General features: G+C 41.2%; 11 protein-coding genes across 11 annotated transcripts; 7 read left to right on the top strand and 4 right to left on the bottom strand.

Annotated features, from left to right (window-relative positions):
• Positions 1–24560: 24560 nt before the first annotated feature.
• BDB00DRAFT_875744 (uncharacterized protein) lies at positions 24561–25564 on the bottom strand (the record flags this gene model as incomplete). Its single annotated transcript, XM_053127397.1, has 2 exons — positions 24561–25053; positions 25095–25564. The coding sequence occupies 2 exons, from the start codon at positions 25562–25564 to the stop codon at positions 24561–24563; spliced, it is 963 nt and encodes a 320-aa protein (XP_052976307.1).
• Positions 25565–30616: 5052 nt separating this feature from the next.
• Positions 30617–30793, top strand: BDB00DRAFT_746628 (uncharacterized protein; the record flags this gene model as incomplete). Its single annotated transcript, XM_053118552.1, has 1 exon — positions 30617–30793. A coding segment is annotated over one exon (177 nt), but the record flags the coding sequence as incomplete, so codon positions are not given.
• Positions 30794–32689: 1896 nt separating this feature from the next.
• Positions 32690–35002, bottom strand: BDB00DRAFT_839847 (uncharacterized protein). The gene is made up of 8 exons (XM_053124736.1): positions 34942–35002; positions 34770–34880; positions 34316–34646; positions 33972–34193; positions 33806–33889; positions 33389–33715; positions 33127–33318; positions 32690–33048 (listed from the first exon to the last, which is right to left on the bottom strand). Exons 1-8 carry the CDS (start codon positions 34954–34956, stop codon positions 32891–32893), a joined length of 1440 nt encoding a protein of 479 aa, XP_052976305.1. The 5' UTR covers positions 34957–35002; the 3' UTR covers positions 32690–32890.
• Positions 35003–36409: 1407 nt separating this feature from the next.
• BDB00DRAFT_839844 (uncharacterized protein) lies at positions 36410–36648 on the bottom strand (the record flags this gene model as incomplete). Its single annotated transcript, XM_053124735.1, has 1 exon — positions 36410–36648. The coding sequence occupies exon 1, from the start codon at positions 36625–36627 to the stop codon at positions 36412–36414; it is 216 nt and encodes a 71-aa protein (XP_052976304.1). The 5' UTR covers positions 36628–36648.
• Positions 36649–39640: 2992 nt separating this feature from the next.
• Positions 39641–40256, top strand: BDB00DRAFT_769568 (uncharacterized protein; the record flags this gene model as incomplete). The annotated part of the gene is made up of 2 exons (XM_053119823.1): positions 39641–39764; positions 39850–40256. 2 exons carry the CDS (start codon positions 39641–39643, stop codon positions 40254–40256), a joined length of 531 nt encoding a protein of 176 aa, XP_052976303.1.
• Positions 40257–40306: 50 nt separating this feature from the next.
• BDB00DRAFT_769534 (uncharacterized protein) lies at positions 40307–40720 on the top strand (the record flags this gene model as incomplete). The annotated part of the gene is made up of 1 exon (XM_053119821.1): positions 40307–40720. A coding segment is annotated over one exon (414 nt), but the record flags the coding sequence as incomplete, so codon positions are not given.
• A 98-nt stretch (positions 40721–40818) lies between these two features.
• On the bottom strand, positions 40819–41446 carry BDB00DRAFT_839838 (uncharacterized protein). The gene is made up of 3 exons (XM_053124734.1): positions 41309–41446; positions 41029–41194; positions 40819–40945 (listed from the first exon to the last, which is right to left on the bottom strand). The coding sequence occupies exons 1-3, from the start codon at positions 41374–41376 to the stop codon at positions 40826–40828; spliced, it is 354 nt and encodes a 117-aa protein (XP_052976301.1). The 5' UTR covers positions 41377–41446; the 3' UTR covers positions 40819–40825.
• Positions 41447–41451: 5 nt separating this feature from the next.
• On the top strand, positions 41452–43085 carry BDB00DRAFT_572329 (uncharacterized protein). Its single transcript, XM_053117907.1, has one exon. The coding sequence runs from the start codon at positions 41628–41630 to the stop codon at positions 42858–42860; it is 1233 nt and encodes a 410-aa protein (XP_052976300.1). The 5' UTR covers positions 41452–41627; the 3' UTR covers positions 42861–43085.
• Positions 43086–43190: 105 nt separating this feature from the next.
• Positions 43191–44200, top strand: BDB00DRAFT_769603 (optic atrophy 3 protein-domain-containing protein; the record flags this gene model as incomplete). The annotated part of the gene is made up of 5 exons (XM_053119824.1): positions 43191–43225; positions 43336–43423; positions 43519–43601; positions 43682–43765; positions 43852–44200. 5 exons carry the CDS (start codon positions 43191–43193, stop codon positions 44198–44200), a joined length of 639 nt encoding a protein of 212 aa, XP_052976299.1.
• A 139-nt stretch (positions 44201–44339) lies between these two features.
• On the top strand, positions 44340–47180 carry BDB00DRAFT_839830 (amidase signature domain-containing protein). The gene is made up of 9 exons (XM_053124733.1): positions 44340–44501; positions 44565–44703; positions 44768–44866; positions 44947–45043; positions 45150–45287; positions 45380–45555; positions 45648–45989; positions 46119–46242; positions 46313–47180. Exons 1-9 carry the CDS (start codon positions 44442–44444, stop codon positions 46725–46727), a joined length of 1590 nt encoding a protein of 529 aa, XP_052976298.1. The 5' UTR covers positions 44340–44441; the 3' UTR covers positions 46728–47180.
• A 7167-nt stretch (positions 47181–54347) lies between these two features.
• Positions 54348–57377, top strand: BDB00DRAFT_875733 (uncharacterized protein; the record flags this gene model as incomplete). Its single annotated transcript, XM_053127396.1, has 11 exons — positions 54348–54371; positions 54531–54600; positions 54730–54764; positions 54835–54903; positions 54998–55066; positions 55147–55283; positions 55352–55526; positions 55599–55675; positions 56619–56935; positions 56994–57145; positions 57231–57377. 11 exons carry the CDS (start codon positions 54348–54350, stop codon positions 57375–57377), a joined length of 1272 nt encoding a protein of 423 aa, XP_052976297.1.
• Between the last annotated feature and the right edge of the window lie 2974 nt (positions 57378–60351).

Here is a 60351-nt window from a genome sequence, read left to right as displayed (position 1 = left end):
TAAGTGATCGCTTGGTCCATACAATCACTCCATTCTTGCTGGCCGGTTAGAAGATTAAGGCGTCCAGCAGTGGCCTGGAAAGTAGGCAGGATCTCCTGTTCTGGAGTACCTTTGTTGATTGTGCGCATGTCAACAAACGATGTCGCACCAGGGACATGATAAAGTAAAAGTCGAAGATGGTACTTTTCTACTTCGCGAGGAGAGACTGCGTAGATACGACCAATGGTGCCATTGAAACCATGTTCACGAATTTTCCATCGACGTTGAGCAGAAACAAAGAGATGTCGTTCTGGAAAATCAGGGTATAAAATCGTGCGGGCATGCTCATACTCTTGGTTGTATTGAAACTATGCTGTAAGCGTGGTTTCGTGTGCCTGTCCAACGACTTCGGCAGGAGTTTCATCGTCTCCGAAATTCACTGTCTGCTCGTTTTCCAAATGAACCGCCAATCGCTGGTGTGCAGGATATTCATGGTGTAAGGAAAACGAAAACAGTCGCCAACATCCTTCCGAAGCAGAAACGTAGCGTGCGTCAAGAAAGGTTCGGATTTTATCGACCGGTTGTTCGTCATTCCCATTTGCATTTGCAGGATCGTTGTTGACTTGTTGTTGTACAACTGCGGCAGATGCACGATCATGACCTTTATAGACATACTTGTAGACGTATTTGATCGAATGAATAGACGTGCAAATTTCCACATTAATATGTGCATCATATTTGGCGTACAGGTAGATGTTGTGAGGGACCACCCAGCGATTGTCGAGTCTGATATTTCCTGGTTTCATAATATAGTCTCCATTGTTATGTCGGCTGTACACAGGATAGCCATCGTCATTCATTGCCGTGTCCTCGTGAAACTCTTTAGGATATCGCTTTGTAGATCTACTGTCTTCCATGCATGGGGATCGAGCATTTAACATGCCACATGGACCGTGCATCATATGCCGCTCAACAGTCGCACGTGTAGTTGGATAGCGCTCAGCATCGGGGAGCTCAGCCGAAACGATATCATCACAGTGAGCAGTTGTGCGTGGCGTGTCTTCGTCCGAAAGGATAAGCAATATGTGCGCATGTGGGAGGCCACGTCTCTGAAACTCGACAGTGTGAACGTGTGCAACGACATCGCCCAAGACCATGTTCTTCGTGAGATCTTCCATCAGCTGCTTCAATTTCAGTCTAAAAACACGTGCAGTGATATCAGGGCGATCAGGGGCACGCTGTCCCGGTAAAAGGGAATCTTGAATTTCTGGCCAGTTTGGATTGCAGGTGAAAGTAACGAAAAGGTCAGGTTTGCCAAAGCGACGCACAATGCTCATGGCATCTTGGTACAGCTGCTGCATATGGCGTGGAGAGCCGATAAATGATGACGGCAAGATAACACGTCTTCCAACGCTGGTCAAGTCATTATCACCCACGTTCATTGCGTCTACAACATTGCGGTAAAGATCGGAGCGCAATCGATCTTGGTTCAGACGTATGAATCCCAAGCAGTTGGATTCCATTTTCGCATACATATCAACGATGAATTGTTGGAATAACTTTCCGAATCGATGTAAATCGTTGTCATCAGCATCACCATCAGCACCGTCACGAACCATGAGGCGGTATTTGTACCACTCCATTATGGTAATGTCATGATTATTTGAGTTTGCATTAATCACTCACCCTTCATCACCTAAAGTAATCTCAATACAACAAAATACTAATAGACAGTGCTAATAATTGCAGGCACAAACCTTGAGGGAAAAGCAAAACATATTGAAGTGCATCATAGAAGCGATGCATTTCGCTAATTCTTTGCAACTCATTGGATCTTGTTCTCAACACAATATCGCGTGGGCCAGCATCCTCGTTATTGTTTTCCACGATAAGGATACCAATTTCATTGGCAGTTGGTGCGTTGTAACGTCGACGGTCTGGAGTATTCTCTGATCTGATGAGCATTCTAACATTGTCAACCCCTTGGTCGCAGGCAATTTCGTCCATATCTCAGAAGGATTCGACAAAAGGATTGATACGATGCATTACGGCCTGTAATTGGCGTAGAGTGAAATCGTTAAGGCGTACAGGGGAAACGGCGTGTCGATTGGTAATTTCAGTAGATGGATCGTGCACGTAAATTTGAGCAAAGGCGGGTCTATTATTTTCAGCCGGTAGCAATGAACCTATGCGATGGTAGACACTTCCATGAATTCGGAAATTGTACGCTCCACCACGCGAATTAGCAACAGTTTGATCAACGTTGACACCAAGAGATGTGAAGCTTAGAACACTGTTGTATACTCAGATGTTGGTACGAAAATCCTCAGCAGCAGCATCAGTATCACGTAGCAATTGTGAAATCTCTGGAGGTGTTGGATTGAGGGGTGGGAGCTCAACCGACCCTTGTTGGCAGTAAAGATTGAAACGTGGCGTGCAGAGAGAGCTATGAGATACACGCTCTTGGATCCAAAGGCGAGCATGGCAGTTACTACATTCAGTATCCATGAACCAATGAAATGGCGCAGTGGATGGGAGTTTGTGGAAACGCGGGCAATACTATGAAGCTAAATTATAACGGCGTCATCAGTAATCATCAGTGTCATTGTGAAGATCTAAATAGTAACTAACGTTTTCTTGCTCGATCTGGTTTGTAGGATTATTAGGACAGCTTCTGTGCGTGCATCTCAAATGACCCTCTTGTCCACAGCTTGAGCATACATGAACTGGAGCAGCAGTAGGTGTAGTGAGATTCTCGTTGTTTGATGGATTATTAGGGCAATCACGATGTGACCTTCGTGAGTGACCCTCTTGCCCACAACTGGAACAGATAGGCACAGCTTCTGGCGCTTCGCGAACAATGTCGAAATCGCGCTCATCATTCTCATTGTTTTGGTGCATTGCCAATCTAGAAGGATTGTTTAGGCAATCACGATGAGTTATGCGTTGGTGGCCCGGCAAACCGCAAGAGTTACAAATGGGTGTTGACATGTCAGAGAGTTAAAAGTACAAGAACGTTTGACTATTACTGCGTTGGGATCAAAAAAAAAAAACTTTTGTGGGACGTTCTCCCCCGCGAGCCCTCCCGTTGGGGTGTACCCCCCAACCACACTTCCTTCTAAACCCGAACTCACTCGCTTCGCTCGTTTACTTAAGGCATAAATATGACAAACTAAAGTCTATTATAACAAAGAAACTATTTCTTGGTTTTCTCCATAGCGTGCTGTTTCTTCTGGTGAAATTCTGCAATTGCTTCGTCGATTTCACCCATGCACGCATTTGGTTCTATATACAGAGTCTTGTAGCTGAATGTGAGGTGCTTGATTCCAGTGGGGTAGGCCTCACGTATAGACTCGTAGTGAGTACTTTTGCCCAGATCTCTTCATCTGTAGGGTGTGGCGGATACTTGTTTGTTGTTGTTGCTGCCATGTTCAATTTAAATCGCTAAATTACTGAAATAAAAAAAAACAAAAGAAAAAACGTGTTGTGTAGTAAGCAATTTATACACACCTGCGCAGAAGAGGATATAATATCTGGCAGAGGAACACATATTTCCTTTTTTGTGTAATATGTAACTTTTATTTTTTTAATAAGATAGATTTGAAATATTAATGTTTAGATTATATCAGGATGTCCTCCTTAAGGCCACTTTTACGTAGTACATTTTGAACTGTTTCTGGAGTTACTGTGGTGCCATAGTACTGTTGAGTATATTTAGAGCCTTGGGGAGCATTCTTAAGATTACCAGACTTGGACTCTCTAGCCAAAAGTTTCCTTGTATGCTGTCCCAGCTTTGAAGGTCTACCATTCTTGGTGGTTCCTGGTACAGTAACGATGTTTTTTCGAATTCGTTGGATAGAGCTTTTGCCTATACCTGTTCCTTTAGCAATTTGACGTATAGATAGCTTCTTCTGCAGGCCTTGGACAACAGACTGGTGCTGGGCAGCTGAAAGAGGTTTCATCTATTGATATCTTATAAGGCTCTATACTGTAACTTCACTAAAAGTAGAGCAAATGATATGTAACTTATATTAAATGAAGCAGAAAAAGTGAAAGAGAAAGGATCAAAACATAAAAAGTAGAGTATCCTTGTTAGAAATTATTTTTGTGGCTTAAAATTAAAACTCCTGATAAAGTGTCAAAAAAGTGTCCCAATGATAGCTTTATACAAAATGGCTCATGCTCCTTTAATACTCCGCCCATCGGTTTAGCTTTCTAAAGTCCGCTTGCGTACATGCCTAGCATTTATTATACAAAGTTTCACACTGATTAAATGGGCTTGGCGGCCACATCTGTAGTGAGGAATTTCATCTACCGGTCACAACAAACATATTGTAAAGAAAGGAAAAAATATGTAGACGCAAGTACAATGTGTATATTTCATAATATGTTTGTTTATGCGAGAAAAGTAATGAAAACTATTACAAATATATGGGGAAAAGTAGAGTTGTGGTTGGGTAACTAACTCAATTTCTTTCTTTTTCGTGTGAGATCTGTTTTGACTGCTAGGGCAATTTTGTGGATCAGTGCAGCCCTCACTTTGACAAGTCTGGGAATATTTTTACTTTTTTTTTTGTGGTAGGCTTTTAAAGAAATCAGCATGGCTTATGCTTGATGGTGATGATGATGGTGCTCTAGGTTGAATCTCCTGTATATGATGCTGTTGGTGATGTGGCTAGATTGCTTGTTGCTGAGGTGTAGGACTATGGTGCATATGCTACTGCACTTGGAATGCTGGATATAATTGCGGCGGAGGCAGTTGTAATTGTAGTGCAGATGTAGTAGGCGGTAGCAGTAATCCTGACATAAGTAGACGTGCAAAGGAATACAAATCAGATTGGCTGTAGACTTGTTGTTGCTGTTGCATTGGCCATGGAGCAAGCGGTTGGTAGACAGAAGATCTAGATTGCAGTCATGTGGATGTACTACGTTGTATTGAGGATAGCAGTATTGGTGCTGGTGGATTCAATCGAGGTTCTAAGACTTCAGCAGTATGATCAGAGTTATCACGTATTTGGGATCGTGGGCGAGCTATACCTTCCAAGCTATTTATCACCGCGTTCTGACTCCATTTGTTGAAATATGTGCACAGATACTATGGGTACTTATAGAAAATATTGCACCCATCGGTATGTGTCGAGTTCCATGACTTGGCGAAAACGGTCTACCTCGTTGAGTTCGGTTACTGACTGTTGTAGAATTGAGATATCTGTCAAAGCTACCTCTTCTCTAGTATGTGCAGATAGTATTGGATACCGGGTGCCTTGACGAGATGCTAAATATGCTGCTCTCACAGCTGCACTATCTCCTTTGTTGGCCTGTTTAATTGATGGTCTGTAACACTGCATGCCATATGTATCCAAGCTTTTGTCGCTCATTTTGCAAATGTCAAACTTTTCTTCAGTCGAGGCCAACAGATCCGTGTTCTGCCAATCAAGCCAATGTTTTGGTAGCTGCAATTCGCGTCGCAAATATGCAAGCTGGATTTTGTTCTTCATCCAAATATCGTAATGTCCCTTGTATTAATTGCCTGTGCGATTCAGCATACCAACCTGCCACATAAGAAAATGTTCGCGTTGCTCAGTAAATTGGTCAATTTCTCCATGCTATGAGATACAAATTATAACTTGTTAACAGCGTGCGACTACCGTTCTCTAAAGTCACTAGCTAAACTTCGCAAGTCCTGTAAGCCTATAAGATGCGTATATACTTATAGCTAGTGCTTTGGCTTTGCTGCTTACATGTTGGTTTGCGAATTCAGCCCTAATTCTTCCTTTTTTTTGCAACTTAGGTAACAAAATGCTACCGCCAAGATATTATCGACGCGTGCATACAACACCACATGGTACTATTATAAATGCTAAGGTAATAGCAGAAACATAGAATATTGAAGGTTTTCGGTAGGCAAGAAAAAAGCGAGTAAAAAGTTATAGTTGCTTATGCTAGCATCTTTTTTGCTAATGGAAGCACTACTGTTCTGGCATTTGCATTTCTTTGTGTGCCCAGTTTTACAATAGCAACTTGTCCATATAAACGATGAACAGGTACAATGCAATCCATCGCTTCACTTCGAAAACGGCTACACCACGTTTCAAGATAAGGATCCATAAATCGGCGACCATCATTATCTCTGTGGATGCTGTACCATCGGACATATGTAAATACATGCTCTGTCTGCTGCCCACGAACGAACTGCACATGCCGAAAGAAAAATTGGATCTTGCATGGCCAGGCCATTGCTTCTCCGCGATCGTCTACGTGGGACAGAACTTGAGCGTGGGCACCACGTCGCGATCTCGCTTCAGCACTATGGTAAATCTGCCCCATCATCATTATCGTCTTCATTTTCTAGTACTGTTTACTCACGAAAACTTGCCCATCACCAGCTTGGGGATAGTGAACGAGATGATCGTCATATACAGCACGGTAAAATGCCAACAAGAAATTGTACGGTTGCTCAGGCATAAATGCTATCCGTCTATAATGCAAGGGGTATACATCTGGCGGCAGCAGCTCACTTCGTGTAACGTAGTGTATGGTTCCAACATCCGTCGACAACGCCAAAAACGCATGAACATCGAATTGACGTTGGACAACATCAGCTGCGTGTGGGATTGGCTGTACAAGATCGAGAAAGCTGTTTAGGAAGGCGAAATGATGTTGACGGTGTTGGAAGAGGGCTTCAAACGATCGAACGAAATCACGAGCACCAGTCTTCTGCAGGAATCTTTTCATGAACGTCATTTCGAAGGAGTCCTTTTGGTTGGTGTCGATCTCCTTGAGGTACCCGTTATAGCGCTCAAACGAGAAGAGCCAGTAAGCGTATAACGGCCCGAAATCATCGATCGTTGCGGCCAAGTGCATATGAAGGTGCATGTTCAGTGTGATCTCCTCTGGGCCATATATTTGCTCGACACCAGTACAAAACTCTGTGAGAAGAGTATTTGCTTCTGCAGTTTCGTCTACAGTAATTGATGGCTTAACCAGCAAACGACAAGCATCGACAAACTTCAACCAATTTTGGAGGTATCTTCTACAAAGGTGGCCGTCAAGCACAAAAGGTGAATATACGATGCACCACGACTTCCAATCATCTGCGGTCATGAATGAGAAGCCACTTTCAATTTTGCGGTGCAAGGCAACATAATCAGGAGGGAGAACAATACCATCCGCGAGCACTTGCATCTGTTGAAGGTCGGTTCTGTTGAGGAGTTCTCGGTCAATCCAGACCTTTGCCATATGCTTTGTTGTGCCAAGAAACAAATTATGCATCGGGTCGATGATCGTGCAACGAATAGGATCAAAGTAGCCGAGGCGATGCAGCTCTGACCATCTTGTCCCATTTGCCCTTTCCAGTTCTCGTCGAGCCATCATCGTCTCAGCATTCCGCCATTGCTCAGCATAAGCCCAGTTGTCCTCCCACGATCACAGCACCCAACTAGCAGCGTCAAACCCGGAGTAGTCAATGTTGGTGGTTCCAGGGAAAACGTTGAATTGACGGACGCATTCGTGACAGGCGCAAAGGCTCGTATGCGAGGTGAAACCGCTTGTTTTCCTTGTGGCAGGGATATCACAAGCATTGACGAACAACGCCAAGCGGACAAGTGTTCCCTGTGGATACTGGCACGTCCTGATGGTTTTACCGCCGTACCATTCCAACAATTCATCAACCAAGGGTCGAAGGTAATGGTTGATGTCAGATGTACTCGCTTCCAGTGGGCCAGGCATTACACCAAGAAGAATGAGGTTTTCTGACTTGTAGCGCTCAGATCGTGGTAGATTGTTTATGGACAAGTATATGGCACCGTTTAAATACGTGGAGTTCAAAAACGGGCCAAACCAATCTACGTTGAGTGTGAACAACAGTGAATGGTGCTGCTCAACAAACGGCCTGCCTTCACGATCACGAAACTCCCGCCACATGTCACTGTCGTAAATGTCAAACGAGTTATCAACAATTCGTCTACGGCTCCGCCATTCCTCAATCTTTGCCTCGAATCCAGGCCGCAAAAAAAGCCTCTCAATAGTCGCAGACAAGGGCTGATAGGCATACTCTTTTATAGGCACCCAAAGATTACCAACAGTCTTGAACAATTTGTTGTCGCATAAGCTGTTGTAGCGAATATCGTCGTTGGTGCATGTCCTTGGGCAATGAGGATCAGATACAATATATAGGCTGTGGCAACGAGAGCAGCACACATATTTACACAAGTGATCGGTCAGTGCAGAGAAGCCAGTGATACGACGGAGAGTAGCAAGCGAGGTAGGGATGGAAAAGTTTGGCTGGAGATTACTAAGAAGTAGAACGCAAAAGTCGATGATGATCCATGACAAGTGCTCGGAAACGAAGTGTAATTGGAAAAGCACGAGGAAGAGAACGACAAGGACAAAGGGATGCGGATAATTATGAATCCCGATAACAGGAGGAGGGGGAGGACCAAGGTCAGTGTCTTCGGTTTATTTTTGGAAAAAATGGTTGTGAGTACCGTGTGGTTCAGAGCTCTTCTATTTGATTCAATAAAACTGCTTTTTATAAACCAACCTGCGCCAATGGCGGCTGCCTCACTTTGCATTTCGCTCCCATCATTACCGAACTCAACATCAGCAGCACTTATGACAAGATCATTGTCATTTTGCTCTCCATCGGCAACTTCATCCTCAACTGCGAACACATTATCCTCGGCAGAAAAAGGGACATGAAGACTTGAAACGATGTCTACAATACATAATAACGATAAATGACTTATTCGCACATCTATTTCACTAACAATATAGTCTCATACCAGGGGAGGGATAATCGACCATCACATCATCATCCATGTCCATATCAATATCGTCGCCTAGCGGCAACGGTGACGGTGACGAGCTTTGGCGCAAATTGGCTTCGATATCAGCTACAATGGCGCCCACTAGTAGATATACAAGATACAACATTATTAACTCAATCTTCGGGATGGGTGTAGAGCAAGTACCATTGTGTGAGAGGCTCTGTGAAGCATCATTTAAGACGCGCCGCTGATGATATTCGTGCGTTCTTCTTAGCACCATTTGGAAGCCGGTGTTGTTGTTTGCCCTCAAGCACAATGAACAGAAGCACGCAACTAACAATTCGTTGCGATTGAGCTCCATTGTGCTAAAAAAAAAGTAGAGATCCAGAGCAAGTCGAAGTTTCCAGCAGTAGCACAGAGCCTCTCTTATATATAAACGCATCTGTACGCTTCTATATCTTTTACGATAACACATTATGCACTTCCTACTTTGTGTTTTTTTATCACATGTAGCACTCTCTGTAATGATACACATTTACATAAAGAGTCGGGAACATGGTTTTTGCATAACAGGGTGTAAATAATATGGGGGACCATGTCTTTATTAACGTTGTAATATGCAAAATAAAAAAGAGGATTGTGTGAACCAAAAAAGCAGATGTCCTTTTATGTACATAGCGATAAATATGTGTTTGTCCTTTTTTGAGATATTCACTTTTTCGAACACTGTTCCTTTATTCCACAACCTTCTCCCCCCCCAAATTGAAATTTTTTAAGACAGTTTATGTTGCTGCTTCTTATGCAGCAGCATCATAGTATATGCAACGACTACTTTGTGTGCATTAGCTCCTTTCTCACTTGCATATGCTACTGAATATAGTAGCTGTATTTGCTGCAGGCTACATACTTTTTTTTCATACCAAAACCAGGTCATAGGCACATATCACCCTGTTTTCCAAGCCTGTGATATGTACTTTTTCGTGCAGTGGTAATAGTAGCGACAATCGAAGCAGCACTCCTATTATCCAAGCCAATACCCAGTCCAACAGCAGCATGCAAAGCAACGAAAGCAACAACGACACCACTGTAGCTCAATCTTCTGTCCTGACACAAAGCTCCCCTGAACACTGGATTAAGGCTGAAGAAAGGGCGTTGCTAACTGCAGTCTCTAAGCATTATGATGGACTTACGCATCCAAGAGACAACAATCATCGCGGCTGCACATGGGATGCAATCATTGAAGATTTCAAGAAAGAGTGTACACCTCAACCATCAATTGTTACTGATGGCACTCAAGAAAGCGAACAGTCTTTGGACGAGCAGTAGCCAGCACCTTCGTTCCTTGTCGTCGAGCCGAGCAGTATTTCAAGCGACGATCAAACGACATCATCATCATCATCATCATCATCAGCAGCAGCAGCAGCAGCAGCAACAGCAGCAACAAATCGATCGGCTTCAGAGCTTACAAATGATAACAGTACTGTTGAAACGTTTGGTAATGTACGAACCAAGCGCGTCATCAAAACCAAGTGGGAAAGAATGTGCTGCCGTTACCATTCGTGCTTTACCAAACGCCATCGGCAGACTGGACGGTCCGGTGACATAGACAGCTGGTATTTATATGATGATATGCATGCATTGCTGAAGGATGACCCGAGGTTCAATCCTGAATTCCAGTTCGATTCGTTTGCGAGGCATTCGTCGTTGCGCCGATACACAAACAGCAACCGACAGCATGCTGCAGCCATCTGTAAGACGTCGACGATTGACTCCTGCAGAATTGCGGCATGAAGATATGCTTGAGTGGATCGATGCCGCCAACCAGCAGAGCGAGGAAGCAAGATCACAGCTGATCGAGCTACTTGATCAGCAATATAAGGAAATCCTTGAAGCGCAAGAAAGGCGCCACCAGCAACAGCAACACACACAACAGAGCTTCTTAGATTTAATGAAGCAACTTATTGACAAGATGTAGAATCTTTTTTGTTTGATTTTTTATTTTAAATTCAATAAAGTTTTTTTCCCTTTGGGTTTTCTTTATATAATCAAGTGCCTCAAAGATAACTTGTTATGAAGACATATTTATTTTCTATCTGCATCTATAATGGCGATTATATTGACGGAAGCTCTCACAATCGCTACACCGATTCTCGTGCAAGTACTGTACTAGTTCATTACGTTTCTGCACACCTTCATTTCGCAGTTGTGTAGTGGTACGGCGCGCACCACGACCTCTGTCATTGATAGAGTCAGAAACTTCGAGTGGCTCTAGAAGCAAATCATCGGCTATCAGATTAGGTACAAATGTGCTTTTGGTATGAAGATCATCGTAATCAATGCATAAATTATGCAGAATACAGTAAGCAACAATCGTCATTGTCATTGATTCTACATCCAGCAAATACAGCTCGTTACGTAGAAAACGCCATCTGTACACCAATTGGCAAAATGCATGTTGTCACTGTGGCGGGCTGCTTGAGCATCAGGAAATGGTGTTATCAACCACGGGAGCAAAGGGTATGCCGATTCTACGAACAAAAAATGGAATGTCAGAAATATGTACTGTGATTTCAACAATGATCTATGCTAAACAATTTGTTCTTTACCTCTAAGTATAAATGTTCCATTTGGGCACACGGATTCTGGGTTAGTAAGAAGCTCGTCATAAAAAGCAGTAGCTTGAAAGGCTCTTGAATCGTGATTTCGGCCTATAGTATAAAAGTCGTATATATTAGCCAAAAAAGCAACTAAAATAATTACATTAATATGTCATGCCTTACCACTCTGCCCTGCATGGATGTAGGTGAACCACTTTTCTGAATCACACATGGCAACCATGTTCAACAAGTAGTTGTTTTTTCTGTCGACAAAGCGATTGCTACTGTCACCTGGTTTGAAGATTCAAAGGAGCTTCCCATCCAAAGCACCGAGTACATTTGGGAGGTAAGTAGGTCCAACTTCAAATATTGGTCCAAGCTCTCCATATTGAAACCCTTCAACGGTTGCCTTAATAGCTTCATTTCCGGTCAGCCATTGGATTATACCACCTTGACAGTTGGCCATTGCCTCCAAAAATCGCTTGGTAAAATTTCTGTACGATCCATGCGATGTACCAAGCAAAGTTTCGGCCATACGGTAACTGACATGAGCATTGGCAAATCTCCAGATTATCAGGCCAACTTAGATGAATACAGGTATGGCGTTTTGTGCCATAAATTGATACAATCGATGTTGCAACAACATATTTATGAGGGCATTGAAAGTGGCTGGTTTCATATGATAATGTGATTTGAATCCACCTGGTCCATCTGTGTCTGGAAGAGCTAGATGCATAACTTCCCAGTATATCGTATTTTTAACACAACTGATGCATTGCATAACACAGGAATGTAGCGGCGATGATACAGCTGACATGATATGATCAAGAGAAAAAATGATTTGGTACATTGGCAAAACAGTGTTGATTATGGAGAGTTGGTTGATATCATTATCGTCATTATTCGCAAGAAAAAAAAGACGCAGCCTTTAATCAAAAGAAGTAGGATGCTGATGATCGTTCTTCTGTGGACAACTTTTTGCTGGGAATCCATAATAATAGACAGAAGGTAGGATGAAGGATATAAAAAGTACGAATAAAAGTTGAGTGGAACAAAACAAGAAGTATTACTCAAAGTCGCTGCATATATAGAAGATATTTTCTTATCGGTAATGTTCTTATTGTTTCATGATATGTAGAACTATGGATTCGGTTCCGTCTAAACAACCAGTTGGTATATCTAATGTTATGTAAAATGGTATACTTGACCCTCCCAGGTATTGCTTGATAGATAATTAAATATCAAAGTAATATTTTCTCAGTTGCATGGACATGTAACAAAAGATCCGAGACGATATCCTTTTTGGGAGTGCTGTATTAACCAAGGGGTCGATACAGCAGTTTTGCTCTTCATTTCCTTATAAAGGATATGATATAAATTTACACAAAAAAATCCTGTGTTCATTGTATTACTTTTATTCGACTCCCGAACAACACGCTATTACTATTTCTAGGGTGTGTCGACGTTGACTTACATTGCTTGAGAGTACCTTAGTAACCCCTTAGTGAAAAGAGAGGGCACTTAGGGCAAATAAGAATACAGTTGGTAAAAAAGAAAGCCTGTGAATAGAATAGTAAATGCCATAAACCAAAGAAATATTCTATGAGTAAAAAAAAACTTGTTTCTAAAAATTTTTGAGCCTATGTCCGGGATTAGATTTCGAATCCTATAGTAGCTGAGGGACAATGGTTGAGATTTTGGTTAAGCACTGATGCATGGAACATTTTAGAGTAGGCGAATGGACGTCGCTTTAAGTACGCGTCAATGCATGGCATTTTTTGGAGTGGGCGCATGGACGTCGCTTTTAAGTAGGCGTCATTGCATGGAATTTATGATGTAAGCGCGGGAACGTCGCTTTATAGATAAGCGCGTTTGCCTAGCGCTTTCTGTTATGGGCGCACAAACGTCGGTGCTCTGCATAACAAGCGGCATTGCATGGGTTATTTTTGCAAAAAGTTGTAATTGCACAATTTTACGTTTAAAAAAAAATTTGCGTTTTGTTTATGTATAACCGAAAAAATAAATGTTAAATTTTTATTTGGAACAATTTTTAAGAATCCTTGAAAAAATATTTTAATTTACTGCCAAAAATGATTTAATGCTATTGTTCTACAAAATTTTGAGCTATGTGTTCTTTTACGGCCTAAAAGTGAAATTAACGGGGGCAAAAATAAATTAAATTTAATTAATTTTGACATTTGCATACGTAACATGTGTTTAAAACAATGCTCGTTTTTAAACACCCTTAACGTTATCAAACTAATATACAGACACTTATTTCGATTAACAGACCGTACAGTGTCTACTTTGTGTAGAGTAGTAATGTATGCGCGCAGACATCGATGCGTTAGATTCGAGGCACACTCCCTTGTATTTGTATTGCACTGAGTCATTAATTGTGCAGAGTACTCACCGCTGTGATGGTTCAGTATGACTTGACAGCCAGACTAAGCAAACGCAGAATCTAGCCAAATAAATGATGATGACAGTAATATCACTGCCATATCTCACACTATAAAAAAAACATATAATCTACAGAACACATGCATTAACCTACCACTATCAACTATAAGGCTTCTAGTGACCCCTCCACTTCTTAAAATATAGCTCTCATTGGTACTACTGTTCTATACATGATAGTTGATCTTAGGGATCTGCACGGTTTAGTTCTTGAAAGGAACCGAACCAAACCAACTAGAACCGAAGAATCGAATCGAAGAACTAAACCCATTATGTATATGAAAAAAAGGCAAGATTCAATATTTTAAATGAAAGCTGATGTGTGTGTTCAATATTGCGGTATACTTGAATACTGCAGTAAAAAAGAATAGTTTATTATTATACTTTGAACATTGATCTCATATTGAATAAGAGAAACAGAATATAAACATATTTTATATGATGTGGGTCATTGCACTGTTAGAAGATTAAAGCACAGTTTTTACAAAAAAAAAAGTGGTGCTTATAGTATTTAGAGCGACGTAGCATTACTAGTATCATACAATATGTTATCATAATATGAAGCGATTAAACCACAACCGACAGTATGTACAGCTACTGCGACTCTATGTGTGTATAGTGTCTCATAAAAGGCAAAGGGTGAATGGGTAAGATAATTCTGTTACGGGCCCCAGGATGCGCAATTTCAGATGGAATGCACAAACTTGATACAACTGATCGAGAAGCCACGCTAAGTCTAGTAAAGTAGTACGTTATAGAGGAAAATGTATTGTTAGCAGCCTTGTAGAGGAACAAGTAATGATGCACATCATGGTCAGAGAAAGCAAGCTGCCATCAGAAGAAGTGAGTTTTTTTTTATTATTGTGACAAAGGAACAGAGTGTATTTTTACTTTTCTGATCACTTCTTCTCCAATCACGTCAAATTGAGTGATTGAATATATAGTAAGGAAGATACAAACGAAGTATATACAGATCGTTGTAGATTTATATGTTCGCATACGTGATACCTAGTAGCCTTATAAATAAAATAGATGATAATGGTTGTCATCACATACTCCACTAGCCGAAGCAGAATTCCTTCTATTACTAGCGCATCTGATGTCGGAATAAGCGATTACAAATGAGGTCATTGGAAGATGTGAGCTTAAATATAAGAAAACGATGATATCATTTTCCTTATTCTATTGCCGATCCACATTACTACACGTCCAGGAACCCCGAAACGCGTTATTCATGGAAGCATTGACAGCCAGCAATAATGGAAACCTTTCTCAGGATGAGCTTAATGATATCATCAGCGTTTTGCTTTGTCGGAAGAATTGAGTTGAGTAAAATGCAAGTCGATGATATCATCTGTAAGGATCGATCCATCAGAAGTCCAATAAATGACATCAGTGGCATCATTTGAAAAATATATAAAGGCTTTTATTTTTGAAGCATCGATCCTTGTATCTACTGTATACTTAATGTACTACTCTACCTCAAAACTCTGTTGCCTTCCTACATTTCAATCATGGTTTATCAAATTGGCTCTTCTTCCTGCGATGTCCGTGCTGCTCTTCATGATGGGGTAAATATCACCGAGCCGTTACGTCAATTAATGTGTCTGTATGGTAATATTCGAACATGTCATTAATCGCAATATGTCATATAGGAAACTCGTGTCCATGCCCCTGCCTTTTCGTGTATGCCTTCCGCCATGTCTCTTGATCTCGAATTGCATACTGATGATGATACTGATGTCGATGCCTGTTCCAATGCCATGTCCATTTCTGAATTTGTCGCTCAACCGCAAACTGGGTCCAACAAGCAAGTCAGCTGGGTTATCAAACATGGCCTTAGTACACGTTTCATTGATCAAGGTGGACAGCATCACCTTCGATGCCTTGTAGGCAATTGTAGCAAAACATTCAGATCCATTGATGGTAATACATCTGGAATAATCAAGTACTTGAAAACCGTCCATAATATTACCAAGGAGAGTGGACCCCATACTGGAAGCAAGTGTGCCAGCGGTCCACTTGATCCCTTCGTCCAAACCAAGAGACCCTGTATCTTCACTGTGGAGTTGTTCATCAAGTTCATTGTCAAAAGCAAATTACCTTTCACGATGGCTGAAAATGAAGAACTGCAAGAGCTTTTAGAGATCGTGCAATCTGCATCGACAGTGGAAGCAGTAGTAGCGCTCCCCAGCACAGATACCATTACGTGAAAGGTAAGTATCAGTTTCAATATTTTATTTTCTTTGTCATATATGTACATGAAGAGGGAAGATTTTAATATCCTTGTAAAAATTTACCTTAGACCATTGAAGAATACAATCTGTATAAAGACAAGATCTGCGCCATCCTAGACAAGCTCCCCTCAATCTCTTGCACGCTCGATGGTTAAACCAGTCCTTACAACGACGCCTTCCTCACGGTTACTGGACACTGGATTTCTTGTAGGACATGGACAATGCAAGAAGTGATTCTTGGATTCGTGCCTTTAAAGGGATCCCACTGGGCAGAAAATGTGAACAGCACTTTTATCAAGGTGTTGGATGACTTTAAGCTTGGTGACAGGCTTTTCACCATCACAACAGATAATGTATCCAATATGACTAAGATAGCCCAAATCGTTGAAGAGCACGCTGCTGAAAAAGGATGGTAAGCATTAAAATATGTGTAATCAATTATGTGATAAAACCAATTAATCCATCATACCATAAACTTACACCATATAACTTTTTTAGTAGGCCGTTCCGTGCTAAGAGCATCACATCCCTTGCCTTGATCATGTGCTAAATCTGGCGGTGCAAGATATATTACTTTGGGGGTTCGACAATGTGTCAGCTGTCAGCGATGAATCCGAGGACGATGAAGATGCTACCCATGACTTTGACCAGACTTACGAGGAGAATGCCGTGCGTGCTATATAGGAGCAAGAAAAAGACACGATGGGGGTACTAGTAAAGCTACGCAAGGGTATAAAAACAATCAAGTAAGTTATCATTTAGTTGAAATACCTACAATCATCATTTGCCAATATCCTTGCGACTATTAACTAATCATACCAATTGTTTTATGTAGCTCTTCACCTCAGCGTAATGAGAAATTCATGAAGCAGCAAAAGATGGATTGCTCTACTGAGCTCGTACTCATACTCGATATCTGTACCCGGTGGAATTCCACATATGAAATGCTTTCCCATGCGTCGACGTTGTGCGAATCATATAATACTCTCTGCTCCAACAGCTACAATCCCGAGCTGCACCTGTTCAAACTGTCTGCAAACGAATGGAGACGTGTCAACCAACTACAAGAGATGTTGAAGCCATTTTACGAAGCAACCATGGACTTGTCCGCGAGCACGAGCCACGCCACCATCAACATCGCCATCATCCAATACAATAAGCTTATGGACCATCTGGAGGATGTTCAGGTTCAGGACTACCTAGTCGAGCTGAAACAGGCGGCTAAGAGGGGACTCGCTAAGTTGCAAAAATATACTGCAAGGTCGACAATACGGATGTCTATGCAGTTGCAACAGCAATGGACCCGCGCCTGAGGCTTAGTTAGTGGGAAGCCACTCAGTGGGAATCAGAGTACCAGAACATGAGTCGATCTATAGTGCAGAATGTGTGGAACACGTTTCCGAAGGAAGTTACCAAGACAAGTGGTGTTAACCTAGCATTGGAGAGGCTCTACAAGTTGTACGCGACATCGACAACCGCTGATGAGCTCAACGATTAATTGCAAGAACGATTGAGAAGACCAGTTCCAGAACAAAAGGGGCAAAGATCGCTGGTGCTCGCTTACTGGGAGGCCCAGTTAGGGAATTAAACATTAATACAAGAAACCTTATACCTATCATGGTTTGATATTATACAAAGATTTAAAAATAATTTTTATAAATGTACATATTTCTTATATTTCCATATTTTTTATCACTTATATAGTATATTATTATTTTTACAAAAATAGTTATTTGAGGAACATATATAGTAGTTACTATAGTAATAAATGAAATTATAGTCCTATAGGTTTGGGATGAAAATGATACTTAGTGATATATTAATTTTGTATAAACATAGTAACAAGAAATTTTATTATGTGACAGTGAATTTTGAGTGAAAAAGAAAACATGATTATTTATTTACATAAAATTTGCTAAAGCAAATTTCATTATGAATTCATGTTTTATTTTTTTAGAAAATGCTTCTGTTTTAAAATCTACTTATTTCAAAAAATTAATTTATCACTATGTTATTAATCATCGGAGTTTTAAATTGTAAAAGAACTGTTTCACATTACTTTTATATTATATTTTTAAATCAATATCTATTAATAGAATAAATATAATAAAGTAAATATAATAAAATAAATAAACAGTAAAATTAAATCTACAAGTAGATTGTCAAAAAATAAATAAATTTATTTTTGACATTTTACTATTTATTTAAATATATCTCAAAATTAAAAATTTTGGATATATTACCAGACGGAAAAAAAAAGAAAAAGAATATTTTCTTTTTATTTATATTTATATAATATTTTATTTAATAGAAATTAATAGATGACATAAATAGTAAAATGCCATTTTATTAATTTATAATTGTCATTCTAATAATAATTTAATAACAGAAAAAAATTCTTTTTTTTCTTCTTCCGTCTGGTTATAAAATAATAATAAATATTAATGAGGAAGTTCGCAAGAACTCCCGGAATTAAATATTTATATTAATTTTATTAAATGATATAATGAAGAACATATTTCTGAATTACAAAAAGATTTTTCAGATTTATCATTAGAAAGGGATAAAATGATTATAGATGAAGATAATGATAAAGAAAGTAATGATGAGAATATAATTAAAAATAATGTAGAGGTAGATTTTCCTGAGTATCAAACTATAAATAGAAAAAAAAGAAAAAAAGGTAAAAGTGAAGTGAAAGAGATTTCAATGAACAATAAATATTAAAAGATTTTCAAATTAAAAATATTAAGTATTAAAATAAAGATTAAATAGAGGTTTCATTTAAATATGTTTAATATATAAAATGTAGCAGGTTTCTCAGAAATGTGATAGGTTTCATAGAAATGCTATTAAATCTCCGTATAAGAATTAATCCTCTTACAATAGCCGAACTTGGCAGCAATGGCTGTAAAGCACTTGGCTGTCCCAGTTACTTCAACGCCATCCGAACGCTGCTTCTCTCAGACCCGCCTCTTGCTCCCCCACACCCGTAATCTATTGAAGCCAGAGTCAATTCAAAGGCTAATGCTTCTGTATTCGTGGCTCTCTTTCGATTTCGCCATTTAAAATAGCATTTTGTCTCTTCTTTTCCTCTCTTCCCCTATTATTCTTTTTCTTTTTGCACCATTATCTCTTTGTTTTTCGTCTCCTTCCTTTCATATTTCGATCACTTTGGTTATAGCGATGAGTGATCGAATTATCGAAATATCGAGTTATGAAATTAGGACTCCTTTAAAAGAAAAGGAATATTCATTGGGAATACATGTTAACTCTGGACTCTAGTGTATGATCTGACACTGATCGCTGGTTCAATTCCGCGTCACTAAGCATTTCTATTGGTTTATACTTGTCGATATGTCACAGCCAAGTGATTGATGATCGAATTATCGATTTGTCGATATTTTACTGCTCACCAGCCTGGTCATTTGAGTAAGTGATCGAATTATCGAAAATATCGAGTTATCAAGTATCGAATTATCGAGCGGGCACTGTAATACTGCCAAAATATTATAAGGAAGTCCATCAAGACCGGGGCTGCTTTGTTTCGGACAACGGGATACTTGCATCAAAAGTTCAGTAAGTGACATGGGAGGAGTAAGTAGGTCGACTGTAGACTGGGAAAACCTAGCAATTGGCAGCATATTTTGTAACAGGTCATCTACAGCTAAAGAAGAAACAGGAGATGGAGAATACAAAGATTCGTAGAAAGAGCAAACAGCATCATGAAGATGGGAGATTGTTGAATCAATGCGATTAGTTTGGGGGTGTTGTAATGGCGGTATTGATCTTTGTGCTGTTCCAGTGGTGATGATTCGTTTCAAAAAACTGGCAGATTTTTCCCTAGCTTCCATCCAATGAACAGAGGCCCATAAGGCTAAACGATCCATATAGTCATATTGTAGGTTGGCAATCTCGGCTTCGATGGACTTGATTATTGACAACATAGTATTTTAGTGACTGGAACGCCGCATAATTTTGTTGCGGTGGCGCTGTAGCTTGCGAATTTCGGTCAATCGTTGATTAGCCTTTTTCCGTCCCATTTTGTTACATAATTTTTTACCTTGGTCTTTAAAAAAATCCCATTGGTCTTGAGTGGGAAATATTCAAATCATCCCGAGTGTTGCAAAATTGATCAAGTTCTTGAGATAATGCCTGTCGAAAATCAATGGAGTTTACTAGTAATGGATTGGCACGCCATATCCCTTTGCCCGAATTCGAGTTAACATGCATGGCAGTGGTGATAAGCGCATGGTCAGTCCATTAGTCATCTAAATGATGAATATTGGGAGTGGTGCAAAGAGGTAGTAATTCTGGTGATGAAAAAATAAAATCAATGGCAGATTCGCTACGGTGATTTTTAAAAGTAGATAAGTATGGGGTTGGTATCATGTTAGTAAAAGTGGTGGAGATGAAGGACACCCATACTTGAGGTACGCCAGAGAGATAGGAGCTATCCGAGCGACAGTAAGAGTAGTTGAAGTCCCCCATTATAAAGCATCTTGTGAGAGCCGAAGCAAATTGATCAAGTTGTAAAATATCTAATAGACAATTAAAAAAAGAAAAACGTTCTTGATATACAGCAGGAGCATATACTACAAGAACATAAAAAGGTTCAAAAGAACCATTAGTATGAGAAATCGTCGCCCATAGGCCACGACCATTGAGAGTTAGGGTCGCAATCTGACCCGCAGGTCAAAACCGACCTGTGGGTTGAGGATGGGTCAATGGGTCAGGTTGATACTTTTCTGACGCATGGGTCGACCCGTCTAGCCCTTAACCCAACCTGTTGACCCGTTGTGACCCATGTATACATATAATATGTATGATGTACTTGTTCTCAAGTAGTCACTCTTCTTGTTGGGAAGCATCATTATATGCCCAGGGCTGTAGGCTCAGCATAAAGAGAACATTCCAAACTTGTGTCCATACCCGCCAGCGCGGTGGATAGGTGATGAGAAAATGCGAGATTGTGTCGAGCTCAGAGTTGCAGAGCTGGCAAATGGAAGAAGGTATAAAACTGGGGACGAGATAGTGTAGGCATTGGGCAGTCAGTAAGGTGCGATGCAGGATGCAGAACCATATGTTGCGGACCGCGTGGAACATGGTGGTGGCCCAAAAGGTGGCCCATTAACTGGCCAATAGGTTGTTGCTGGTGTTGTTGATCAGAAGAGTGGTTGATTGCTGGCAGTGTTGTCGATAACACCGAGTGTTGGTGAGTTGGTCGAGGATGGAGCTGAGCACTTGCCACAAAGGGAAGCCATCCATGGTGCCGAGAGTGCTGTCGTGACCACCAAGGGCATGATCGCCAGGCAGACAGAGATGAGCAAAGAAAGGTTTCAACTGGATGGTTCCATTGATAACGGCGGTGATGAAGCAGCCAAGGACTCGGGGATGAGTAATGTTGCCATCTGTTGACATACGAGGCCGAAGGTAGCCTAGAGCGTTGTCAAAGACATAAACATCGTTTGCAACCATGGTGTTGAGAGTGGGTGAGTGGATAAGCGAGGCAGTGTCTTGATCCAGTGCTGCAGTCCAAATGGCTGTGGTGGGTAGGCATAGCGCTACAGCTGGTGGAAGTTGAATAGTCGAAGAGTTGAAATCCATGTGGTCAAATGCTTAAAAAAAGATAGACAAGAATAAAGACGGAGAAGACTTGAGATACCCAGGACGCGCGGAAGGAAATGCCATGATCAAGCAGTGGTCTGGGAGTGATAGATTCGAAGCGAGTATGTTGTAAACCAAGTATGGGATAGCTAGGCTAGGTACCGGATCATTGCTGTATGAATACGCCAGAAAAGGACGAAGCCAACGAAGCTGCAAAGCATATTGCTGTATGGCAGGGTCCAAGAGTTGTATCCCACCATGCTTGCGTAAGCCGCACAAATGGTCATATGCAACTTTTGAAAACATACGATGCATGGCAAAACTTGATATAATTGTACGCAATTTGTTCCAGAAGAATGCCTTAGGCGCCCCCGTAAGTCGGAGGACATGCCACAAACGAGCCAGGATAAGCATGTTTAGAACGGTCGCGCGACTGTGGACGGACAATTGTCGTTGTTAGTGGAGCTGACTACCAGAGCGAATGGACACCAATAACCATTCCAAAAAGAGATGAAGCTGATGGTTCGAGGAGCAAAGCAGATATCCCAGGTAGGTAACAGCCTCGGGCCAAGAGCGGTCATGGCACGCTGGGAGTCCATAGTAGGTGAGACTAGTGGACCAGGTGGGTTGTGGAAGGCCAGATAGAGATATTGCCTCGGTCTTGTGGGCGTTGAGTTTTGCATTGGACGCGAGCTGATAATGCATTAAGTGTACGTGTAGTCGATCTAAATCCGCTGGTGTTCGCAAAAAGACAAAAACATCGTCCACGTATGCCAGAACCTTATGCGGAGGTGGTGGTGGTGGTGAGTAGTGTGTGCCTGGGATGCCTATCGCATGTGGGACACCTAAAAAGGCGTGATCCTCAAGGATAGCATGTAACAAAGGCTCAATCGCCAGATTAAACAAAATAGGCGAGAGTGGGTCGCCTTGCCTGAGACCGCGTCGCTGCTGGATAGGCGTGCTGAGATGGCCGTTGATGTTGATCCGGATATGCGTCTGAAAAAAGAGGTCGCAGATGCTAGTAACAAGTCGAGGCGGAAAACCGAAGTGGCGCAGAACTCTGGACAAATATCGAGGATGGATGTGGTCATAATCCTTTTCTTAGTCAAGAAGAAGGCCGATTATGGTATCATCCGTGCGGAGCGTTGCTTGTTCTATCATCAACTTGACCAGTAGACCATTGTCAGCAATGAATCGACCAGGTAGAAAGCCAGTTTGATGTAGAGTGATGAGACGTGAAGCAGTAGTGACCATGCGAGCGTTAAAAAGTCGGGTACAAATCTTGGCATCACAATTGATCAAACTAATGGGGCACCAAAGCCGAAGTGAGGATAAATCACTGCCAGTTTAGGCAGGAGAGTAATGCATATTTCTTGCCAGGAGCGAGGGTAGATACTCTGCTGCAAGTCAGCGTTGTAAACTTGGTATGCTAAAGTGGCGTACAGCAGATGCCGGAAAACAAGGTACCAGATGAAGTACGGTAATCCGTCAGGTCTGGGACTGCTTTGTTTAGGAGCTCGTTTGGTGGCACTTTGGAGGTCCTCAATGGTAAACTCGTGAAGAAAATCCAAGGCGCTTTGGGGTGACAAGTGACAAGAGCCTGGTATACGTTGCAAAAGGTACTCGAGAGAGTCATCTGAAATATCGTCTGCGGAGTACAATGATTGGTAAAAGGTAGTTGCTGCGTCTTGTATGCCATTGACGTCCGAGTGTATGGTACCGGTAACAGGATGCTGTAACTATGAGATGTGGCGAGATGCTGGCATTGATCGATCGTGCGTTTGAGGTATCCTGCAGACTTTTCACCATGCTCGCGCCAGCGTTGACCAGCAGTAGTGCGGCAGAATCGACTAATTCTTGCTGAAGAGTGGCGATCTGGCGTTCGAGGCGTGGCAAGAACTGTGCGCGGAGAGCCAGAGAGGGACGTGTACGGAGAAAGCGATTATGCTTGGACTGCAAAGCGCGCAACTGCTCTTTGCGCCAGCTAGCTTGTGTTCGGCAATAGGACCGAGTGTGCCGGGTGACCACTTCTTTTACGTGCTCCCATTGCTCTTGGGGAGAGGGCAAATCCATTAGATGGGGATGCAGTGAAGAGAGTGTCGAGGCTAAGGAGCGACGAAATTCTTTGTCGTAGGTAATGGAGGGATTGGCCCACCAACAGCCTTTACCATGAGTTTGAGAAACAAAGCGAATATTTATGGCAAGTAAAGCGTGGTCAGTCCACTCTGAGTGCAAATATGAAACCTCGGCATTATAGATCTTGTTACGAAACAGTGATCCACTATAAATGTAGTCAATGGTCGAGTAGGTAGTGGTGCCGTGCCAAAAGGTGGGAACTGAGAGAGTGGTGGTACGATCAGTGATGCAGTCAAAGAAAACCTCTTCGAGGAGGGCGTGCCAGCCAGAAGGGGCATTGCCAAGAAAATGTGGGCAAGTGATGTCGTAGTTAAAATCACCAGCAATAAGTAGTCGCTCACAGAAGAGATGGTCCGTGAGGCAAAAGGCTGGATTGTCGAGGAGTGTGGTGTAAAAGGCCTTATGGTTGCTACTACTGGTGGCAGGAGCATATAGAACCAGTACATGGAATGGGTCAAAAATATTGGATATGTGACTGACGTTGATGAGCATGGCTCGATCGTCAGATGATATGGAGCACAGTTTGAGGTGAATGTTGGATGATAGTGCAACAAGACCACAGTGTTGTGTCCAAAGTGATTCGTGTGCGCAGAATTAGGTATGAAGCATTTGTTTGATATTGTCGTCTGAAGCGTGGCTTTCTTGGATAGCGATGAGGTGGGGTTGTTGGGTTTTTAGGTGGTGGATGAGTGATGAACGTACAAGAGGTTTATTCGATTTGCGTAGACTGTTGCAGTTCAGGGAGCAGAATTTCAAATTGAAACTCTTTCTCTTACTCATTGGGTGTCAAATGTGGGGTTGGAGCCATCACCCCTAGCGATAGATTGCCCGGTGGCAATGTTGTCGCATATTTTCTGGCTATGTTTCAGATCATGTGTTGATCGTCGAGGTTTGTGGATCAGATTGGCAGAGATAGGTGTTTTGAGTTTGTCATCGCAAGCTTTGCGGACTGCGCCACGTTTGGTCGACGACATATTCTGGAGAGAGTTACGTGCAGTCAAGGACATAGGCAAAGCCTGGAAGTAAGCCTCCAAATCTTGACTGTCGTCGGCGGCCGAAGCAGTGGTAGGGCTGTCAACGCGTTGGACGGCATGTTCAGTCTGTGTATGCGCGGATACGATGGCCGTGACGGCAGCACTCATGGCGATATTGCCATCGACATCGTCAGATGATGTTTCCTGACCATTCGCAGGTCGTGCTTGTGTAGCAGACAATGTGGTGGCACTTAGTGGTGCAATGCTGCTAGGTGTGGTCGCACTGGTTCTCCACCTGCATCAACACGTCGTTATCTGTTGTGGGGAAGTCATTACCCGTCGTCGTTACATCGTCGCTCGTCGTTACATTCGCTCGTCGTCTTCTCGTCGGTGCCTGTCTTGTCGTCGCTGTCCGTCTTGTCATCGCTGCTCGTTCTCTGCCCGTCGGGGTTCGTCTGCTCGTCATAATTCGTCGTCTGCTCGTCGCTGCTCGTGGCAGTGTTCGTCGTTGTTTCTGCAGGGTGCGATTGCTGCTCATCAGACTGTGGAATGCTGCCAGCGTTGTTGCAGGTGCCAGATGCTGCCAGTTGCTTGCCTTCCTTCTTGCTACCTTTGAGCAAAGGGGTTTTGCATGACTTTTTGTTGGGTTGGGCATCCTTGCCCTTGCCTTCACTCTTGTAAGGGAAAACACGAGCAACATGGCCGAGCTGGCCACAGTCAAAGCAAGTAGTAGTCTGGTTGTGCAGTTTTGTACAATCACGGCGGTGATGACCGCCCTCATGACCCCATGTGCAATGCAATGGCATATCACTTCATGTGGCATAAAACCCAAGTTTTTAAGTGCCTTGCCACCTAATGATATGCTCTAGGTCACTGAATGGAGGCTGGCTGTCTATCGGTTGACAGTTGAGAATGGCGTAACCGCGACCCATGAAAAGATTCGAGTCGCCTTCCTTGAAAGCGCCACAGTCCAAAACTCTTCCATAAGGAAGGAAGCTACTTTTGATGCCATCGCACAGCTTGTCAGCATGAACAAAGGGTAGGTGGACAAGCAGACACGTTTAATGCGATTTTGATCGCCGTCGTTGGGTAGGGCTAAGGTGGCTTGGAAGCGCACACGATCCTTGGTGAAAGTCAAGCCAGTTGTTAACGCACGCTGCAACGACTCGTTTTCGTCGAAACACATCTCAATATAAACTCGTTTGACGCCTTCACGATGGGTGGTAGCGCCAGTATTGCTGGGAAATTGCTTTGCAGTGAGGAGCAGGACAGAGCGTAGTGCCTCTGGTCTGCTGCTAACATCGAAGAAGACGCAGCCCTCGTTGCGGCCAACACGCCATACTCGATGTGACAGTTAGAATATAAGTAGTAGCATCCCCCAAATAAAATTCATCATCCTCTTTCCGATATCCATCCTGTTACATTGGTGGTGAAGCTTTTTCATCGTTGATTGCTACTTGGTATGTCCTTTCCCAATGACCATCCAATCGACCCTTGGCGAACAGAGGCCACACCTCTTTTTTCGCCTGAAGGGAGTGAGCAGTAGACAGCACCGGCTATTCCACTTCCACAGCCAACACCTTTCGCCCATGCACTGCAGGCTCATAGTGCGCAGTATGAACAGATGCGAACACCGCAACAATCATTCATTCCGCTCGACAGCACCATTCAGCACATGCAACATATCAACCATCCCTCGCCATCTATCTATACCCATCAGCAAGTGCCTATGCCAACAGAGCAGCAACATGGCTTGTCGCAGGAGCAGGTACTCCTTCAAGCACAGCAAGTAATCCGCGAACAGCAAGCCGAGCTGGAACGCCAAAAAGCGACACATGACGAGGAATTATGGCAAATGCAGCAGAATATGTATGCAGCATATGAGGAGATGGTAAAGGGAAACGATACGGCGGCACTGACACCGCAAGCAGCAGAAACAGCATCCCATACGGCCACGGACAACATATCAGATTACATGAGACGAGCTGAGGACCACATTCGCATGCAGGCTCAACAACTCCAAGAGCTCAACGCCCACATCCATAGGCAAGACGCCGAATACCAGTCTCGTATCACACACCTGACCGCGTTAATTGATCGTCATACAAATAACGCCACACAGGCCCATGCTCCTAGCAGCAATCCACCGGCTATACCACGGCACTCGAGACCGACTTCAATTACGTCTTCGAATGACCCCATGTCCTCGCCGGTAGTTACGCAACTGCACGCAGTTAACGATCAACATATATCTTCACAACGTCAGGTCAACGCTCAAGGAGATATACAATAGGAGGGAACAGTACAACAGGCACAGCTTCAATCCGCATGGGAGGCTCAGGACGTCGCCTCATAATCCCACCATTTAAGGGCAACGAGCATGAGGATGCACATGTGTGGCTCCTTGTGTTCAACCAGGCGGCTACATACAAAGATTGGGATGAGCAAACGAAAATGAAAGAATTCGCTGTATCGATGCATGGGAATGCGGCGTATTGGTGGGCGGGTCTCGAGCCAATTAGAAAACAAACATTTCAGGCTATTTGTGTAGCCTTCACGGCGTTTTATGGTGGTGGATCCAACTCTGCCAAAGCAGCATTGGATGAACTTAAAAATCTACGAAGGCAACACTCCAATGACCAACTTTGGTGCACACCTGAAAACGTTACTTATGCGAGCGCAGCACGACATGCCAGAGTATATGCGTCTTCATTTCTTCTAGGAGCATGCTCGACCTCAAGTAGCAGCCAAAGTGGCCAAGCATCACCCACCAACCTTAGATGCGGCTATTGAGCTGGCGATAAGCATGGTGCATGGAGCGTGTGGACAAGAAGAACGGCATCCGTACCAAGTCAGCCAGCAGCGCCAACGGTAACACCACCACACCACCAATGATCTCAACACCAACTGCACCACCACCATCGCCATCACCTCAACAACCCACTATTTCAGCGGACGGCGATGTAGAAATGCAGTTGAATGCGCAGTACCGACGTGGTAACAGCCATTCGCGCAAGCCTGGTCGGTGTGACAACTGTGGAAAGAAGGGTCATTGGAAACGCAGCTGTTGGGCAAAGAAGAAGAAGCATCAAGGAGCGCAAGAGACCATAACAGCATCAACGTCAGCATCACTAAGCACTGGCAAAAATTACTTTGACTGTGTTTGGCAAGGAGCGCAAACCCAACTGCAGGCAACCCAAAACAACCGTGGCAGCTTCTTTGTTACAGCAATGATAGGCGATCAGCAATTTGACGTATTGATCGACACAGGTTTGGATTTGACATCAGTAACGACGGCAGCAATGGAGTCGATTGGCGCACCTATAGAAGTCGCGTCACCAACGCTGATCGGTTATGGAAACGAAGGAGAGCAGCGGTCAAATCACAAAGCTCACACAACACTTCAACTAGATGGCATTTCATATGACATCACTTTCAAACTCGTTGAAATCCAACGGCCAGCCATTATCATTGGTAACGACTGGTTAATTGCGCACGACATCTTACCTGATCCACACAATAACACCGCTCTCCCGCGCCACATTTTCATACAACGTGCTGTAGCATCATCCCAACAACAAACTACTATCAACAATCACAACAACACAACGTCAGCACTAGCACCAGCACCGTCATTAGAACCAGCAACGACACGACGAATTGCAGCACCAACACCAGACGAAGCATTGGATCCAGCAGTGGCCACCATTCTTGCAAAATATCCCGCCATATATGACAACAGTCCAGTCCAAACTATCACCAATGCACCTGTCCAGCATGTTATCGACACCGGCGATGCTCAACCAATTGTATGCCGGGATTACCATCGTTCACCCAAGGAGAAGAAAATTCTCAAGGAACATATTGACGATATGCTGGCTCAGGGTGTCATCTGTAAAAGCAACAGCCCTTGGTGCTTACCGCCGATCGTTGTTGCTAAGGATTCGTCTTCTTTCCGTATCTGCATCAATTACAAACGTTTGAATGCAATAACTCGCAAGGACAAGTTTCCCTTGCCAAGGATTGAAGATTTGATCTGTCGTTTGGGTCCGACCTATACCACATATTCCAAGATTGATCTCAAATCGTACTATTGGCAAATCCTATGGCGGAAAGCGATATTTGTAAGACAGCTTTCTGTGCTGACGGTGGTCCTTACGAGTTCCTCGTCCTCCCGTTCGGGTGTACCAATGGTCCTGCGACCAGTCAACGTTTTATCCAAGTGCTACGACCTTTTAGCAATACCATGGCGTTCATCGACGACATTCTGATCTATGCCGAATCGCGTGAAGAACACCTACAAATCTTAGAGCAGGTCTTGGCGAGGTTGGCAGCATACAATCTCAAGATCAATGCCAAGAAGTCATCGTTTTTGGTACCACGCGTCAAGTTTGGCTATTATGTTGCAGCCTCGGGGTATTACTGCTGATCCAGCTAAGGTGGAAGCGATTTTGGACTGGCCGGAACCAACTACAGTCAAAGCTTTACAGCGTTTCTTGAGCATCTGTGCTTATTATCACAAGTTTTTGGACCCGTTGGCAACATGGGCTGCACCACTATATGCCTTGACCGGTGGCAAACAAGAGTTTCAATGGGAGGAGAAACACCAAGCAGCATTCGACGCGATCAAGTAACACTTGGCATCCTTGCCTGAACTGGCACATGTTGATCCAAACTTGCCATTTGATATGCATACCGACGCTTCAGATGTGGGCATAGGAGGAGTTTTGGTACAAGCAGCTCGACCAGTAGCTTTTGCAAGTCGCGTTTTGGCAAGTGCCGAGCAAAATTATAATTGTACAGAACGAGAATGCTTGTCAGTAGTTTGGAATTTACGTTATTTCCACTCATACATCCATGGTGCAGTTCTGGCCATCTATACGGATCATATGGCGCTCAAGGCTATCCTTAGTTTGAATTCACCACGAGGCAGGATCGCAAGGTGGATTCTGGAATTGGCTAACTATGACTTTACAGTCGTGCATCGTCGAGGCAAAGACAACACAGATGCAGATGCATTAAGCCGCAAGTACAGCAATGCGCAAGCAACCCTGACAAACGATCTCATTCGCCAACACCAGATGGAGGATCAGGAAATCCAAGGATATATCCAACAACACGATTCACGTTTCGAAATGCTCGAAGGCCTTCTATACTTACGTGGCGAGGGTACCCCTGTCATGGTTATTCCCAAGGCATTGCGCAAATATTTTCTTGATCTCGTACACGCACATCCATCGGCAGCCCACATGGGTCGCGACAAGACGTTGGCCAAGGCAAAACAACATGGATGGTGGGCGGCAATGGTACCGGATATCACCGAATATATCCGTCAGTGTGAATCATGCCAACGATTCAAAGGTCTAAAGCGCAAATATGGTCATCTACAAAGTATTCCGGTGGGCAAGGCTGGCGAAGTATGGGCGGCGGATATTGCAGTTTTACCTGAAAGCCACAAGGGCAACAGGTATCTGCTAGTTATGATGGACTATCTGACGAAGTGGATGGTTACGGCGGTGCTACCTCAATTTACATCGACGCATGTGGCAAATGTTTTATTATACAATGCGGTTCTGGTTCATAGCATGCCCCGCAAGCTTATCACAGATAATGGGACGAACTTTGTAGGGGAGGTCATGAAGATTATCTGCGAACGGTTGGGCATATCAAGATCTACGACAAGCGTAGAAAGACCTCAGAGCGATGGCTTGGTGGAGCGTATGAATTCGACAATCAAGACGGCGATGGGAATATACGTCGAGCAAGATCCGAAGCAGTGGGACGAGTATCTACCATTTGTCACTTTTGGTATTAATACGGCGCAACAAGCATCCACTGGTTTTTCCCTGTTTGAACTGATGTTTGGACGCATAGCAACTTTGCCAACAACAGGAATATGGCAGCCACCGACGATGAAGAGCCATAATGCCGAAACATGGATAGCCTATTTGAACCACTATTTGCCGGTTATCCATGAACAAGCAAAGAAGAATATACAAGCATCGCAGGAGAAACAACAACGATATTATAATCGCAACCGCCATCCAGTACGAACATTTAACGTTGGTGACAAGGTTCTTAAAGTCATACCAAAGGAGAATCGACACTTTGCCAAGGCGAAATTCATGGGTCCATGGATCGTTAAACAAATCAACAAGCACAGCAACAGCCTTAAACTACAACGAATTCAAGGAAAAAGAACTATTACTACTACAGCCAATTTATCCCAAGTCGAACCATTTTATACATCAACTAGCTTGTAGGAGAGGAGGAATAGTGTGACAGCTAGAATATAAGTAGTAGCACCCCCCAAATAAAATTCATCATCCTCTTTCCGATATCCATCCTGTTACACTCGAGAAGGACGAACTGTCCTACCATCCTGGTTGTTAAGAAGATCATTGGAGTGCATCAATGATACACGTTTGTTTTGAACAACATGGGCCCATGACATTTGTGGTGTATCTGGACCTGTAGTGTGAATGGAATCGTTTATAGTGGTGCCCCTGTCGTCGAAGAGCCATGTGCCACTGTATTCTTAGCTCTCTGCCAATCACGAGAAATCACACCACCAATCAAAGACCCCCCAACGCCAAAGAAAAAAAAAATCCCCGCCATCATGTAAAAAAATGGGCCGCCAATCATTAGGAAAAATCCTGTATTTCATCTGGTGTAAGTAGTGTCAATCAATTGCTCTAGTATTGAGATAGTAGGGTGATAAACGCAGGTAGAAAGTTGAAGATATAATATTAAAGTATACTGTTTATTGAGGAGCATTTATATACTTTATTTAAACTACTGCACATAAACACATCCGTAGAGACACCCTAAAAATTTGAAGAGCATTAAGGAATGTTTTTCATGTACCTTTTATAGTCCTCTTTTGTTAATATATCGACAGATGTATAGTAACAATAACAAGTGAGCACATCCAGTGACCACATCCTTGCGGATACCCCCACAAGTATATGTTTATAGAATGTGTGTAATCTGATGAGGATTAAAAATAGAAGGGGGTGTCCGGAAGGATCTGAGGGGGGGGGGTGCATATCAAAAGCCTTTCTCATTTTGCAAGTAGTGAATGGATAATCCACCAGCAGCTGTACCACCACTTTATCCCTGAACTTCTTACTACCTTTACTGCTATTACGTTGTTAATATTTAACTTGGCAAAAGATGCTATAACCCTATAATGATATAATATATACTTAGGTAAGGCAAAAAGCTTGCTTGATTTCGAAAAAAACAATCATCTGCTGTTTTCCTTCGTTCCTTGTAATGGTTTTCTCATCGCTCATGAACGATCATTTGGACGATGACTGAATTACAGTCGAGACATTATGCGAAGCTGCAAATTTTGGTAGCTATATGATTCTTATAAGATTTTTAGCACCGTTTTTGGTCTGTTGCCAAAACTGTGTTTACATCTTTATTTTTATTTTTTGTTAGGAACTTATGGTCAGGAAAAATTTTATTAAAGTGTGCAAATATCAGAAACTGCCAATAACATTAAAGATACAAAGTGTACAAAATGAAGGGACTAAGGCACATCGTGTGCTGCTATGGACCAAATCGATCCTAAGGGAGGGCTATGCAGATTGTAACAGGAATTTCCGCGAGATGACCAAAGGAACCATAGGAGGGACGTTGTATCCAGACAGCAGGAATCGAACCTACGAGCAATCGAGCAAGCTCAGAAAGGCCACCTGCCTTAACCGAAATCGCTCGGGGCCGGCGCCCTTGTTTACATCTATTTAGCAATTACGACGGGAGGAAGAGTGAAGATCATGTCCTGAGGAAAATGTATTGGAACAAATGGTAAGTTTGACCATGACTATCCCCACAGTAAGGTGGTTCTTGAGGTTGACAGATTAAATGTCACATCTGCAGTATATAAGGCAACTTCGGCCTGTATCCCTAGAGCTGGGGTATTACTAGGATGAACATGGTTGCTAAGCAGTAATTTATTCAATAGTTAAGCTATACCATAATCGCATAATATGCTAGAGACAAGGTCTGGTACAACATTTTCTTTTAAATTAACTAAAGACCGATACTTTTGTATGCGTTGTGTACTAGATACTACAAATAATGCCATGTAAGTCGACGAACACTTGATGCGCTTCTTTCATTTACTTACTAGCATCTCGATAGCGGTGGCGGCGATAGGTATCCAATTTTGCTAGATCCTCATAAATGCTAATTACTTCTGCTAAGGCGTCATCGGTATTTTCACAACTACCTAAAAGCCGAAGTTGATTTATAAAATGAGCAAGGGTTTGCAGTGCCCCTATATATCACAAGATGTTAGTATGCATCGACAACAATTCATATCGTCTAATAAGCTTTCGTCAAAATATATACTTACATTTACTATTGGGCTCTATTTCCAACAATTCTCTAACGGTAAAAATCTCTTCCTTGAGCAATCTTGCATGGTCCAAGGTGTGCCATGCGCATTGGCTGGAGATACTAGAAACTGGAATGGAGCGTTTGGTGGAAGGTGTCCAATGGTCGGTTTTCAAACGTTCTTCTATACGTGCTAAACACGTAGCAGAGACTGAAGCACAATATAACCAATGTTAAATACGCGGTAGTAGACAATAGGAAATGGTGGCGCGGTATTTTACCATCATCTGCTGGTATTTTTATGATCGGCCTTTCTAGAGATGTTGTTAGGGTTGCTTTTGAGCGTGTGCTAGGCATAAGGTTACTAGAACTGATGCGAACTGTGGCAGGACTTGAATTCGCCGTTTTCGGCTTATATACCCAGACAGTGCTGGTACTCGAGGATGAATTACGGCCAACGGGTAACCACGATCCTTCAACTGTATCTTCAGTTTTATCTTCGATCATAGTAGGAGCAGACACAAACGAGACATCATCATCAAAAATGAGTATAACCAGAGGTGAAGATGTGAGCTTGAAAGCTCCAATGAATTGAATGGGATCGGGAACTAAATAGAAAATAAGATGAAGTTTGTTAGGGCGGGAGCATTTTTCTGACGAGTTCAGACGATGAAAAGCGACATAAACGGATCTATTACCATGTCCGACAATCCATCTGTAGTACAGCCATGCTGATTGATCCTCTGGCTCCGTATAGATCGCTTCTTTGACCAAGTATAACTCTATATTATTTAGCAGCATAGTGTGTGAGTGATTACAATTTGAGTTCTATCGCCCAACCCTTTGCTGTGCTATGACACGAACCATCCTTTGCAATCGCGTTCTTTTTATCAACAGATAAGTTATGAACAATTTCTGGTAATAGACGTGTACGCTGGTACCATGCCGAAAAGTTGCTAAAGCTTTCATTGATTTTCTTGGTGGTGAAGTCATACTCGGATCGCACAATCTTTTCATCTTGCTCTTTCTCTTTTGCTTCCTTACGCAGCTGCCGAACCACATATCGTCGATATGTCCAGCCATGAACTATTTGTACGTAGATGCATACGCATTAGCAGTCAGTCACTATAGTGAACCAAGTATTCGCACCCAATCAAATCTGTTTTCTATATATATATATATATATATATATTGTTCATCTCGCTTACAGTTACGTGCATCCAGCGACAATAGTTTTTCAACTAGACCTAGTTCGGCTGGCCAATTGGGTTTTGGCATTGTTTCAAGGCACCAGCGACGATGATTCCACATCCAATAGGACTTTGGATTAATTCGTATCAGTTGCATAAATAGGTCGAGTTCCTTCTTGTATGTTGTGCGATTCTGTTCAACATCGTTCAGGCTCTGCGGGCTTTCGACCAGAATGCCACGTAGTAGCACTAGACGTCGCGTATTCCAAATGGTATAATAGTCAGGATTCATTTCGAGAATACGCGTCGTCAAAGATAGCGTTTCGTGGTTGTAATTTTCGTTTCGAAACTGTTTCGATCATAAAGAAAGAAGCCATCATTAGCAAAGAGAGCCCAAGCAAAACTGTATATTCTAAAGAGAAGGTGTCCACTTGTTGGCACGAATTTAAATGCAGCAAAGCTGTACAGTTACCTGTTCTTGACATTGCTGAACCAAATCATTATACTGCTTTATTTTTACGGCTTCTCTTTCTCGCCGTTTTCTGACCAATTCCTCAGAGGCCTTTACTCGCTCACGGCCATGCTAGATAGTAGCAATTTGTGTAAGTTTTGGACGAGCCGAATTACAGTGCTGGGAAACTTACAACGTTACTGCTCATCAGTTTATTAAAGGGGGTGTGGAATAGAAAATAAAGGCGTTTATTCAGCTTCACGCGGAGACAGCTGAGCACCAGGACTGGTGTCACGTCTTGAAGCACTGAAAAGCGGGAGAGATTGTGCAGGTAGGTGCACGTGATCGGAAAAGTAGGGAATGTCATTGCCATGTTGAATCCGTATTTTATGTATTTTGCCTGCTGCTCGGACACGTAAGGTTCGTTCACTTTAGTGCGCTGCTGGCCAGCTGGCAGTTTCCCATCCTCATAATAGTGCTTTTGCAATTTGCTGGCTTGTGGGAATGTGGGCACGCCTTGCTAGAGCTAGAGCGAAACTCGTCAAGTACTTGCTTTCATTTATTGCTTGCACATCGTTGATGCTTCTGTTGCCAGCCCGCCACGAATCAAAGAAATGGTCCTAGGGAAGCGCCAAGCCGAAGCGTGGTATACTTTATGACGCAGTCAACGTGTGCGACCTACCTTGCACCGTCTAGCTGCATCTTCGATACCCCCATCATTAAAAAAAGCCATCTCACATCGTTATTGGCCTTTTGTTGCAAATGTCGCAAGGTCCTTCTTCCTCCTTGTGTAATTTTGTGGTTCAGGTACGGGAATCGACTGCGATTTTAATGTCCACTGTTGTATATTTTGATCGCTGTCTTTTTCTTGCGTTGTTGCTGCTGCTGCTGAAGGAAATGATGAAGGAGGCGGTGGCAATGGAGGTAGTGATGTCAGGGGCGACGAAGAAGATGGTGGCAGCGGTGCAATCGATCCATCTGTGTAACGCTGTATCGTATAAAAAATGCGAATAATAATTCTTGATATAGCGGTAGCAGCGAGGACATGGCCTGGGTCAGAGATTCGAGAATGAATTTTGGTCAGTTGACTAATAAAAGATACCTACAAGCATACTAATTGCTACTCGTAGATGCTGTATGCGTCCTATAGAATACGCTAACTTGCCTATACCTGAACTTCTTCATCATGAATAATTCTCTTGGCCGTGTCCTTGCCAATACAACGCATTTTTGCTGCGTACAACTGCGACCTTGCGTTTGCAAGTAGCCGGTGGGTTTGCGCAAGCTTTGCTTCTACACGGCGGACCCGGACTCTTACAGCCTAAAGCACTTTTATTTTAGGCGCGCAAAATTGCGTCGACGTCATATTAAGAGGTGGAGAGAAGGAGATACAAAGCGTAGTGAGAGTTTACACACAGAGCATAGGTAGATTTTGTTCTCCTACTTTACGGGTTATAGTCTTGTGGATAACATGAATTACAGAGTTAATGATAAATGGTCAGTTATCAAAAAACCAAGGCCCAGTGAGCCCGAAGCATTTCATCTGTTGGCGGAACTGCAAAAGTCGGCGCGGTTTTCTTCATTCTTTTAGTAAGGCACATGGGCAACATGTCGGCTTGCGGATCCTCTGCCCCGAATTAGTCTTGAGCTCTTCCTGATCTGTCTAATCGTCCTTGTCTACCGCACGGTTTTTCTGGACCGCTGTTTCTTCACTTGCGACTCTGGGCTTCTTCTTTCTCTTCTTTTGCGCCTCCGTTGATCTGCTCTTTTCAGACAACTCCTTTCCTGCTCGGCCTTTTCCTTTCCATCGAGATGCTTTTTTTGCTTGAGACGTCAGCCATACTTTAAATCTCATCACTTCCAACATCACTGCTGTCATCACTGGAGGTGTTGTCTTGCTCCTTTTTTAAAAGGCCTTCTTGTCCTGTCACTTAGAATCGTCAGTCGGTACTGTCCTAGTACCAAGCACACATATTGTATGGCGATTGACAAACTTAACGCAGTGCGCAAGAGCCAACTTAGTAGATCCCATGGGCTGTTAGATAGCGGAAAGCTTGTAGAAGCCCGCGAGAACGCTGCGATTATGCCTCCCATTGACTGCCTCACTTTTACTTGTAATCTCGCCTTTCGGTGTATCAGCCGGAATCTTAAAATCTTGCGAAAAAAGGGTGTAAAGTACATCGGTTGACATATGTCCGGAGTAGTCCTCTTCATAAAAAGAAGGAAAAGTAGCCCGCTGGACCTGTTCACGACTGATCACATTTAGTAATGTACGCAAGAGGCGCTCAGTGGTGGATTTTCAGGGTGTCCTTGACCGGCATCGTCTTCGTCCTTATTTTCATCATGACTCTGCCATGTAGTACGGTCCAAGAGGATTGAAAATATGAACGGCAGCCTTATTCTCATTCTGTGCCAAGTCTGTCCCTCAAAAGGCAGCAAATTCAATGGTCCGTGCGGCGACATCTATCTTGGCCTTGGCCGGGAGCCTCTCGAAGCTTGATAACATCACTCGGATCTTTCGTCCCGCTTCTGCGTCTTCCGTCGTTGTTATCATACTTCTTTACAAAACGTCCGCGTACCTTTTTGCGTAGCTGCAAGAGTGCCTGTTTTTTTTGTTGGCACCAGTAGACGGGCTCGAAAGACTGTCAACCTTTTAGGTGAGAAAAGACAGCACGTTATACTTTGCATGTACGCATTCAGTTACCGTAGCATACGTAGTAGATCAATCATTTTAGATGATAACTTTTGCCTTCTACCCGTGAGTTCTTGGCAAAATCTTATGCGTTACTTCCTCATTGCTCTCTTGTACGATATTTACGCGAGTACCTTGATCTGGAGATGCATAGAATCAATAGCCTATATTAGGGACACATGTGCTTCGGTTTCCACTTGCTCTTGTGCAGCTTTTTTCAGTTCGACGTAATCCCTTGCACGATGTTTTCTGCTGCTTAATGAACCTGAAGCAAAATAGCGTACGTACGTGGCAAACAGAGCTATTAAGCTTTGCCCCGAGCATCTGTGAAAGTTAGCTTGTAATGCGTAGAGCCAAAAAGTACCCTGTGTATTAAACAGAAAGGATGCATATGTAGCATAGCGAGCACTTCCTAAGGCTGAGCAAGAAAGTGTTATTTATATCAACTTGACGAGACATTCAGTTTAAAAACCATGGTTTGACGAAGACGCTATATTACTGTAGCTTATGGTAGCAAGAATTATTGAACGGGCAGAAAAAGGTAAATATACTTCCCTCATAAGCTGATAGTTGCATTAGAGAGGGTATCGTTGCTCAAACAGCATTCTTCTTAAGCTGGCGCCAGTGTGGCATGTTCGAAGCTGTAGTAGGATTCCCGGCCCTCGTGGGCCCAAAAAATAAAAGAATAAAGAGCTCGTTTTAAGAGGTAGAGTCAAACACCACAAGAAAATACCTCTTCCTTTCACCATTCTCGCTTGCACTCTTTTCTTGCAGCATGTTCTATGGCTAGTTTCATGATATTTCTTCTCAAAGCGAGTCAAAAACTGAATAATCAAAGAATTTCGATACATAATAAGCGGTAACTCGTCTTTGAAAGTGTATAGGTTGCAAACAAATTTCTTCATGTATGACATGTACCGTGATTTCGTTGATCTCTCCATGTCGGATATCATTGATTTTGAGGGAAATGTGTGCCATAAGGCTCCGAACGCACAGACTTAGTTACACTTCTGTACCGACAGCAGACAACCGACATGTGCCTTTGAGTGCTTGCTTTTTTTTTTTCGCTCTATTAAGATCTCAAACACAGAGCACAGTCTCCAGTGCTGCAGCTTCTGCTGTTGTAAAATGAAAAGCCCTCCTATAGTCTAATTGACGTGCTCATTCCATATTATCCTATAAATATAAAATTGCTATTGTACCTATGTCAGCGGGGACCTCAAGTATTTAATGAGGGTTTTTAAAAGGTGGGGTACACTCTAGGTTCTTTATTATTGGAAAAGGCTACTTTTACGATGTGCGTTGTCTGATATGTAACATATACCTGTTGGCTACGGCACTTTATTTTAATATATTTAAACATCATAACTGTGGGTGTGAAATGTTGTCATCAGTACCTAGAACCAGCAGGTCACAAAATATGATGGCAGACGAGCTAGAGAACCGTCAAAGTCGCTTTATTTAATCAGAAACGGCAAATGTTGCATTGCTCAATAAAAAATGGGACTTATGGAACTACAACTCACTCAACTTCTTTTTATGACAGCAAAGACATACGTAGTGAATATTGCAATTGGAATTATGCAGCAAGCATAGTACTTGTCGCCTGCTATCTTTTTGAGGCATTAAATCTATATGTAATAATTGTGAAACTTGACATTTGTTACATTTGAAGAACAAGTGGTACATACTACCATGGATCTGTTCTATTTCTGACCACCAGTAACAGAGTATGACGAAGCTATTACGTATTTAATGACATACACCACCCATGGCCATAGGCTATATGCGCATACGTCTATCATCGTTATCTTCAACAGCGTCCCTCCTCCATCTGCAGACCCCGGTTTTTCGAGGAGTTTGGGCTTTATCATAGATCCTACAAACAGATTGCTTTGCAAAAACCAATGGTCTGAGCTCATGATCGATCAGTAATTTATCATAGCGTCGTTACTGTATGCAGAATGCCGTATCCCTGAGACAAAATAATATAAAAAAGGATAAACTTTTGTTCGTTCGGCGGGCTGCTGAAAACTTGACGACAAATCGTGATTAGCTCATCTGAATTACCTGAAAGAGAGAAGAAAGAAACGTTGTCTCCCGAAAAGATCATAGCTTGACTCTGTGTGTGTGACGAAGAAAGTTGCTTTTACCCCCATTCCCTAAATCCATATACACATATACACATATACATATCCCCATGACATCAAAACAGCAGATTCCAGTTGCAGGTCTTCAACTGACAGTCTATGGACTGGATGAATACAAAGCAATGGGCATGACAAAGCCCGTTGCTGTCATGTTTGCTTTACATGGACGATTGCGTAAGTAGTTTAAGATTTGTTGCTGTCAAGGAAACCCTACTTTTTGATTCTGATTGAATTGTCCCTTTTTTTCCCCCAAAACTAGAAAACATGAGCAAAATGGAGGAAATCAGTCAAGCGCTTTGCAGCTTGAATGCAAGCAACAAGGATAGACATTTGGTTGTTATCACGTTTGATCACCCAAACCACGGCAGTCGACTAGTTCACAAATTGGGTAACTTTGCTTGGAAAGAGGGACGGCATGAAAATCCGTTTCATGCGCAGGATATGTGGTCCATGTACAACGAGTCTAGTCGAACGGTATCGGCTCTGATCGATGTGGTCGAAGATTATCTTTTCGGACCGCAACAGGAGGGCCGTGTTCAAGTATGGGGTGTGATGGGCTTTTCGATGGGAGGCCATTCTACGTTCATGGCGGCAGCAAACGGTGAGTATTTAGTGTTTGTGTGTGTGTGTGTGTGTGCCTCTCTCTACATACATCATCAGATGTAGACAATGTATGGAGCAAGATGGGCACTAATTAGCAACAAAATAAACGCTTTGTCTTCGTGTGTCTAGATCCAAGAATTAGTGTGGCGATTCCTATAGTCGGGACCGCCGACTTCCTCGGCCTGCTGAGTGCCCGATTAATCGAGTCATCTTTGTCACAGAGGGATTTTCTGCCTAACAAGTTCCGCGAAATAGTGGAGCATAGAGTGGCCGACCTCGACATTCGCCTGAAGGATACCAAGCTGCTGATTATGAACGGACAAAAGGATAAGGTCGTGCCAGCAGCTTTCAACGTTGGTTTCGTAGAAAAATTGCGCACTAGCCACACAGGCAAACAAGGACACGATTGGGACTTTATTGTGGTCCCCGACGTCGGGCATCAGTGGTGCCCAACCATGATCGATCAAAGTCGCAAATGGTGCCAAAAGTGGATGCTTATGAAATCCGAACCAGCAGCACGCCTATAAAACTGTAATAATAAGTAGCATTTGTAAGAGTAACATATCCTAAAATCATGTAATTAACGGTGATGATGAAGGTGGCAATAAAAGAAAGCTTTATTTTGACTCCTATTAGCCTGGTCCAACTTTGGGAATGTCGTGATGCTCACTAAGATCTTCAAGCTTATTATTGAACTCTGCTACTTTCTCCTTGTGCGACTTGGCCGCAGCCTTTGCTACTCGTTCCATTTGCTGTCACAGAAAAGTGCCGTTAGACAGACTGAACAGCAGTTGTGCATTATTCCTAGAGTCCCAGCTACAGCACAAGCACATACCCTTCGTCGTTGAGTTTCTTCAAACTTCTTTTCAGCCTCTGTCTTGTCAAACAATGTGAACCGTTGTAGCTTCTTCTTGTTGCTGTCGCTGCCACTGCCCGCACTGTCTTCGCGAATGGCACGTTGAACCTTTTCCTTGTCAGATTTCGATTTCTTCTTTTTCTTTCTATTAATGTTCCCGCAGTCAATATTTTAGTTACACATTAAAATATACGCAATGCGGCGATTCTTATCTCCTTTCAGGACAAGCGATAGTATCAAGAGAGAAAGACTGTCTTACTTGATGGAGCCGGATTCGCCTCCTTTAAACTTGAGCGATCCTTTGCTCACATTGTCATACGCTGACATTGCGGAGGTCAAGCTAGAGGAGGCAAAAAAAGAAAAAGCGCTTGTGTGCTTTCTCTCTTATTTTTTTTTTGCTAGCTAATATTCCAACTCCCCCGCAAGAGAGTTTTTATTATAGCAGCACCTGCTGTTGCAAAAGGGGAACCCAGCAACAGGGCAAAACGCAAAAAAAGCGACTGTTTCTATTTTTTCTTTCCAAACGTAACTTCACTCATCTTTTTGTTACTGCGTCTGTGAATTGTGTTTGGAAGAGAATGACAGTTAAATCCGATCAAGATCTACCTAACGAGCTATTGGAGAAACTCAAGAATCTCGAGCTGGAACTAGAAGATGGCGACATTACTCAGAAAGGATTTGAAAAGAAAAAGGCGACATTGTTAGAGCAATTTGCCGACAGTGACGAACGAAACCAACAACAGGCATCAACAAATATTTCTGGCCATCAAAGTGATAACAATAGTGAATCGGCAGTCGATCTCGGACCTGAGCCTAGTGCTGCTGATGTAGTCGACTTTTTGGATTACTTGCCATCGCCTACGCATTCACCACCAAAGCCAGCTGGTGGCAGCAGTAGTGGTGCTGCTCTTATGGAACAAAACCACCGCGAACTTCAACAGCAACAGCAGCAACAGCCTTATCAGCAGCAGCAGCAACAATATTATTCATCCGTACCAGCTCAACAACCCTCATATCGTCCTTATCCACAGCAGTCGCAACAACAACAACCACTACCACTACCCCAATCACAATCACAATCACAAGCACAAGCACAAGCACAAGCACAAGCACAAGCACAAGCACAGCATTGGCAACAACAGCCTCCTGCTTCGTACGGCTATAATGCGCAGGCCCCTCCTCCAGCTATTGAACGTACACATTCTCCTAGCGGTATTGCTGGCGGTAATGGGGGTTCTCAATATTATCACGCCGGAGTCGCGTCGTCCTCGTCGTCACGCCCTTCGCGGCCTTACGATCCGCGTATGGTAGCCCGCCCTGCCTATCAACAAGGCAGTGGAGGCCCACCGCAATCTTCGCCCAGTATGCGCCATCAACCATATGCTGGTGGATATCCCTCACAACAACAGCAACAACGACCCCCATCCTCCTATAGACCGGGACCATCTCCGTCCAACGCGCAGTACCATCATTATCAGCGTCCCGTATACACCACTGCATCTTCACAACAACAGCAACAACGGCCTGTGATGGCTGCTGGCTCACCAAGACCTATCTATAGGACCGGAACAGTGACACCGCAGCCTGTAAGAGCACCACCAGCGCCTGGCAATTATCGCCCTGTCATGCCGCCTGGAGCTGCCCCAGCTGCTCATATGCGGACATCATCTTTGGATGCTCGGTCAGATATGATGCAACATCAGCAAAGACCTGGATACGCGTATGGTGTGCCTCCCCCACGATCGCAACAACACATGACCAACCCGCCACCTCCCCGAAACTTGCCTCCAGAAGCATGGAGAGGACAGTAAACTGCTTGGAAAATTTGACGATAATTAATCCCATGTTCTTTTAAGTTTGTTCTATTACTTGGCTCAACCCTTCCTCCCCACACCTCCCTTTCCTTTCCTAAACCCCTCCTCCACTGTTAAATCCTTTTGTTTTTTATTGGTCTCTCTCTCTCTCTTTGCACGCATATCATAAACAATTGCCATAATACCTCTCTTCTCAACCTTACCTTTTTTGCTTTTTGCTTTTTTGGGATAATTTATAGAAGAGTAACTCCGAGCAACAAACATTTTGTGGGTCTCTGAATTCGCGCAGCAGCTTTCAACGTTATAAACTTTTCCATTGTTTTTGACATGAGTACTCTCAAGCTAGGAACCTTATTAATACGGTGAGCTCTCTTTCTCTCGACACCATTTCCCTTTTTCATTGACAAAAGCTAGTACCATTTACCTCCGTCACCATCACCTCCTCTTCCTACCTTTTATTTATAAAAAAAAGAACTCTTGCAAAGCCAGTCGCTACGTCCATCAAGACACAAGCAAAACAACATGCCGCTTTTCGCGATTTTTGCATTGGTGTCGCGCAGGTACATATAAAACTCAGGAAATAAAATAAAAGCATTAGCTCTATTAATAATGAAGCAAAAAAAAACTGATTTTGAACTTTTGCGATTGAATGTAGCGCTCGCATAAACTCGAAATGACACTAAAGATGAACGTTTTGGGTTATAAAAAGGAAATTATTCGACCTCTGAACGATGCCAGGTAAACAAGCTATGAAAAAAAGAAGATGTAAAGCTCGTTTCCAAGGGAAAAACATCGACTCTAAAGATACTATTGAATAGGGCTGTAGATGCTGGTGCGAACTTCCTTAGTGAATCGTTTGTTTTTGGTGTAGCAGCATCCATCATCATTGCAGAGAGTTGGAGGTATATTATTAGCAAACATGGGACGAAGGAAATCGTGTTACTTTTGCTCCCACACACTCTCTCCTAAAAACTATCGAATTCCCTAGATCACATTTCTCTGCCAAGAACCGACGCAGCTATGTGGATGATGCGTTGGACAATTTAGAGGAGGATTCGGATAAATTAAAGAAATTGTTGGAGACGACCTGCGAAGCACAAAAGGCGACCGAAGAGCGTCTTGCTTTAGTTGAACAGGATAATGCCCAGCTGCGCAAGATCCTTGACGAGGTAGTTCATCGTTTTCTCGGTTCCTTCCCGCCATTGGTTTCGCAGCCATTCTCTAAAATGAAAACAACACTAACTTTATCCTTTTTTTACATAGGTTTTGTCAGTCAGTTTGGGATTAAAGCGACATTCTGGTTACGAACAGCCCAAGATTGTCAATTTGTTAAGTAAAAGTGTAGAGAAAGAAGAAGAAGAGGAGAAGCAGCAACAAGAACAGGAACGACAAAAGGAGACAGAATTATAGATAATAGCATGTGTATACCGGCACGTTTTGCGACCAAAGCAATAGAAAAAGAATAAACCCTTTCATTCCCTTCATATCAAATCCATCGTAGTTTATCGCCCGTCGTATCAACCCCTTGATTAAATTTTCGGTACTTTATTCTGTCAATACTTGGTTTTATAAAGCTAAATGTTGACACGGCCATCGTTCTTAATTCGACGGTCATTCGTCCAACAACAAGAACAATACGTGAGTTGAGGAATGTATGCCAAGTAAAAAAGACAATCGTAGTTCCTCATTAAAAACAAATAGACAAGAGCCATTTCCACGTGCAATCAAGCAATAGATAACGTGCGATTACACAATGACCGTGTCAATGCCTTTGTTGCTGTCGAGGAACACCGGACCTTACAGGATCTCGGAAACCAATCAGCTCAACGACAAAATCAAGGTACATAGAAGCGTGTATAAGTTATATGTAATACAAAATTCTTTTACTGATAAAACATCTTCAGGAACATCCTTAGGGCCTTTGGATGGAGCACCGATCGGTATCAAGGATAACTTTTGCACAAAGACACTACCTACAACCTGTGGGTCGAGAATTCTGGAAGGTGAGGCTTCCTTTTACCGTGTTGTTGAATATATGTATGTCTTAACACCCCGTTTTTTCTTTCTTTTCTTGTTTCCTTAGGATTCACCTCACCTTATGATGCTACAGTTGTCCAGCGGTTAAGGAAAGCAGGCGCTATCATTATGGGCAAAACAAATATGGACGAGTTTGGCATGGGGTAAATGGAAATATAATTTAATAGTTTCGCAAATGTGTGGCGCGACCGACGATGATGATGATGATGTGATGCTGACACATACAAACAATCCCTCTTTATAAAATAGAGCGGCCAATATCTTTAGTCATTATGGAACGGCAGTCAATCCCCACGACAAAACTAATCACGATGGAATCAAAAGACGAGTGGCAGGCGGTTCTTCGGGCGGAAGTGCAGCTGCTGTAGCTTCTGGGATGTGCATCGCGTAAGCAGTTTTGTGAAAGGGGGGGAAGGGTGTTTGCAGCAAGTGGGTGCTCATACAATGTATATATAGCTCATAAGAATATACTGTTAAAGTGCATTAGGCTCGGATACAGGTGGTTCTGTGCGATTGCCTGCCTCTTATTGTGGTGTCGTTGGTTATAAGCCATCCTATGGTCGGTGCTCAAGACATGGATTAGTGACATATGCCAATTCTTTAGATACCGTTGGCATCTTAGCTCAGGATGTGTCAAGTGCTCGACTAGTCTACGGTAACATTAAATCTGTCACTGTTGAATGAAACCGATATATATTTGTCGACTTAATCCGTTTTGGCACTCGCCAAAAATATGTATGCATATAGATGCCATTTCTAGCTATGATGCTCAAGATCCTACATCCATGCCAGATACCTTTAGGAAACGTATAGATGTCGCGGATCAAGAATTAGCTTTACGCTGGTCTCCTTCCACAGCCGATGATTTATCAGGGCTAGTAGTTGGCGTACCTCAAGAGTACTATGTAGATCCTTTGTCTGCGGCTGTCGTAGATATTTGGCGCGACGGCATTCGATTTTTCGAAGAACGAGGGGCATCGATCGTACCTGTCTCTTTACCAATGACAAGGTTCGCTCTTCCGGCATATTTCACCATTGCATTGGCAGAAGCAAGTTCCAATCTGGCACGTTATGATGGTGTTCGCTATGGTTAGTAGTGGCAGTAGTATTTCTTTCTCTCTCTCCTATTTCGTCGTGCCCGCTATCTTCCTTTGAAAAAAAAGTTCAAGACTGACTCTTTGTCCTGCAACATTGCCTCCGTTATAATTTTTATTATAGGGCGTCGTAGCAAGGCTGTTTTAAAGCAAGAAGATGGGTTTCTCTATGCAGACACAAGAGCAGAAGGATTTGGTTCTGAAGTCAAACGTCGCATTATGTTGGGCACACATCTATTAACAGCAGGGTAAACTAAACACAAGTAATATGCTTTGAAAAGAAGAATAGCTGGCTAAAATCGCAAATAAAACAAATAGGACCTATGACAAGACCTTTTTACCTGCGCAAAAAGCACGAAGACTTGTTCAACAAGATTTTGATGGTGTATTTAGCCAAGCCAATGTACTACAAAAGTCATCAGGAATGCAACAAATGGATGGTGGCGTCCACGTGCTCTTGACACCCTGCGCCATGTCGCCAGCACCAACAATAGAAGATTGTCTGCCTGATTCGGATAACAAGGATGGCACTATAGAAAAACACAACGGGGCGGTGGATACATATGTGAACGATGTCATGACAATTCCTGCAAGTCTTGCCGGTATTCCTGCAATCAGTGTACCGTTTGGACAATCGGAAGGCTTCCCAGTAGGGCTTCAGCTCCTAAGTCAGTATGGATACGACCAGTTTTTGTTGAAAATGGCAGAGATTTTGACCATTGCTACGAAATAAAGCATCCAATCCAACAGACTCGTGATACGACTTGATTATTCACACGGTTTTTCTGTTCTGCCAGTGACGCTATGTAATTAAACACAAAGAAAAAGCTTCGATTGAGCGTCATCATTGCCATCATGTTACACGTTTTGTTAAATATCGGATTTCGATTTCAAGTAATAGATGGCATCCCGTTTTTTTAACATGGCGGAATTTGACTTTCAACTTTCAACTTGGCGCTCGAGAAAATAACGGATGACAGACGATGCTTTTAACACGGCGCAGAGTTTTTCTCAACTTGGTGTCTAATAATTTCCATGATGGCGCCTACTACTTTTCATGATGGCGTCCCTTTTTATTATCATGGCGGTCCAAATATCTTTAATAATATTACTGTAGTTGCAGAAGAAGCTGATGAAAGTCAAGTGCCGTTCAATTATCCTAAAATGGAAAAGGCCTTTGCCATCGAAGTGATTTGTCTAGCCAAGAATTTCTTGGTGTAGTGATTGCACTTAGTCGAAGTATAGAAGCAGCTTCTGTCACTGTCTCTTTTTCGAGATAGGCTCAACAATACTACTAGGTACGCCACCTACACCCCAATACTATGCACTAAAAAAAACAACTGCCGTGGCACTACCACTTGACAATGATGAAAAAGAGCAGTAAGAGCCCAAAGAAAGCATGGAAGAAAAATCTATCAAAAACGAAGATCCGTACCATATCGTTAGCACGGAACTCGATACCGATAAAGATGTGTCGTGATACATTCCCTTATGTGTCAATGACAAGATCAGATAATGAAACAGAGAAGGTATTTATGAATATATAAGAGGAGATGAGGTTGAAAAGCTATTACTTATATATGACACCACCGAAAAACAGAAATAACTGGAGAAACACATCTGGCAGGCACGCCCCAGAAAAGCGTCTTTCTACCAAAGGCCTTTAGAAAAAAAGAGAAAGAGAAAGACCCGGCAAGAACCCTCCAAAAGATGTTAAGAACCCAGGTATATTAAACACTTGAGTACCGTGTACCTGTCAACCCTCTGGCATCATTATTATTTATGTATTGAACCGGGCTCGCATAGCAAACACACATATATACTCATCAATAAACTCATCGATATGAGCCGAAATGTGACATCTAACTGTGCAGAAGCTGGACGTCAACTACACATCCAGAACGCACTTCACGACGCTATTTCGCCCGGTTTTAAATATGATGAACCGTATTTGCTCAGCAAACTTGGCAGATTAAAAGAAGTGACGCCCTAGTTGATATGTAGGCACACTAACGAACTCTTAAACAAGGCTAACAAGGCTAACAAGGCTAACAAGGCTAGCAATAAAGAGTCACAGCGTGTGGTGCGCCAGTGCTTTAAGCAGCGCCTTTTATTTACCAACCAGAAAAAAAGAGTACTAGTCATTAACAGTCACTACACAATCATCAAGAAAAGACGTACACGATCATTAGAGATAGATGCATGCCGCCAAGTTGGAAATGCCAATGAATAGAATGGAGAACAGTTTACAGCAGACATTTGAAAAAAAACGAAGGGAAAAGACAACAACAAAGTACTGGCGGGACAAAGCACGACTCCTTCTACAAACACACTGACAATTCTACCTCAAAGATCTCAGCAGCAATGAAGTGGCCATTTGAAGCAGTGGATGATCCAAGGGTTAAAGGGGAGAAAAAGGGGACAAAAGGTTTAAAGCTATACACTGTGAAGGAGCTTTGTTTAACCGCCGATCTCTTGAGATCTCGCTCTTGGACATCGGGCATTTTGACTTAGGACATTGGGATTTCGACACACTGTTATAATTCACGATGGAATGAACGATCATTGAACGATGGCGGCCAGCTAATATTGTAGCTGTGGTTCATAACGGGTATGCTTTTTTTTTTGGTTAAAGTGCATTCGTGCTATATTCTCAACGATGTGCTTATTATAGGCAAGATCAGTCAAAGGTTAGATCTTTCAGCCGCGCGTTGTGAATGAAGATCGTGTTCAAGGAAGAGGGCCGTTTAGGTAAAGAATAGAAAACATGATATGTGAACAAGCGTCGAATGCGATTAGCAATATACTAACGCTCTCTATTCCCTTTAGAACCAAAGATAAACGTACCTGTCAATGCATCATAGAGACAAAAAGACGTAAGTACCATATTTATGCTTATGGTATATATATTAGAAGTGTAGGAGTGTAGGTATAAAACCTACCTAAAGTTATGGTTGTAATGTGCCGTTAAAAAATAGTATATAAATAAAGCTATTTTATAAGATGTCTCTTTGATACTACATGGGTCCTTCATCTCTAAAATACAGTGTAATACATATATGGAGGGAATTGTGCATCTCTTGTTAATGCAACATGTGACGACGATTGTCAATATGATACAAAACCTTTGTGCGTTCTGTTAAAGCATGATCATGAATAAATGAGAATCGCGGACCTATGCATAGTCTGTAGTAGAAAGATAAAAAAAAAATAAACAAGCGCCCTCTTCACACAGACTTTGTTAGCTTTTCTACTAATGCTATTAAAAAACACGCAATGTCTAACACCAACAGCAACGCGCCTATTATTCTCGACCTCGAAAACGAGAGTGTTCCAGAGTGGCTACCGATTGCTACCTATAGAGCGACGATCGAGCGCGCACCTCAAGTGTCTGGTCATTGCTGGGTGAGAAAAGACCACCGAAAGGGCAAAGGGATTCTGATCTGTGAAAGCAATGCCATCAAGATCCAACAAGCGAATGATGCGAAGATTTCGGGAGAAGTTGTTGAGGAAAACGAAGTAGAAGAAAGTAGAGGTACAATAAATCAACAATGAATACAAATAAGGAAAAATTTATTTTGTACCTGCATTAATCTATCTCACGATATAACATCACTTATAGACATCCACCCTGCCAAAAGAGCTTGTAAAAGAAAAGTGAAATGGTCCGAGCGTTATGTTTGCCATCGTTCTGGAGGCGTCCGTGTGCGCAACGATCGTGTCAAAGGTGGTGCGTTAAAGTCGATCCGTATCCGCCAAAGATCAAAAAGATTGGCTGTCCAGCTCGCTTCAGAGCAGTATGCTATGAAGAGGAGCCAGAAAAGGTGTAATTATTCTTCGCTGGACACTGTGGGAAAAAATTTGGTTAATTCTGGTAGATATTGGTGAAATCTGGTTAAATCTGGTGACAACGAGTACTGGGATTGTTAAATATGGTTAAATATGGTTATTTCTAGTTTTATTACAGATACAAAAAAACTACAAGACAACCAGATCGGTCACCCTGGTTATTTCTGGTTATTTCTGGTATTTTCTTGTTAAGTATACTCAACTTAAAGCGAGTTTGTCAGCGTGCATTTTCGGAGCATGCTCTTGGAACATTGAACCTTTCTATGAGATGCCAAAGCCGCATGTCACGTATGACATTTTCAGGTATGGATGTCGAATTCGAAACATCATAGAAGATGGTATTGTCATTGATATCCTCTGATTCGTTATTGCTAGAGTTGTTGTCTACTTCTGCGCAAAAGTCGTCCATATCATAGGCCAGATCATCACTGGTGTCGCTTTCGCTGGATGAACCACTATCGTTAAGTAAGCTTATCTGTTCTTCATCGACATACATATATCTTGTTTTGCTACTACTCTAAACAGGTTCAGTGTGATGCACAATGTCAGCAATAAAAGCGGTCTGCTGTTGTAAATTATTTAAAGATTCGCTTGTAGCATTTGGTGCTGTAGAGCTTTCTTGTCGGCTATTATTTGTTGGTGGGCTTAAGCAAGTTCGCATATGAGCATAATGTTTGTTTTTGATAAAATTTAGAGTGCACTTTGGGCAAATCATGTTGAGAAGTTTAAGAAACAATACCTTTCAATCAGTTTTATTATATTTTTGTTAAGTATGCACGTCCTATAACTGAATGCGTGTACCTGCATTTGCATACATATTTTAATTAATGCCAATTCTCTTGAGTTATGTGCCCCTTTTTTCTACATTTCTTTCTCATTTTCAACCCGCAAAACCACGATGCACACACAAAGCTATGATTTAACCTTGAACAAACCCATGGTTTTTGCTGATCAACAAGGCCCGTATTTAGTCTTTTGTAACCGCATAGACGAACTCAATGACCCGTCAGTAGCGTATAGAAGTGATCTGCACTGAAATATTGGAAATGTTGAAGTCGAATAGTAACCAGCAGCAGCAACAAGTTGAAAAGACAGCAACTACACCCATTACCACGGTCGATTTGATAAAGGAGCCTAAAGCACATAATATTAAGAAGGAGCATGTCATGTACCTAGTTATACAGCAAGCAGGTGGATTGGAGGGAGCGGCTGCCGAGTTGGCCATGAATATCTAACAAAAAGCGTCGTCAAAGGAGCCATAACAAGATTAAAAGATGAGCTACTATGCTCTAGAGAAGAGGAAAAAAAAGTTCCGTTGAAATCGATCAAGCAATCCTTACTTGATAAATGCATCATCGAGGTTGAGCAGCTTGCCATAGAACATGCCAACGTACCAATGGGCCGTTGCGTCAATCACGGGGGTGCTCGTCATTTGTACGTCAAGCATGGCGAAATTTCACCAAAAACGGCGACGAGGAAGGCAAAGAAACGCGAAGGTAATGAAAAAGCCATTATGATAACAGTATTTATTATTACCTGCCTATTTGTTTTTGCTTAAGACTGGTTTATAACTGTAGCTAACAACAAATGACGCCGCCCAAAGATAAGCAACAAGGAAGAGGCGGCAAGGGAAAGAAACGAACGCCACCGATTTCGCGTGGCCGCAGGTCGAAAACGGCACGACATTCATAACTGTAAGTGTTTTAATAAGCCAAACAATGACCAACGATAGCAATGGCAGCTAATTCATCGTCAATACCACATAGATTACGAGAGTATATAGATACGACTTTTTATATCCGTCCCTCTTGTTCCATATCCTTAACAATGCATTATTGTACCATCAATCACACAACAAGAAGGCCTGCGTTATTAAATACAAAGAGTAATTATCTAGAAATAAATAGTTACACTATCATGATACCGCTCAGAATTTAAGTAACATTTTCTGGTTATTCTTGGTTCCTCTTATTCTGATAAAATCTGGTAATATATGGTTATTTGTATTCTGATACTATCTGGTCTTTTATGGTTTTATACTTTCTGATAGATACTGGTTGTTCATGTTCCTTGAATCTGGTCATTTATGGTTCTGCTGGTGATTACTAGTCAATTTCTGATTGATTCCAGCTCTAGTCAATTTCTGTTTGATTCTGGCTCTGGTCAATTCTGGAACCAGAAATAACCAGATTCAACCCACAGTGTGACTGGAGCAGACCTGAAATTAACTTTTTTTCTAACAAGTTCATTAGGTCTATATTTCCCGCTCAAATCTTCTAGTCTTATCCCTTCACGGCTCAGCCGACATATTTTGTGAATCATCAGTAAGTTTATTTTGTCTTTCTTGCAATAGTAAATCAGTGTAGCCTGTTATATTAAAAGAGGAGCGGACTGCGAGGGGTTATCATATTGACGCGTGGCAGGATGAGAAAATTTACTGGTGCGTCACCAAATGAGGCAAATTAAGGTTACAAGCGTTCTTTGGTAAGTTACACAAAATATATAAAGTTATATAAATTTTTTTTTTTGATTTTTCATAAAACACTTTTTTTCTTTTTCTTTATCAAAATGTTTAAATCAAATGAAACACTATTTCGAACACTTTACGACGATGAACAAGCTATAATCTATTTACAAAAGTAAGGACTTATAAAACCTTTTATTTATAAAAAATGCGAAAAACCATTATCCATTGGAAAATATTATCAAAGATATCGATTTTATTGTTATCTAGATAATATTAGAAAAGGTGTATTTGCCGAAACATTATTTGAAAAAACAAATCTACGACCAATACAAATAGTAGAACTATTACGTCAATGGATGATTGGTATGTATCTTTTATAATATAACATATATAATATTAATTTGTTTTTTATATAGATCCTTCTCTTATAAAAGTGTCTCTACAAATGGGAATCGATGATGAAACAGTTACACGATTATATTCAAAAATACGCTTTGCGATAAAAACATGGATCCTTAACAATCAAGAGTTATGGAAAAATGTAATTGGTGAACAAGATGAAGTTGTTGAAATCGATGAATGCTGTTTTGGCAAAACAGAAATTACTACTGCAAAGCATAAACGATACAGAAAACATATGTGGATATTAGGCGGTTATCAAAGAAATTCAAATCTGTTCTTTTTGGTGCCTATTCAAAATCGAAAAATGTCAACATTATTACCAATAATCAAGGATCAAGTTTATCAAGGAACAACTATAATCACTGATGGTTTACGATCTTATACAAGCTTAAACAAGATGGGATATATTCATAAAGCAGTTGATCATTTGAAATATTTTGTGGATCCAAATGATTCAACAATATATACTAACAGTATGGAAGGTTTTTGGATGCATTTAAGAAAAACATATGCCCAATATAAAAAAAGATTCTGAGCTATATACATTGTATTTTTAGATTATGCTTTTAGAAAAAGATATCATCATAATTTGTTTGAAATGTTAAAAACAGTTATTATGTATTATAATGAAAATCAAATAGAAATCCAAGATTAATAAAAATACTCTTTATTCTATCAAATATTATATCCACATTTTTTAATTTATTGGTATTATTTTTACTTAATAATTTCTTTTCATACATTAATATATTGTATAATAATTGTAAACAATATTCATCTCTTTGAAAATTTTTATTAATGTTATTGCTATCATTATTTCTTTATCATCATCTGAATTGCTATCATCTGAATTATTATCATCTGAACTATTATCATCTGAATTACCATCATCTGTATAATAACCATCTTCTAAACAATATTCACAATATGTTCTATTACTATCTTCTTTTACATAGCATCTATTATATTCAAAATTCCTACATTTATTATTATTATTATATCTTTTCTTTTTAGTATTACTAATATTAGGAGTACTAAGATTTGAAAGACTTCGTTTATTACTATCATTGTTATTATCTTCTATTTCACTTTTATCTGTTAATAGCTCATCAATATTTTTTTCTCTATTATAATTTTCATTACTTACTAATATCATTACCTTCTAATGAACTATTATCTGTAACAGATGGTGTTGATAAATTTTTTGTTTTATTATTATTGTATTTTTTTCTTTTACTTCCTCTTCTTTTTGTTATTTTATAATATTCTTGATATTTTTCTTCTTGTTGACCATTTTCATTATTATATGATATTTCAAAATCAATTTGTTTATTTTTTTCATCATATAGAATATTAACATTTTTAATATTGTTTTCAATCATAAAATTAATTATAATTGATCTTTTTATTTTTGATGTAAATTTTTTATGTGTCTCTTCCATTTTGATATTAGTTTTATATATATTATAAAAATTCAATTTTTAAAAGAAATATTATGCAAATTTAGATAAAATTTAAATATCATTGCTCTTTTAAAATTACCATTTGCCGCTTCTTGCCCAAATTAAGAAACCCGTTCAAAACTACATTACGCAGCAACCTTTACCTTGTAACAACCTTTGTCTTCCTTCTTCAATGCCATGCCAACAGAATTTGATGGTAAGTGGTTTATTTCACATTTGTGATGTATGTATAAAAAACTCACTGTTGCTTCTCTCTACAAATAAACTCGAAAGTTATTTGGATGCATGCAAGTGCTCAATGCACTACGCAAAGCTCTCTAAATTTATTGATTCCCATACACCTCTTATATACGAGTACAAGCCAGACGTCGTCAATCCAGAAGATCTCAAGTCCAGTTTCAAACAGGTGTTCAATAGTGCTGCCAGTAAAAATTTGAAGAACATAAGTGATTTATAACTTTCCTTCAATATAATACATATATGTATGTATATGAAAAAGATAGTTTTCTGATTGCCACTTTTTTCACTATAGACTTTCTACACTGCCAATGTAGAAGCAATCGCTTGGGTGAAAATGTCAACTGAAAAGGTGTGTTTAAACTAAAGCTTCCACAAAAACGAGTATTTTAATTTCAATATATGCTAACTATATGTCGAAGGCAAAACACTGGAGCGCAATACATAGTAGCAGTAATGCAAGTAGTGAAGCTGTTGTTGTTGATACAGAGGTATTTGTTTTTGATAAAACTTTAAATAGTTATCTTGACTCGTTGTTTATTTTATATTCATTACTTCTATTATTCTTACTGTTACTATGCAAAGTTGTGCAATGTTCCTACCATTATTGACACGTCTCTCTTGGACCCGCTAAAAGAATACATAAAAGATAAGGTACTCTAATAATTTATATTACTTACGCTTAATTCGAACCAAAGAAAACGCATTTTAACGCCTGTTTTGTCATTTATTAGAAAAAGGGACTGAATCCAGCCATTCCCAATATTCGTGACGTTCATACTGTTGATGGATATCAGCAATATCTTTTCAAGTATTGTCTTGAGTTCATAAAGCAAGATAGATTACTCAAAACCGTCAACAGACCTCTGCAGTGAGTGGTCATATTTTTTTTATCGTTCAATATAGCTAATGGGTAGTCTAATGTGTTTTTTTGTGCAGGCTTGGTCTTTCCGGCATCATTAATACCGTCTCGACAGACAAGACAATCCCCATCGAGGACTATCTTGATAAAAACAGATTCGAGCATTTGGCCAACATCCTGAAGAAAGATGAAATGAGCAAAAAATGCATGGGTGATCCTATCGCAACTACAACAGTGAAGAGTGTATTAAGCGTAAGTATATCGGGTATAACAGAAGTATGGAAGGTGATTTTACTTATGATGTCATTGTGTATGTGTGTATAGAAATACGAAGGCGGTCGTATTGTGGGAGCTCGTGTTTACATACTTAAAAAAAAGCTAGAAATGTTGGAAGATGGCGAGTATACAGCTAAATCTCCAGTAGAAAAGACAGCCTGCACAAAAAAAAAGACAGCCTGCACAAAAAAAAAGACAGCCTATACAAACAGCCTGCACAAAAAAAAAGATAGCCTGCACAAACAGCCTACACAAAAAAAAAGACAGCCTGCACAAACAGCCTGCACAAAAAAAAAAAAGACAGCCTGCACAAACAGCCTGCACAAAAAAAAAGACAGCCTGTACAAACAGCCTGCACAAACAGCCTGCACAAAAAAAGACAGCCTGCACAAAAAAAAAAGACGGCCTGCACAAACAGCCTGCACAAAAAAAAAGACAGCCTGCACAAAAAAAAAAGACAACCTACACAAACAGCCTGCACAAAAAAAAAGACAGCCTGCACAAAAAAAAAAGACAGCCTACACAAACAGCCTACATAAAAAAAACGACAGCCTGCACAAAAAAAAAGACAGCCTGCACAAACAGCCTGCACAGAAAAAGACAGCCTGTACAAACAGCCTGCACAAAAAAAAAGACAGCCTGCATAAACAGCCTGCACAGAAAAAGACAGCCTGTACAAACAGCCTACACAAAAAAAAAGACAGCCTGCACAAACAGCCTGCACAAAAAAGACAGCCTGTACAAAAAAAGACAGCCTGCACAAAAAATTAAAGATATACGATATCTTTGGCTACTTGTTAAGTTATTTGTTATTTGCAATGAAAAATCATATCACTGTCGATCCATTTTATGTATTCTTATGTAATCGTCATTTTTAGATTTGATATGATACAATTCGACTTTGATAACAAGTACAAGTATAGCATAAACGAGTCCTTTGTGAGATGGCAGTATATAATGCGTGTGTTATTCAGAGGTACCAATGTACATGTAAGAACATAAGTAACTGGAGCTGAAGACAACTTGTGATGATAAACGTAAACAAACTAATACATATGGGGTCTTCAGTGGCAAAGTAGTATCCGAAGCAACAAGAAGCGAAATGATTGACGCCCTTGCCACTGTATCATCTGGTCGTAAAATTGACATGTTTCTAATAACACAGTCTGAAGACGGGGAAGAAAGTTGTGTCGAGTTAGCAGCGAACGAGCATAAGAATGGAAATGCCGAGTTTGATATCGTGATCGAACAACAAGCCAAGAATATCGTCACAAATGTTTGCATCATGTCGCAATTAAGAAAATGGCTCGGTGTGGATATTGGCGTTGGAAGCAATACGAATCCTTTGATCATGGACGTTATTATTATGGACGGAGGGAAAAAGTGTAAAGAAAAGCATGTTTTAGTCACCATAATACGTGTATTAACTTAATGTTTTCCTAGGCCTTCGCGCATACTTGTATAGTGTGGCTAAAACTCAAGATGTATTTGTGGCGTCCAAAGTATCAAATAATTACGTCGTATTGCCAACAACATTAGCTGAGCTCGATGAATTCATTACACAAGGCAGCATTTATCTTCTACTAAATTACTCCGTTAGTTGTTACTGCTTCTATTGGTTCCATATAGACTTCAAGGCTATCAGAGATAAATACTAATATATATTTCACTGTCAAATAGAAATACATTATCACAGCTGCAAACGAAATTGTTGCTTCGACCGATAAAAGTACGAAAAGAAGATTTGAAGCTATTATGAATTACCAATTTGATCCAGACAGCCCCAAGATCTTTTTCTCAGAAAACAAAAAGCCAAAAGCAAGTTAGAAGTTGTAATTTTATTATAAATACCCGATTGACTCACTATCAAAATACATATACCTAACACTGTGGGAAAACATTTGGTTGATTCTTGTGGATATTGGTGAAATCTGGTTAAATCTGGTGACGACCAGTAGTGGATTGTTAAATATGGTTGTTTATGGTTAATTATAGCTTTATGACAGATACAAAAAAAGGTACAAGACAACCAGATCAGTCACTCTTGTTGAAATGGTTATTTCTTGTATATTCTTGTTAAGTATACTCAACTTTAAAACAGAAACGCATCTGTCAGCGTGCATGAAGTATAAAATATGGACACTGATAAAGGAGATTGTTTGCTATGCATTACCCTTCAATCAGTTTCATTCATTAAATTTTTATCAAGTACGCACGTCCTATCACTATGCCCTACATATTTTAATTATTGTTGATTCTCTTGAGTTATGTGCCCCTTTTATCTACATTTCTTTCTCATTTTCAACCCGCAAAACCACGATGCACACACAAAGCTATGATTTAACCTTGAACAAACCCATGGTTTTTGCTGATCAACAAGGCCCGTATTTAGTCTTTTGTAACCGCATAGACGAACTCAATGACCCGTCAGTAGCGTATAGAAGTGATCTACACTGAAATATTGGAAATGTTGAAGTTGAATAGTAACCAGCAGCAGCAACAAGTTGAAAAGACAGCAACTACACCCATTACCACGGTCGATTTGATAAAGGAGCCTAAAGCACATAATATTAAGAAGGAGCATGTCATGTACCTAGTTATACAGCAAGCAGGTGGATTGGAGGGAGCGGCTGCTGAGTTGGCCATGAATATCTAACAAAAAGCGTCGTCAAAGGAGCCATAACAAGATTAAAAGATGAGCTACTATGCTCTAGAGAAGAGGAAAAAAAAGTTCCGTTGAAATCGATCAAGCAATCCTTACTTGATAAATGCATCATCGAGGTTGAGCAGCTTGCCATAGAACATGCCAACGTACCAATGGGCCGTTGCGTCAATCACGGGGGTGCTCGTCATTTGTACGTCAAGCATGGCGAAATTTCACCAAAAACGGCGACGAGGAAGGCAAAGAAACGCGAAGGTAATGAAAAAGCCATTATGATAACAGTATTTATTATTACCTGCCTATTTGTTTTTGCTTAAGACTGGTTTATAACTGTAGCTAACAACAAATGACGCCGCCCAAAGATAAGCAACAAGGAAGAGGCGGCAAGGGAAAGAAACGAACGCCACCGATTTCGCGTGGCCGCAGGTCGAAAACGGCACGACATTCATAACTGTAAGTGTTTTAATAAGCCAAACAATGACCAACGATAGCAATGGCAGCTAATTCATCGTCAATACCACATAGATTACGAGAGTATATAGATACGACTTTTTATATCCGTCCCTCTTGTTCCATATCCTTAACAATGCATTATTGTACCATCAATCACACAACAAGAAGGCCTGCGTTATTAAATACAAAGAGTAATTATCTAGAAATAAATAGTTACACTATCATGATACCGCTCAGAATTTAAGTAACATTTTCTGGTTATTCTTGGTTCCTCTTATTCTGATAAAATCTGGTAATATATGGTTATTTGTATTCTGATACTATCTGGTCTTTTATGGTTTTATACTTTCTGATAGATACTGGTTGTTCATGTTCCTTGAATCTGGTCATTTATGGTTCTGCTGGTGATTACTAGTCAATTTCTGATTGATTCCAGCTCTAGTCAATTTCTGTTTGATTCTGGCTCTGGTCAATTCTGGAACCAGAAATAACCAGATTCAACCCACAGTGTGACTGGAGCAGACCTGAAATTAACTTTTTTTCTAACAAGTTCATTAGGTCTATATTTCCCGCTCAAATCTTCTAGTCTTATCCCTTCACGGCTCAGCCGACATATTTTGTGAATCATCAGTAAGTTTATTTTGTCTTTCTTGCAATAGTAAATCAGTGTAGCCTGTTATATTAAAAGAGGAGCGGACTGCGAGGGGTTATCATATTGACGCGTGGCGGGATGAGAAAATTTACTGGTGCGTCACCAAATGAGGCAAATTAAGGTTACAAGCGTTCTTTGGTAAGTTACACAAAATATATAAAGTTATATAAATTTTTTTTTTTTGATTTTTCATAAAACACTTTTTTTCTTTTTCTTTATCAAAATGTTTAAATCAAATGAAACACTATTTCGAACACTTTACGACGATGAACAAGCTATAATCTATTTACAAAAGTAAGGACTTATAAAACCTTTTATTTATAAAAAATGCGAAAAACCATTATCCATTGGAAAATATTATCAAAGATATCGATTTTATTGTTATCTAGATAATATTAGAAAAGGTGTATTTGCCGAAACATTATTTGAAAAAACAAATCTACGACCAATACAAATAGTAGAACTATTACGTCAATGGATGATTGGTATGTATCTTTTATAATATAACATATATAATATTAACTTGTTTTTTATATAGATCCTTCTCTTATAAAAGTGTCTCTACAAATGGGAATCGATGATGAAACAGTTACACGATTATATTCAAAAATACGCTTTGCGATAAAAACATGGATCCTTAACAATCAAGAGTTATGGAAAAATGTAATTGTGAACAAGATGAAGTTGTTGAAATCGATGAATGCTGTTTTGGCAAAACAGAAATTACTACTGCAAAGCATAAACGATACAGAAAACATATGTGGATATTAGGCGGTTATCAAAGAAATTCAAATCTGTTCTTTTTGGTGCCTATTCAAAATCGAAAAATGTCAACATTATTACCAATAATCAAGGATCAAGTTTATCAAGGAACAACTATAATCACTGATGGTTTACGATCTTATACAAGCTTAAACAAGATGGGATATATTCATAAAGCAGTTGATCATTTGAAATATTTTGTGGATCCAAATGATTCAACAATATATACTAACAGTATGGAAGGTTTTTGGATGCATTTAAGAAAAACATAT

Source organism: Zychaea mexicana (assembly GCF_025766255.1).
Source record: "Zychaea mexicana strain RSA 1403 chromosome Unknown BDB00scaffold_77, whole genome shotgun sequence".
Taxonomy (NCBI): Eukaryota; Fungi; Mucoromycota; class Mucoromycetes; order Mucorales; family Lichtheimiaceae; genus Zychaea; species Zychaea mexicana.
This window is presented reverse-complemented; position numbering and strand designations above follow the sequence as displayed.

Bases quoted from the DNA above. Each gene is read 5' to 3' on its own strand.
- BDB00DRAFT_839838 (XM_053124734.1), bottom strand. From the start codon at position 41,376: ATGTCAGCGTATGACAATGTGAGCAAAGGATCGCTCAAGTTTAAAGGA. The intron at 41,195-41,308 runs GTAAGACAGTCT...GAACATTAATAG, and splicing joins GGCGAATCCGGCTCCATCAA to AAAGAAAAAGAAGAAATCGA. The intron at 40,946-41,028 runs GTATGTGCTTGT...TTTCTGTGACAG, and splicing joins AAGAAACTCAACGACGAAGG to CAAATGGAACGAGTAGCAAA.
- BDB00DRAFT_839847 (XM_053124736.1), bottom strand. The intron at 33,890-33,971 runs GTTCGTGTCATA...TAAATAATATAG, and splicing joins GAACGCGATTGCAAAGGATG to AGTTATACTTGGTCAAAGAA. The intron at 33,716-33,805 runs GTAATAGATCCG...TTTTCTATTTAG, and splicing joins CAGATGGATTGTCGGACATG to TTCCCGATCCCATTCAATTC.
- BDB00DRAFT_572329 (XM_053117907.1), top strand. From the start codon at position 41,628: ATGACAGTTAAATCCGATCAAGATCTACCTAACGAGCTATTGGAGAAA.
- BDB00DRAFT_839830 (XM_053124733.1), top strand. From the start codon at position 44,442: ATGTTGACACGGCCATCGTTCTTAATTCGACGGTCATTCGTCCAACAA. The intron at 44,704-44,767 runs GTACATAGAAGC...AAACATCTTCAG, and splicing joins AGCTCAACGACAAAATCAAG to GAACATCCTTAGGGCCTTTG. The intron at 44,867-44,946 runs GTGAGGCTTCCT...TTGTTTCCTTAG, and splicing joins TGGGTCGAGAATTCTGGAAG to GATTCACCTCACCTTATGAT.